Raw genomic sequence first — 59,155 nt, 5'->3', positions numbered from 1 at the left:
GGAGACAAGAAAGATTGTGTGCATGTGCCAGGTAAATCAAACCACCACTACCACGCAGACCACCGTCTTCCCTCATTGCTGATGGAGATTCAGTGCCCTGAATCTGAGAGCTCTGGGTATAGTAATGCTCTGCAGATATGCAGCCCCAAAACTGTTCCTGCAGGTGCTAGAATCAGAGCTACTGAAGACCCTGAAAATAAAGTTCTTGTCACCAAAGTCCCCATCCAACGGTTCAACATTAGAAAATGTGACAAGATTGCATTTTTTAAAAAATAGGCATTAACACCTGCTTTGCTAATGCACTCTGAGAACCATGCATGGGGTTATTCCATCTGACTAGAAGTGGAAACTTCCTATGTGTTCTGTACCCCCAACAGGATGTAGGCTTTTCCGTCTGTATCCCCAGCAAAGTGTTTTGCTTTAAAAAGTAAGTGCTCGAAAATGCTTTATTCATTTGTTCTCCAACAGCTGGGGGAGTCAAGAATGGCTTGATGTGGGAGATCCCGTTTAAAAACGGTGATGTAAACTAGGGATTCTCAGAGACAGGTGAGGAAGGAGTATGCAGTAGACATGGAGGACCGTTGGGTGGGAGAAAAAGAATGATATGGGCGAATGGAGTGTTCTTGTGTGAGAAACAAGGAGACTAACTTATGGTGGGGTGGAGCCAAGGTGGTAAAAGGTTTCAAATGCTAAATGTAGACGTTTGATCTCAGGAGTAATTGGGAACCTTAGAGGTAATAAGAATGTAATGACATAGTTAGACCTGTCTGTGCTTTGGGAAATCACTGGCAGGTATGTGGAAGATGGATGGAGAGGAAATAATTTGAGGCAGGATGACCAGATTATAATAATAATCCAGGCAAGAGATGGGGAGCCTAAATTGTGTGGATGGAGAGCTGACAGATGTAGATGTAAGTCTGGGGTAGAAATGACAAGATTAGCAACTGGCTACATCTCCAAGGTCCTTTCCAACTCAAAATCTCATCATCTTCCTTTTCTTCTCTTTCCCATTCCAATTGCCAGGAATATGGCCCCTGGAGCCCCATCAACATTTTTTCCTAGGCTGGTACCCAGGCTAAACTGACAATGGGGATGAAAGATTTGGCCGGGAAAGGGAGAGGGCTGAGAATGGGTCTATTTTAACATCAACATGGAAATTACACGCAAATTGGCATTTTGCTTCTGATATCAACAGATGATACTTATTTGCAATAGGCCTGCTTCCATTCCCTGGGAAATGGGCCAACACTATACATATATACATATATATATATACACATATATAAAATGTATATATGTATAATATTTTAAAATCTTTGAGTCAAGCTTTATCAAAACCCGAGTCAAGCAAATGAATGAATACCTGAAGGTCCACTGACTCATGTCTTCTAAAACTTTTCTAAGTCAAACTCATGACCTAGGTTATCTATCCCATAGTTAAGGGAAATTCTTCTAGAATTTAACTTCATTTAGTAGGCTCCTAGATTTAGAGCTAAAAGGACCAAATCCAACCTGTAGGCTTCAGTTTCCTTATGTGTAAAATGAACGGTTTCTACTACGATTCTCTAAGGTGCTCTCCAGCCCTAAATCTAGGGTTGTATGGTGAAGATCTGCTTTTTTCTTGTGCCACTAGACTGTTCTTAGGTTCCAAACCCTGTGATAGTAATGGGACTAGTGCATGTGTCTGTTCTAGCTCAAAGAGAGAGGCTGGTTGCCTTGGTATTATGAAAGTAAATCACCTGTACTGAACGACCTTGTCCAGGAGGAAGTAGAACACAGGCTGTGAGGGGAAGAAAAAAATTACCATTGCCCCTGGGTCAGAGATTGGAGAGGCTCCACTCAACCCTGAGAGAAGTAGCAAGAGGTGCAGCTTACTGAAAGGAAGGTCGACCTCACCTGAGCTATGAGCAAATATATAGCAGGTGGCTCTGTATATTGTTTCTGAATGAAGCAGTCTGCTTTGGTCTTATCTAATGCCAGATCAATCTATGATTCTACCAAATGCTTCATAAGCATTGATCAGGAATGAAACAAAAATAAAGCAGAATTCATGATCTTCTGGTTAGCAGCATCATTTCCTTTGGGAAGATGCAATATTACTTATGTTTATAGCAAAAGTTTGTGGAAAGCAGAGAAAGCATATTCCATTATATAATATGCACAGCATACAGAAGAAGCCAAACAGTCTAAAGGTCTGTTTCCTCATGGAATGAGTGGGTCCTAGTATTATTACCGAAAGACACCACCCAATTCTGATCTAAGACAGCCTAAGTTTAACAGGACAGAATGATCCCTTTGATCCTCACAAGTTGGTTTGTTTGGTGGCAGATTTGGCCTTGCTGCCCAGATGTCAAAGGACACAGGATATTCTCAACTCAGGGAATGGTAAAGGATGGGAAACAATGGACTATTCATGGGAACATCTAAGCCACAAAGACCTGAGGTGAAGGGCTGAGATGGTGGCCTGGTGAAGTCCACGATGGATAAAGAGGGCTTTCTTTGACACTAAAGACCCCAGTGACACTGACATAATAGATGAAGACATTTAAATTGGGTCCGCTTCCTAACCGGGAATGATAGCAAAGCTATGCATTTCCACTGTCTTCCCAGTAAACCCTGGTTTCTCATTAGACTAATAGCAGAATCATCCTACTTCATGTTCAGACTTAATTCTGTAAGAGCTTGTAACCATGCATCTGTTTTGTACTAAGGGATTATTCTCGGCCAGGTTTGGCCTAGACTACCTCTGATACCCTTATCTGTGGGTCTAGTGAGGCAGGAGGAAGAGTTAAAACGGATTAGAAAACATGTTGTAGCTATTTGGCTAATGGTCCGATCAGTGAACGGGCGCCATCTGGTGGACTTCCTTAGTGGCAGCAGCAGAGATCCAGTATCCTGGACCTTTCATCCAAGCAAGCACAAGTCGATATGGGATTGGCTCGGGGCAGGAGTGGAGCCCGTTGGCAATACTCTACTCTGGCATCGACTCCTATCATCGCGGACTAGTGAGGCACTTTAGGCTGCTGTTCAGGGCCAACATCGTGGGAATCGTCTCACGCTCTACTTGTGGTTATTCTCTAGAGGTGCCTCCTGACTTGGACCATGCTTCACTTCCAAGTCATCTTCTATGTTTCTCTGCAGCTACTGTAACCCTCAAACCGAGACCTCCAGAAACCACACACCCTAGAGGAACCAAACCAGTCCCCTTCTGAACTCCCAGTTAGTCAAGAAGCATTTATTAAGTGCTTACTATTTGCCAAGCACTGTGCTCTGTGTTGCACAAAGGCCATGGGGAAAAAAATGACCCGTTATCAGGGAGATCATGCAAAGGACTATGTATGTACAAGATATGAGCCATTGGAGGGAAGGCACTAGCAGTTGAGGGGGTGGGGGTGAAGGACCTCTGGCAGGTGTGTTTTGAGCTGTGTTGAAGGAAGCCTAGGAATCCAGAAGGCAGAAGAAGTAAGGGACAACATTGCAGGAATAAGGAAGAACCAGTGAAAAGGCATCAAGCTGGGAGACAAGTGTCAAGTTTTAGGAACAGCAAGAAGGCTGGAGTTGCAGGATCATATGATGTGTAATGCCTGGAAAGGCCAGGTTGTGAAGGGTTTTGATATTTGATCCCGGAGGGGATAGGGAACCACTGGAGTTTACTGAATAGGGAGTGGTCAGTATTGAGTATGGCAGTCAGACATGATTTAGAGATACCTGATTACTAACACACACACCCCCCCCCCCCCCCCCCCCCCCCCCGCCAAGTCCTGCCATAACTTTTGCTTTCCACCTCTTACTCTGGGACACATTTTCAAATCACTACCAATGATTCAGAAAAGGCCATATAAACCAACTGCCCTATGGTTCCACTCTATATCCATGACTCCTACAACTAACTCTCCTTTAGCTCCCACTCCCATATGCATAACTTACCCCACAGTAGTTTTAAGATACAAAAGGTCCCAAATAGCAACTTTCCCAACAGAGTACCATTTACAAGCCACCCCTATCTATAAGCACCACATGCCACACTGAAAAAAGCTGTCTATTTTTGAAGGTGGATATTGGTCTCCCTGCCTCCAGACTCCACACTCTCCAAGTTACCACACATACAAGTTCAGCAGATTCATATTCCTTAAGTTCTACTATAATTGTGACACTACCATGCTCAAGATGTTTCAATTGTTCCCCACCGCTTACTGATACCCAAAAAGCTTCAAATCATGCTTCTAGGATTCAAAAGCCTTTACAATCTGAACCTGACTTGACTTTCCAGCCTTATTTCCCAGCACTCCCTAACACAACCCTAATATTCTAGGCCAGTGGTTTTCAAAGCATGGCCCTAGAGCCCAGAGTCCCTGAGACCCAAGATCAAAATAAAAAATACTAAGATGTCATTTGCCTATCACATGCTCCTTCCTTTTCCAACCACCTGTGTGAAGTCAGATGTATCACATCAGAAAATGCAAAAGCAAATAGAATTCATTTTTCTTCTATTAAGCCAGACATTAAAGAGATCCACAAAAATATGTAAATAATGCCACTCTTCTCCCTAAATTTCTCATTTTGGGAAAGTTATTTTTCACATTTATGTTAACATGCAATGATCTTACTATTATTTTTAAATGAATACATACTATTAAAATTTTATCATTTTAATTTATAACATGGTAAATATTGATAGATATAACCCACTTACACAAAAGCACTTTGGTAATTCAGTAATTTTTATGAGTATAAAGGAGGGGCAGGTAGGTGGCGCAGTGGATAGAGCACTGACCCTGGAGTCAGGAGTACCTGAGTTCAAATCTGGCCTCAGACACTTAACACTTGCTAGCTGTGTGACCCTGGGCAAGTCACTTAACCCCAATTGCCTCACTAAAAATTTAAAAAAGAGTATAAAGGAGTTCAGAAACCAAACATTTTAAGAACCACTGCCCTACAAGCTACAAGCTCTAGGAGCCTCCAAGATGGGCAGTGCAGCCCTAGTTGTGGTCCGGTGGTTGGGAGAACAAAATGAGAACATTGGTCATTATCTTCAGCCTCTGGGTTGATGATCCTGATCCTGCTGTTCTTGGTGCCAGGGACAGCCAGTTCCCTAACTCCCAAGGATCTGAGCTGCTCCTTCCTTCTCTGTCTTTCTACTGCACTTTGTTTTAAAGCAGTCCTAATTGCCTTATTTCAAAGATATCAGTGAGTCTTATTTTCCCTACTTCTTCCTTATCTCCTTGATGTCCGAGACCACATCTCAAACAGCTTCAATTCCTTTGTAACACAGAGGATGATGTAGGCAGGACAATCAGTATCTGGTGCATGTATGTAGCTTTGACAAAGGACTTTTCAAGCAACAGGTTATAAAAGAAACTGTATTCCCACCAAGAATGAGGCAGATTACCAGGTATTTTCTAATCGACTTTAATGATTATTGCTTATCTGCAAGGATTAATATTGCATTCATTAAAAATCATTCATATACAAAATAAACCTATTCCATCCAGGTTGCTCTCCACATGCTCCCTCTGATCTAAGACACCTCATTCCATAATGTCCTTTGTTACATGGCTTGAACAAAGATGGAGCCCTTATCTAATATTCCTATTGAGAGAGTAATAGATATGGGAGCAGGGAAGTAGACCAGAGGGTAGCATGAACCTGGGCTATTTCCCTCCAACAGAGAAAGTCAGTGGGGACACTGATGGTCAAAATACCTCCTAATGAGGGTGGTGGTATCCGTTCTCTTTGCGAACAGATACACACTGGGTCTGCCTTAGGAAAATGGGGTTCCAACAGCATCTATGGCGAAGAAAGCATGGTCACACTGATAAAGAATTGAATGCGGTAAAAAGGAAGAGGAGAGGAAAAGGAGAACTATTTTGGCATGAGGCACTGTCTCCTGATAGGAAGGAACAGGTTGGAAGCTTTCTTTTCTTGTGTTCCTGGTTGTAATTTCTGTTTCTCTGGTCAGTAGCAGTAGAGAAATCAAAGACCTAAATTCCCAATACCAACTTATGAACCAGTTCAATAATAGTACCATTGTTCAAAGCTAGTTGAGGGTGATTAGGGTTTTGAACACGTATGTACTTAAAAGCCACTGAGCCAGCTCAGTTTACCATGCAGAGACACTGGCAAGCTGGGCATATGGTTTAAAGATGTATTTCTCTGGTGCTTCAGAGAACAGCTCTGTGGGTGTCTGACAAGTATGAGCCAGGACCTACTAGCCACCTTCTTTGGAAGGATGAACTCCGAATGCAGACCTTAATTTCCTTTTGCTGGATACACCACTCAAAAGTGACACCAGAGTGAACTGTCAGGCTAATCTCAACAGAGCCTGAAGCTGCAGACAAGTCACTCTCTCACCCCCAGCTCCATCTAGCAATGTTCTCCCTGCCCACTCCCCCAACGACCCCAGCTATGTTCAGGGATAGATATGCAGCTGAGCAGATGGGTGCTCTTTAGGGACACAGCCTCAGAAAGCAATTCCGTGCTTTATTCTGAGTGACTGTTTAATAAATTCGTCTTCAGTACAAGCAATACAGTGGAAGAACTGATGGAATGAGCGGCTATGGCCCCAATTTACTGACACTATAAAACTGTGGGCTAAAAACAAAGAGGCCTCCCATAGAGACTGAGCCCAACAGCTGATGAGACATGGCTCTGCACCCTCCTTATTAGGTGTCTAGAGGAGGAGGGACCGGCACCTACCAAGTGCCAAACAGTTCCACAAGTGTTAACTCTAAAAATTTTCCTTAAAAAAAATTGTACAACAGAAACTGGTGTTGAAAGAGAAATTTCAGTTGAGTCAGGTACAGTCTGGCTAAAAACTAGAGAAGAATGCAGAAGGCGCCCTGGGAGTGGTCTGGGTGGGCAGCTGGGCTTTGGACAGGCCTCCACTCGCCAGCACTCCTCTGGACCAGTGCCGGTGCCTTGCACAAGAGACAGGGCCTGTGACTTCTGAGGGAAATCAACAACCATGCAGAGCCTACATCTCACCTACCCAGCTGGGAGGTACTGCCTTTGCTCCTCCAACAGTTGTGTAGAAGCCCTGATTCAGCAGCTAAGAAATGGGCTCTTTTAAGGCAATTTAGACATTGCAGATTGTTCCACAGAGAAAAGAGTACCTTAGTGTTTTCTGTTATTAAGGTACCCCATTAAGACTAAGGTGCCCCAGGATGGGTAAAGGTAACTATAGGAAAGTATCACCCCTCCTAGCTAGGAAAATGAATTCCTTCTGTAGTGACTAGGGTCAGAAATCTTGAACCCTCGGTTTCATCTGTAAAGCTAGGAAACAAATCCCTGTGCGGTTTAGCGAGCTTGGACAGACAAAGACATGGGAAAAGGAGTATTAAACCACAGCGAAAAGAAATTCAAGAAAAGAGTAAAATGAAAATAAACGTTATTTTAAAAAATATTTCTTTAAAAGTTATGTGGTTCTGTGTGGACTGGTCCTCTGCAATATGGTCCATCAGTATCTGTAATAAAAGGAGATTAATTGGTCAGTTCTTGCCTTTCATTTGAGAGAAGTCAAGAAGAGGCTGATTCCAATACACTTCTCACTCCTTTCAGCAGCTCAAGTTAGAAATTCTTACCTAGCCAGAAAGACTCACTCCTTCAGCACTGTTCTTTTTCACAAATCCCTATTTCTGATAACAGAAGCTAGGACTCTCACTGCCTCCCACTTTATTGACACCATGTGAGGTACGATTTCTTTGCCTACTTCAGAAGCAGAGTTCTTATACCCTTGCCAACCAGGCCCATCATCTGGTCACCTTTGCAATGGGCTAGAGTTGGAGAAGGGCTTACTTCACCTCCCCTTTTGCTCCTCCGCCTCCCAAGGTTACCTGTAATAATTGGGCTTGAATGGCCCATTTTTGTTGAGTCCCAGATATTTTGCTTGGTCATCTGTCAGCTCTGTCAGGTGGGCATCAAATGAAGGCAGGTGCAAACTGGCCACATATTCATCTAGAAAGAGCAAAGAAGGAAGCGGAACAGGCCGGCTGCTTCACCTGAGGACCACTGCTCTCAGACTCCTTCCCATTGACAGGCTTTCAGGAAGCAGCTAGACGGGGTAACTAACTATAGTGTAAAATGTCCTTGGTTAAAATAGCCACTGGGGATTGTTGGCCCAACAACCGAACACCCACCTTTTCAGATGACTGTTGTAAGCATGTTATCTATCCAGCCAGACCTCCCCAATCTATACTTGTGAAGTAGATTTGTTGGAACCCAAGTCTAACATGAGATTTTACATGTGTCCCTATTAAATTTCATCTTATTAGAGTTGGCCCATTATTCTAGCCTGCCAAGACTGTTTTGGATCCTGACAATGAATGTGCTAACAACTATTTTTATTAACTTTGTGTTACCTGCCTATTTGATAAGCATGTCATCTATGCCTTTATCTGAGTTACTGATGAAACTGCTAAGGGCAGATCCCATGGGCACTCCACTAAAGACTTTCTTCTGTCTTCTAACTTACTAACATTAAGCCATTAATGATTATTCTTTGGTTTAGCTACCATTCAACCAGTTTTGAATCGAACAGTACCAATCATTTAATCCACTTCTTTCCATCTTGTCCATGAGAATGAGAAATTTCTCAAATGTTTGGCTAAAGTCTAAGTAAACTCTATCTGTATCATTCTCCAGTTCTTCTAGGATAGTGCCCCTCTCAAGAAAGGAAATGAAGTTAAGCTTACCTTGTACAGTGACATCCATTAGAGGATAAAGTTCACAAAGGCAATAACCAATCTCAAATTTATATAAAGTTTCATGGTCTACACAAAGCACTTTCCTTACATCAAGCCACAGGCTACCGGTAAAGCAGGTATTTTTCTCCTCATTTTATAAATGAGGAAAGGCCCAGAGTAGTTAAGTGATTTACTTTGGGAAGCATTTTTATGAACCAGGCCATGAACTCAAGTCTCCAGACTCCAGGCCCAGGTGCTGCCCTCATTAGGACAATTTGGAAAATTGCGAGATAATGCACACGGCTGGACAGTCTGGACAAATTCCTGCTGCTTTGCACTCACCCATCTTCTTGGGCAGCAAGTACACATCCTGTTTGTAGCGTCCTTCTGGGGCATTGTAGAGTTCTATCAGAGCCAAGGCCTGTGGTGTATAAAAGGAGAAAAGATGAGAACAAGAACCAGTTCTTGCACAAGAGCACTGGTCCAGGCTAACAGGAATCTCTAAGAAGTTCTATTTGATAGGATTTTTCAATGCACTGGCCTCAAACTGTGCTGGACAACAGCCAATACTGCACGACCAGGATCTATTTAAGCTCTGAGCAAAGGTAAAGAGGAAAGAAAACTCTGTGCAGCCCAGGTGTTTTTCAAATAGAAACCAAGCACTAATTCTGCCTGGTTGAGTTTTCCTCTCTCCTTTAGGAGAGCATTTTAGATTATCCCTTGTTTCAGGATGATTTGAGAAAAACTCCAGAACAGGCATGTGGTAAAGGCAGTGGTAGATAACCACCTGTTCAAATATTAGTACAAATTTCCCTATGGTTGTAAGAACTCTATCTTGTTCCATCAATTTCCATATTAGGAGAAAAAGGCAAGGTCTCCAGTCACATACCTGGGTCGTAGCTGTGATAGAAAGAACGAAAGTGGGAACTGTTGAACAGCTCAGGTTGAGCAGGCGACCCTGAAAATGCATCAAGAAATATAAGGACAATGGTGAGGATCAGTTCTGTTGCTACTCTTAGTTGTAAATCCAGGTGACACAGGGCCCAGCCTACTATTGGATGGGATTCAGAGCCTCTACAGGCTCAAGATGAAGAAAAGCAAAGTGTGTTGTTTGATCTAAGTCCTAGGTCCCTGTCCCCCTTTCTCCACCCCACCCCTGCCCCAGTCCCTAATGCCCGGTGCTCCCTTTGCAACTAAAACTGGGTCTAAGGAGTAAGAGCTGATTAACAGCTTTTTCCAGAATAAAACCATTAAAAGTTCCATTCCTTTCTCTCTACCCTCCTACCACACACAGGTCTCGCTATCCCCTATCAAAGCCAGATCCCTTGTGTACCTCTGCCAGGAGGACAACACGCTTGCCATCTGGCCAAATGACATGGTCCACCTGAGAGCGAACTCGCTCCCAGGTCAATTCCGGTGTCCGGAGGCTTGTCTGAAAGCAAGAGAACAAGCTGAATTGTAGTTGTGAAGCAAAAGAAGAGAGTGGTCACTCAGGGGCAAAGGAAAGAGGAGCCTTACTACATCAATTTCGGTATTGGAGTGGCCCATGTTGCACACGATGCAGCTATTCTTCATTCGGTCCAAATGTTCCCGAGTCACCACATTTTTATTTCCTGAAGGAAAGAAAAGAGTGACTTAGCTAAAGGTATACCAAGGAACTAAGGTACCAGTGGAAAGGCTGAATGGTTCTTCCATCAGCCATGGCATGGGGGAATCTTCCAACATTTAGGTTTGGTCACAAGGCTAAGCAGATCAAAGAAGCCAGAAGGGGATCAAAGCTTCCCCACTCTTTATAAGTCCTGCTGACCCAGTTTTCTGGGTCAAAAGAGTATAAAACTAAACACAGGCCTCTCTTGCCTTGTAAAAGTTCCAAATGCCAGAATATGTCTCACACTTTGCTTGTTCTTCTAGGTCAATAATTCTCAAACTTTCTGCTCTCAGGACTTTTTTTACACTTAAAAATTATTTTACTGTATTAAAATTTTAAATGTCTTAGTAAATTATGAAAATAGGTTTTGCCTCAAGTGCCCCTCTAAGGGTCTTGGGGGACCCCCAAGGTCCCTGAACCACAATTTAGAAAACCTGTGGCTCTAAGTTATAAGTCCTCCAGACCCATAAGCTTCTACACCTACCTGTACAAGTTATCACCACGTCCACTTGCCGAATGACTTCATTTAACTTCACCACCCGGAACCCGTCCATACTAGAAGAAGAGACTGGTTTAGTTTTCCCTTCACAGTGAGCACACACAACAGGCTATGCTGAACTACTGACTGTCTTTTGAAATAACCCAAGACTCCAATCTGAACAAGAGAAAGACAGACCAAAGACCCTGGAATCATGGGATGGTTTATCTGTAGACCACGACTACAAGGCTGCCCAAGAGAGGCTTTACTTCTCAGACTAGCCGAAGGTTTCCAAAATATGTCCTCTACATCCCTTCTGAGTTCCCTTTGCTATAAATGATATGTTGTCCACTTACAGGGCCAAAGGAGTACAAAGATCAACACTTCTATAGGGGATCTAGTATTCAATCTGGTGACAGGATCACTTTGTTCCTTACCAGGCCTGAAGAGCACAGATAGGGTCAATCTCTGTGATGTAGACTATTGCTCCAAGGGCCTTCAGAGCAGCACAACATCCCTTTCCCACCTGCAAAGCAAGACAAAGAGACTGGGCCTCTAAGCCTGAAGTGTTCAGAAAGGTTGGATGGGACTCAACCCTTCTGAAAGCCTTTCACTGAATTTAATCTAGAGAACAGAAGCAGAGCAGAAATGAATGCAGAGTACACTGCACATTCCATGATAAGCCAGTAATTTACACCAGAAGGAGAATGCCTAGAAGGGTGAAATTAAGCAAGGAAACAGTGGGGAGATCGGAGGAGGGAATCATTAGGTGAACCAGGCCAATAAGCACTATCTTATCTCTCACACCATTAAAATCTGCAATCTCTTACTACAGAGATTGACGTTAAAAAGAACTAAAGTCACACTCCCCCCTCCCCCCTTTTAAAACCATAGCACAACACCAAGACCACTGGATGGGGGTAGGGACAGGGGGACAACAAAGGAGGACATGATTCCTGACAGCATGAACAAGACAGATATTTTCTCTATCAAGGGACACAGTTCTCAGAAAGGTAAGCCCTCTTGGCAAGTCATAACCTTAATGGTGGTTATCATTCCCACAAGAGTTCAGACTCTCCAGAAAAAATAGCAAATAGCTGAGCTGGTAGCTCACCCTTAGTTTTAACCCCACAACAGAGATTTGCTCCATTTGAGACAATCCACTATGATCTGTGCTCCTCTGAATTTAGACTTTTACTCCACACTGCCATTAATGACCTATGTGTGTAGCTAAAATGGATTCATCTGACCCAAAACTAATAAAAAGCAACCATCACTAAGGAACATGATGCAGACATTCCATTCCCTGCCCTGCTCACAATCCAAGGGAGGTATATTATAAAAAAGCCCTTTGCTAGTAAAATGAGGAGATATTGTCTAAAAGCATATGCAAAGTCCAATCAGCAGTAATCCCAGGGAGATTCCTCTATTTTACAGAACTTTCTGAATGAAGGACAAGTTTCATTACAGGAGTCTATAAAGGACAAGATCACAGCTAGCAGGCAGGAGTGGGGGGAGGGGAGCTCACAGAAGGCTGCCAAAACCCAGCGATTTACCTCGCCGTACCCACACACCACCACTTGCTTCCCTCCAAACATCACATCTGTGGTCCTCTTGAGGCTGTGGAAAAAGATGAAGGTTCCTTTCAAACACTGCTCATTCAAGTACAATCCTTGTGTGCAGGGGGGATGGTGGGGACAGACCCTTTTTATAGGCTCGGGGTGCCTCAGGTAGAAGACACCAAACTGCTATCTTACAGACACCTGCCCAAAGTAAAGGAAGGCAAAAAAGAGTCAGACTGGGAGACACAGGGCTGCTGTTGCTTCCTGCACCAGTGAAGAGGATCACAAGAATGTGAGCTAGAAGAGACTGGCCACTATCTAGTCCAACCCTTCCATTTTACAGATGAGAAACTGAGGTCAAGTGAGGTACAAGTCACAGAGCAGGTGGCGGCATGAGGCTTCATACCTAGACCTGGGCCTGATCCCTACCCCAAGCCCACAGCCTTTCCCATGACAGCTTCGAGCCCTCTCTCCTCTCCTTCCTCACAAGTTTGATACTTCCAGCCTCTACTCACCCATCCAAAATGGACTCTCGGCAGCAGTACAGATTATCAAACTTCTGTTTGGTAACAGAGTCATTGACATTCATGGCTGGAACACAGAGCTTGCCAGCTTTGGAGAGCTGGTACAGCCTAAGAGGAGAAACCACAAACACAAATTAACTGAATGAAAATGCAACGTGGAAACTGCACTGATTCCCTTCCCTGCCCATTAATTCCCTTCTCACCCCTACTTCCCAAGGATTTCAGTAAACCAAAGCCTATTTCCTTGCCTTTCCTCACTTAAACTTTGAGAGAAAGGCTTGGAGAAGTTTACTTCTCTATAAAAGTGATCATTTCCCTAGACTCACCTAATTCAAAGGGAGAAAAAAATGGATCATAATTGGAAGTGACCTTCTTTTGGGCCCCCCATTTTCCAAAAATGAAAACTCAAGAGTCAGCCTTTGGCTAGTAAAAACGTTCTCAACCTCTGCTACAGGCTTAACACACAGCCCAGCAGAAATGACATAGGAACTTGCTGAGGCAAAGGCAAGAGGGGCAACTACCCCAGAGGCTGTTACCTGTGCACACCAGTCACGCTCTCCTCCACAATGCCTCGGATCTTCTTAAACACGTTTGGGTACTTCTTATAAACCCAGTGAGTTAAGTCTCCCCCATCATCCAGGATCTACAGAACAGCCAGAAGACTTCTATGGGCATTCAGGCTGCTAACGCTGGGGGAACTTTGGACCCACTTTCTAAACCTGTTGGTGAGTCCTACAGTGGCCGCCTCTTACGATTAGGAGGAAAGAGGCTCACATAGGGAAGAGATTTGGCCTTGTTGACAATGAAAAGGACCACAAGCAAAGATACCTAGGCTCTGGGTCTCAGTTCCAAAATTGGACAGTGGGCTTTGTATAACCTATTTCTTCCCCTAAGACTTGAAGTACACAGAACTCTTTAGCAACAAGAGAGCTTCTAAAGCAGGAAGAAAAGACAGATCCATGCTCCAAAAGATATCTTTGAGTAATTTCCTCTCGTTTCCCATCTGTTATTTCTGAACCAGAAGCATCTGGCTACTTCCCCTTCTTCCCCTAATTCTATGCCCAACCTTCAGACACTTCCTTGACAAGTGGCAAATAAAACACTTTAAAAGGAACAGTCAATGGACATGACAAAACATCTAGAACATAATCAGTAATGGGAGTCATGTTTTGAGGAAAGAGGAAAGGAGAAATACAAGAGCTTGTCTAGAGGTCAGCAAGGGAACACTTCTGTTTGCTTTTTACCATGTTGGCTTGCCAACCATCCATGTTCACACAGCGGTCAATGCACCACCAGAAGTCATCCTCTGACTCTCCCTTCCATGCAAACACTGCAACACCTGGAAAGAAGTCAACACAATTAGTCTGTCTTCTTTTGGGGTAAGTGCTCCCTAGAAAGAGCTTCTGAAACCCATGGGAAGAGCAAGAGCCCTAAGGAGATAATTATCTAGAGGAGGGACTATGAGGCCAAAGGAGCCAAACTGCCATCCCAAGTCTGGCAATGACTTTGGTGCAAGGATCAAGACATGAGTCTAGGCACTTTAAGATCCTCAGAAAGTGGTTACAAAATTAAAAACATCCGACTTCTAAGCATTGCAAGAATGAAATAAAAGCAAAAATATTTCTCCAAGTAAGGAACCTGCTAAAGCATGAAATGGTGGTGTCCTTTCAAGGGACACTGACAATTAGGCACAACTCTAGGATCTGTTTAATAAGAATACACCTCTACTAGCTGTGTGACCCTGGGCAAGTCACTTAACCCCAATTGCATCTCTCTCTCTCTCTTTCACACACACACACACACACACACACACACACACACACACACACACACACACACACACACACACACTCTCTACACCTCTACACCAGGGATGGACTACAAGAGGCTAAAATTCCCCTTCTCAAACCTTATCAAAATCCTTAAACCACAAGACACTTCTATTCTTTTCCTTTTGTACTACTTGGAAGAAACTATGCTTTCTGGGGGCAAAGACGGTACAAAACGTGATTGACTTACCTGCTTCTGCTAATGCAGCTGCAACCTCATTCTGAGTGGAGTAGATGTTACAGGCAGACCAGCGGCACTGAGCCCCTAGGGCACAGAGTGTCTCAATCAACACCTGTGCACACAGGTAAGAAAACAGTGAGAAATGGGGGACCATGACAAAGAGTAGCATGCAAAAGTCACTTCAAGAAGGCCACCCACAAGCTCTAATACAACATTTGATAAACAGAAATAAAAGAACACAAATTTGGTAGTAAAGGGATACCTTACTTTATATAAAATATATATTCTTTAAGAGTGTAAATCAAGTACTATTTTAAAAATGCATCAAAGGGCCTTCCTTGCTACATAAAGGAATAATATGGAAAATCCCTTAACATCTTTGCTTGGTAGATTCAACTCTTCAGAGCAGGTATACATTAAGAAAGTTACACTTATATAAACAAAGGTTTTGATACCTATAGAAAATCCAATCCTTCGGTAACAGAAAGGTGATACCTAATCAAGTTCGAGAATTAGTTAGATGAGGATGGATATGGAAGACTGAGCTAAATGCTAGCCACCACACATCTCTCTTCTCTCTCTACTTTATTATGAGGCTCTTTCCATTCCCCCAATGTATTTACTCACTGCAGTCTGGGCCGTGATGTGTGTACAGCCAACTATTTTAGCACCAGCCAAGGGCTTCTCCCCCTGAGCACGTTTCCTGAGTGAAATCAGAGCAGACATGTCTGTGAAAGAACAGAGAGTTCAGCTAGGACTGCACTAGTGATCTCACCAATCCTGCCCAAATGCACGCTGAGGCAGTCAAGTTCACACACTGAAGACCCACTATGGAAAGTCCAGTTGAAGCTAGGTAGCGGAAGGCAGAGCAGCACCAAGCACATTCCCACAATGATTACAGACTACATGTGATGAGGCTGGCAGAGCTAGAGTGAGCAGGTTATCACAGAAGCACCTGGAAATTGATCTCCTGCACTCCTTCAAGCACTAGGTAGCACAGAGTGGTTCCCAACTGGATGACAAACAGAAGGAGCAGATTTTCAAAATTGGTGAAACTAGAGATATTCCGGTTGCTCGTTTGGGGAAAAATGATGAGTTTGGCTAATGATATCAAATACAAATCAGACCAAGAAGGGAGACTTCACCCTCAGCTGAAGCGACTTGCTTCTGCTTTTCCATGCTCTGTCTCACCCCATCGTGGAGGTCTCTTTGGTTCCCAGACTCCCTCCCTGTATAGAATAGGCCTGAAATGTGAAATTGATAAAAGGATAACTCAAGACTTCCTTGATGAGCTCACCTGAAACAAAGGGCTTAACCGATTCGATTGTGGCCACTTACACTGTTCCAGGAGAGGGTGCTGCAGCCACCCAAGATGATTTAGTCAATCACACCCTAACTTAAAGCCTTCTCTCACATAACAGGTTGGATGCTTCTAGGAAACTTTCTCGCACTGAAGTTTCATTGACTATTGGCCTCTGTGGGACCCTGTAGAACTAGTCACAATATGGTTAAGTGGGCTTTTTACTGAGCTGCTACACAGTAGGGTCAGATCATTAACAGTGGTGCTGCCAGGAAGAAAAAAGGTATTCAAGTGTGTCTACTATGTGCTAAGGGGAAAAAAAAGGGAAAAGAGAGCAAGAGTATGAGGCCCCACTTAAACTCAAGGGTTGCTCTAGCAGCTGAGCATAGTTGCATTTGCCCCAGGTATGTTCAGGTTAGCTTCAAGCCACTAACTGGCTCAGAGACTCTTTGTTTCTAATCCCCAAACCCAGCAGGTTCCCTTACCCACCCCCTCTTCCTGCCTTTACCTTGTTCAGCAATCTCAATCTCCCGGCGCCCAAATTCTGCTTGTTTGATATTCTTCACGCAAAAATTGCTGCTGCCCTTGGAGTTGGTTTGTTGCTTCTCTCGAGGGGAAACCTCATCATCAGAGCTGTCTGTATAGGATGCAGCTAGAGCCAGGGAGGAAAGAAATGACAACAGGAGAATCTCAATGGGCCCCAAACTCAACACAGGCAAGCTACCTAAGGGACAGACTATCAGTAAGGCATAAGGCCAGCAGCAAGTTTCATTGCTACCAGCTCTTATTCATTCTCACCTCCAGAGCTCAATAGGTGATGTGGCTGCAACAACTGCTCTCTGCCTTATCATTTGCTTATACACCAACCACCTTGATGATGATGCTCCTTTGGCCTTAGTGCCCTCACTACCAAACCACTGCAATTTCTTTACTCCAACATCTTCATAGAACTCAAAGTAATGTAATACTTGGTGCCAATTCTGATAATGAACAGGTCTGGCAGAACCACAGGAAAAAATTCGGTGCCAATAAAAGCAATGGCATTTTCCTAAAGAGGAAAACTATACTTGGAAGCAATGAAATCTTAACAGGGATTACAGAAGGTTGTGTTCAAAGGATACAACGAGAACGGAAATGACACAGAAGACATATTGTGTGGGTTCTATTGACAGTCTGGGGAAAAGTTAAATGAGTTTGTTTACAGAGAATGTGTGAGGGTAAACCAAAAAGTTATCTCTTTTCAGGTACAGATGCAGGCCAAACCACAATCGACCTCTTTCCTCTTTGGATTTCAGAACACTTCCCTTAACATTTCCTCTACCAAAAACCCTCTCTCCTTTGACTTGGTGCTTCATACAATGTCCCTTTGGTTTCATCTGAATGCCAGTAATCTTCCACATTCAATCTACCAATGTGGCCACACCTCTTCCAGTCCTTTCACTCTCTAACAGTAATAGCTACCCATTATACAGAGTGTCAAACAAGTCCATCTCCATTGTCTTCTATCTTGTCTTCAGCATCTCATCTTCTACCACCACTGATCCACTTTCTTTCTTAGAATAAGCTGAACTTGCCTAATGTTACCTACATCCATTTCTCCAGATGCCCTTGCTCATGGAAGCCTTCATCCTTGAAACAGCCTTTTGATTAAATTCATAGAACACTTATGAAATACCTGTTAAGAGCAAGGCTCTGAACAAGGGCTAAGATAAAAAGATAAAAAAATGAGTCTCCGACCTTGGGGAATGTATAATCTAATGGAGGACAAATGAGTAATACAAAAAGCAGAATGGGATGGGGCAAAACGCTCTAGGAAAATTTGAGGAGGATGAGATCAAGGAAGGTTTTGCAAAGGAGGCAATGACTGAACTGATTGTCCAATGAAAAGGAGGATTTTAAGAACAGAGATTCTAGGAATACAGTGAATACATGAACAGTCAGTAATGCTGCATGTTCACACCAGTAGTGGAACTACCCATGCAGACCAGACTGATGTCTTACTATAAAGCTCCATTTGGGATTCAATTCTTTCAGAAGCCATATACATAATGGATGTTTAATAACATTGCTGAATTAGTTGAAAAGGAGAGTCACAGTGAATGAATATTAATAATAATTTTATACGGCACTTACTATGTGCCAGGAATGTGCTAAGCTCTTTATAACTGTTCTCTCTTTGATCCTCACAATAGCCCTGTGAGAGAAGTGCTATTATCACCCCCATTTTACAGAAGTGGAAACTGAGCTAGGCAGGGGGCTAAGTGACTTGCCCAGGGTCACATGGATAGTAAGTGTTTGAGGCCACATTTGAACCCAGGTCTTCCTAACTCTGGGCCCAGTACTCTGTGCACGATCAGCTTCTCTTTCCAAGACAGCATTCTTTTTCTGATGGTAACTTGCTAGCCACGACTTCTCTCTTTGCTTCTACGTTTCTAGCACCAATGAGACAACGAGGGGGCTGCTTTGCCCAGTTATGAGTGCTGTGCAAAGGTCAGGCATTAATAATAAGGTAACAGTTTAGTTATCAGGTTGTTGTAAAGATTAAATGAGATGGGGTAAAAGGCCACAACACTGGATGGATGTGAAGGACTGGGCCACCTGGTGTGAGAAGCCTGTTGGGCAGAGACTGCCCCCAACTGGGAAAAGCAAAGCCAAGGAAGTGGAGATAACGGATGCTTAATAATGGTTTCAATGATACGACCAAATATATATATGGTCCTTTACAGCTTTAAAAACTATAAAATACACTATGAATATAATATTCTAATAAATACAAACATACCATAAACACTATGTTTGTAAGATACTTTATAGTTTTAAAAACAGACATGTCAACACTCGTTTCTATCTCCTCACTTCTACTCAATCCCCAACCCTTTGCAATTTGGTTTTTATCCCCTCACTGAAAGGCTACTAATGATATTTGAAATCCCATGGCCTTTTTTCCAATCTCATGCTTCTTTAGCTATAGAGCCCCTGCCACTCGACCACCCCTTCCCAGCTCCTGAATGCCCTTTCCTTCCTTAAGTGAGCATGACACAGTTACCTCCTATTTCCCTTCCTACCTGATAACCTTTTTAGTATCTTCTGCAGGATCAGCCTTCATGCCCCACCCCCTTGTGTATAACTGTACCTTAGGGCTCTAGCCTGGACCCTCCTTTTCTCTCTTTTCACTAATTTTCTATCAGTTCATGGTTGATTCAACTATTAGCTCTGTATAGATGACTCCAAATCTATATACTGAGCCTTCATCTTTCCCCTGAACTCATCCTCTAATCCCAACTACCTTCAAGACTTCTATAGGTATCTGAAACTCAGTCATGTCCAAAACAGACTCTTTCTCTTAAACCCATCCCACTTCTTAACTCCCTTCTGTTTCTGTCTAAACACTCCCAACTTTCTAGTCACTCACGTTCACAACCTAGGAGTCATTCTCAATGATTCACTCTCCCTCCTCCCCAAACTCCCAGTCAACTGGCAAATTTCATCAATTCTGCTTATCTTGCATCCATCTTCTCTCCTCTCCCACAGCTCCCACCCTAGTTCAGGTCCTCACCACTACCTCTACCGATAACTATTGAAATGTGGTAAAATAATGGAATCTAGCAGTCACCCAGCAGTCCAACCTGATTGATCTAGTAGTGTTTGAATTGGGTGTGAATGAGGAACTACTAAGTACCCACTTAAAGATGATTAGATTTGAGCTACACCTGGCTTGCCCTGTCAGACCTAGTCTAACTTGCCCAACCTTGAGAAGTGTCCTCAGAACTGTGGACTGTGTCATCAGCTGGGAACCAGTCTCAGCCACACTACATGAAGGACCTCCCCTTTGGGGGGAGGGAGAAAAAGGTAGAAAAGGGGACCCCAACAGGAAGTAACACACTCTCACTCGCTCTCTGGCCTTGAAGGAGCTTCAGAGCAGACTGGCTGCCATAGAAATTATGGACCCCTGGTGGTGAGTTAAATCCAGCCCTTTGAATTAGCTGAGCTGAAATCAAGTTTGGGTTTTGAGACAGCCTTTGCTAGAACCAGGGAGATTATCCATTTTCCTCTTTCCCTATTCCCTTGTCCTTGATTCTTTTTTTTTTTCTGACTGAAATAGTTCACATTTATTATTATCCTCTGACTCACACACAACCCAACAGTCTAGTGCTCATGATGGGATAAACAGCATCCTGCCTCAACATATCCATAATCTTAACAATCCAACCCTCCTCCAACAACCCAGAATCCAATGTCCCTGCAGTCAGTCATTATTGCTCTTGACATCCGGCAAAGGCTGGAGGATGGAAGGTAGGCAGGAATGCGAGTAGTATTCTATCAGTTCTCCAGGCAAAAAACTCATCAGGGATAGGGGTCAAGAGCAGAGGGGGTGGGTTGCCCTCGTGGCTCACTAAGTCTTTATTGCTGTGTCTCTGGATCTGTAGACCATGCCTCAGCTCTTCAGCTCCCGAACAATTCCTTGAAGCAAGTGGCCAGTGACAGACACTGCATAAACTCCAGGCTTGAAGGTACTGACTCGCTGCCATTTAGAAACCCAGGTGTCTTCTGGACTCATCATTGCAATGATTCCATCAAAAGAAGAACTTGTACAGTCATATACCATCTCTTGGTTACCTTTCATCTGTAGATATGAGTTGCAGTTATCACAGCCATCATACCCAAATTGGTCTATAGTGTTGACCAAGGAACAGAGAAGACAAGCTCCCAGATGCCGCAAATCCTTGGGAACCGTCTCCAACGCCATCGCTGCTGCCTGGAGCCAAAAAAACCCTCACCAACCTCTCCCATACTGTGCTGGAAGTATTTACCTGGCCCCTCCCTTGGCCTTGATTTTGAATAAAACCGGATTTGTTTGTGGAAAAGAGGCTGTTAAGCTCCGTTCTTACTGGCCTGGGAGAAATAACTAAACAGGCCATTCAGAGGAGGTAGCTTTGGACCTAGAGGTCCCTCATTATTTCTGAACCCCAATATTATGGCGAGCCACCCAATTAACTCTCCCCATATTAAATCTGGTCCTTACAGAAATACCATCCTAACTGGTTTCCTTGTATGCAATATCTCCCTCCCCTTTATCTTTCATACATCTGCCAAACTGAGAACACTAAAGTACAAGTCTGCCCACGTTACTTCCCTACTTAAGAGGCCTCAGTGGCTTGTTACCCCAGGATAATATAAAAACTCTTTTTTGGCATTTAAAATCCTTCATAAATTGGCTCCAAACTCTCTTTCCACACTGACTAGTTACTCTAATCCCTCCCTCAACTCCCTACCCCACACCCTTTATGTTCCAGCCAAACTGTCCTTCTCACCTGTATACAGCTGCCTATCTTCTTACCTTGGGTCCCTGAACAGACTGCCCTCCATGCCTGACTCTCCCCCCACCCTTGCCAGTGCACTTAGAACCCCTGCTCATTATGAAATCCAGCTCAAATCCAATCTCTTTACAAGAGGCCTTTCCAGGGAAGCTAGGTGGCACAGTGGATAAAGCACCAGCCCTGAAATCAGGAGGACCTGAGTTCAAATCCGGCCTCAGACACTTAACACTTTACTAGCTGTGTGACCCTGGACAAGTCACTTAATTCTCCCCTGACTCCAACCATTACTTTGCATTTCTTTTGGATTCATTTCCTGTTTACTGACATTGTTACATGTTGCTTTCTTCTCGTAGACTTTGAGCTTCTTGAGGGCAAGGACTGTTTTGTCTTTGTCCCCCATCACGTAGCGCGGGGCCTGACAGACAACCAGTGCTTGCTGAATTGAATTTGGAAAGGCACAGGAAATTTACTTCATTCTCATTCTCTCTCTCCGCCCTCTAGACTGGTAGACCAGGAGAATGCCATAGACATTTCAATAAGGCATCTGACAAAGTCTTTCATGTTTTTGTGGACAAATTGGAGAGCTATAAACAGGATAATATAGTTAGGGGGATTTGGAACTGGCTGGCTAATCACCCAAAGAGTGGAGATTAATAAGTCCACGTTGATCTAGAGGAATGGCTGCCCTTAAAGCTTTACTTTTAGCCCTGTTCCATTTTTATCAGTATCTTTAATGAAGGTAAATATATCATGGTTATCTAATGTACAGAAGATGAAAAGCTGACAGGGATATTTAACAAAAAAGAGGACACTTGGGAATCAAGATCTTCTTGGGCTGGAATAATGGACTGAATTTAATAAGGTAAAAATTAGAGAAATTAAATGTCAAGTCCTACCCCACAAGTAAAAGGTTAGGGCAGCCCTCACGAGAAGATCTAACTAAGCCTTTTGGTGAACCCCAAGTGTAGCTGGAGTCAGTAAAGAACTATGGCAGTCCAAGAGGCCAATGTGATCTCAGAAGGCATTAAGAGAGGTGGAGAGGGAGCAGCAAAACTCACAGAAGGATGTGCTGAAATCATCTTCTAACCAAGAACGGCTTGGAAGGTCAGAAGGAGGGAGCTGCTGTGCTGATACAGGAGTCGAGCCCAACCCCACAGTCACCCTGACACAGATCCAGTCCCAGGAAGGCCTCACCAGAGAAGGAGACCCCCAGAGCCTTTGAATCAGCTGAAGTGCCAGTGTTGTCTGGAACTAAGCTCACAGTCTGGTGAGAGGGCTGAGCCCTGGGCAGGGGGGAGACTACAGGGGTCTATGCTGGTGCTGAGGCAGAACTTGGATTTTTCATCCCTGCTGAGAACCAGGAGGTAGGTTTGAGTAGCAATGGCCCAGTTGGGGGAGGGGCACAGGCTCATGGGAGCTGACAACCACAACACACAAAGCTGGTTGATTAGCAAGTTGGCCTGGGGTCATCTACGGACCAGGGAACAGGCCGGGTGAGTGAAGAACCTGATCTTCCTTAATTCATACCACCTGGGACTTCTTAACCTTGGGATAGTGCAGCCTGGAAACAGTGCCCCACTTTAAGGAGCTAAAAGTCAAGTAAGAGAAAGGCAAGATGAGCAGACAGAGAAAGCTGAGGACCAAAGAGAGTTTCTTCAGTAACAAGGAAGACCGAGGTGCACCCTCAGAGGAAGATGTCAACATCAGGGCCCCTATCTCTAAAGCTTCCAAGAGAGGTGGAGAATATCCATAATAAAGGAGAGTGAGGCTTTATTGTACTCTGCCCTGCTCATATCATATTGTATTATTCATTCCAAAAGTTAATTCATTCACCCTACAAACACTAAGTGTGCCTAGCACTGTACAAGACACTAATGAAGATAGTCTGGCTAGGACATGTCTCTTCCATCACTGAACTTACAGTTCATTATTAAGATAAAACACAAAATGGCTACAATTATTGGGTTTACTTCTCAGCACACAATTTAGGGAGGATATTGACTATTAGGAGCATGTAAAGCAAGGTAATCTGGATTGGGAGGTGCCTCAAAATCATGCCAAAAATTGGTTAATGGAATAAGGACTATTTAGCCTCAAGAACCCTCAGAGGAAACTGACAGCTATCTTTAGGTATTTGAAGGACTATCATGAATAAAAAGAATAAGCCTTTTTTTTTTAAACCAGACTCAAAGGACAGAACGAGGAATAAGAAATGGAAGTCCTATGGCACTTCTAAGGATAGGGAAAAAGATGATCAGCAAAAGATTCTTCTGAAAAAGTCAAACAGGTTCACTGTCCTGAGTCTAGCCCTCCAGGCCTTCCATAACCTAGTGCCACATTACCTTTCCAGTTTTATCTTACCTATTACTCCTTAATATGCCCTCTAATACTCCAACCAACTACATCACCCTTTGCCCCTTGAACAGACACACTGTTAACTACATCTGGAATACCCTTCCTCCCAGTCCTTACCTGCTTTGCTTAGCATCGTTTGAAGTTCAACCCAAATACCATCTTCTCCAGGAAGCATTCATTTCCAGATATCCTGGTTGCTATGACCTTCCCCCCAGGGCCTCATATGTATGTTTTCTGACCCTCAAAGACATTGATTACACAATATATTATAGTTATCCATGTTTGTCTTATCTATAAGATTCAGTAGAGCAAGAACCATCTGCCACCTCAACAGCCATCTTAACACACTCACTTTTATATCTCCCCAAGTCCCAGAGTAATCCCTTAATAACTGTTTGTGAATGAATGGCACAATGAGAGTCATCCTTTTGGTGAAAATCTTAGAGCTACCCTTCCAAACACACTTCCTTGAATTCTATGCAACTCATTTATTTCCCCAAGGGAAAAGAAAAGTTGAGTTTTGAAGAATAGTTGGAAAAGCATTTGCCTACAGGAATACTTGCTGACTCATGAAGCTTTCAGATGATGGTGTCCCTTCAATTTACCCTAATGAAGTCAGTCAAAGGGAAAAATACACACATACTTGCCTTATAAACATATGTACTTTTAGGTACACATACATATTTTGAAGTTTATATTTAAGCACAATATAAAATTAGACAACTGAAAATAAAAACAGAAGAAAAACCAGTTAAAGGGACCAGATAAATGTTACCAGGCTCCTGAGATAAGATAATTATCACAGATGAACCCTGAAATTTGGCTCCAATTTTCTTGACAGCAAAAGCAAAAAAGAGATTTGGGGTAATTAAAAAACAAGTTTATCAGGAGAGAGAAATATTTTCCCAACATCAAATTCAATAAAGAATTTACTGAATGGTTCATTATATAAGGGATTAAAAAAACAATGTACAATATTTTCCATTACAATTTCCCCCAAAACAAAGAATATACAAATATTCAGGGAAACAAGCCTCAATTTAAACATTAACTTTTCAAATTAAAGGCGTTCAAATGCCCCCACCTCAAGCAGCTTTGGGCTGGGATGGGGAAGATACAACAACATAGTTGGTCAAAGTAAATTTTATTAAAAAATTGCTTTGGGCTGGACACACACTTCTGTTTCAAAGCCTGTTCTGTCAGACACTCCCACTAGCACCCCCCTGGAATGTAGCTGAGTTAGCGTGGGAACCTGCCCCAGCCCAGCTGAAGGGAGGAAAGACATTTCTTCATAGATGAGCTTGACTGGGAATGTTCCCCTCCACTAATTTCTAATCAACAGCACAATGACGTACAGTAATAGCAATGTTATTGCTTTGCATTTTCACATTCAAGACAGGCAGAATGAATTCTATGTCAAATAAATAGGGAATTGGGAATGGGAACCTGGCATTAGCATTAAAGTAAACTTCATACCTACCTGAACTATAGCTGTCCGTCGAGGATTGTGAGATGGAACGAGATAAGGACCTTCGGCCAGTCTTGGTAGGGAACTTGGTGAACTCCTGCATGTCATCAGCAAATTGAATTTGCTGTGGGATAAAGAGAAAAAGTTGAAAACCACAAAGGAAATGTTCTAGTTGCTTCCAGAAAATTCTTGTGTACCATCCCTGCTACTATAGTAAGGAGATAGTGCTGTGAAATGTTCCCTGGTTTATTAAGATAACATGCAACTTTGGCTCTTAGGGAAATAAATATACGGTCCCCACTAACCAGGGGAGAACAGGCCCCCCAAGTACCTGTTATAGTCACTTTCTCTTCTCTCTAACCAGACAGACCGGAAGATTTTCTGCCTCATTACAACTTTTACAAACTTTCTTTTAATCTGAATACCAACATTTTCCCTCCTTCCTGCCCCCCTCCAAACTTTAATTAAATATTCAATTGAATCAGTTTCCCTTTTGTCTAATCCTCCCAACTAAATACCAACTGTCAGCAATCTCCTTTTTTCCTTTTGGACATCTTTCTTAGCACTCTGCTGTCCTATGGGTTACTACAATCCTTCTGAGAAACAGTAGCTTAGTTATGATTGTGGGACACAGAGGTATTAGAAGCCAAGATCTTTCTGGGAACCGAAATATTTTCATTCCTTTATAAAATCCTGAGTGAAGCCAAATGCCAATACAAGAAACCATATAGGGGGAAAAAACCAATAAAAACCTGAAGTGGTAAAGGTTTGAATTATAGAGTATTTCAGAAATTAAGCAGAAGTTGTGAAAGAACATATAGCAACTAGAATGTGTTACCTTATAAAGTTCCTTAAAAGACTAACCTTAATGAATAGAAAAGAATGGCTTATATTATTTAAATATGACTTTCTGAAATTCAGGAACAGTTAACTTTACTAAACGGTTTAGCTATTCCTCCTAAGATCTCATTTATATAATTTGCTTACTCTTAAAATCTTTTTTTAGATAGTACAAAGAAAAACTCTTGAATTATGCACCACAGTGCTTTAGTCTGAAATAATGAAGCTTTTCTGTAGGTAGGTAGGTAGGTAGGTAGGTAGATATGGTGGGCCAAGTCACAAAGGGGTTTCAATATTTAACAATTACTTAAGTTTTTGTTTTTAATGTATAATACCATAGCATCATATACAGTATATATAGGAAATGAGCTTTTCTTATATGTGAAAAATCAAATCTTGTAAATGGCAAAAAAACAAAAAATAATTTTCAAAAAGTTGTTAAAATATTGGGATTTTTGGCCCACCCTTTATATATACTTTATTCCTTGTCAAAAACAAAAACAAAAAGACCCCAAAACCTCTCCTGCTAAGTCAAACTAAATCAGATGCTCCCTCCCCAAATCTCTGAAAATATCATCAGTCTTTACACACTGCTGACAAGTAGCCACCTTCAAACCAGAAATAATCATTCTATTTAGTTAAAGCTATAAAAGCATTCCACTTCCGTTTACAGGCACACATCCATGTGGTAGCCTCTGTTCCTAAGAACAAGGTTTGAAAGTATGACTTAGGCAATTGGATACGTCCCAGTCCAAGACAGAACAGGCATGAAGCCGTATGAAGGTCAGGAATGACCAGAATGTGCAGCAATTAACCACAAGACAGGACTATGCCACAATGGCAACACAGTCACGGGTTTTCAAAGCTCTGCATTACAAAATTCACAACACAGAATTATAAACGGATCAACAAAATCAACAAAAATGAAAAAGGTCAGAGACCCCAGGCACCAAAGCCTAGACATACTTATTTACAATCCTGTTTAACATAATATCTAATTGGAAAGGTATGTTTATGCTAGGTAAATCTGGGAAGTAAAAGGAGGAGTTGAGAGTCATTTTGTGCCTTGGAAAGTCTCAGATCTGACAATTTTTAAAGACAAGTAAGGGAATGGTCCCCTCCCTCCCTCCATTCCCCCCCCCCAAAAAAAAACCCCTTTCCTCTTTGTATGAACATTATCAAGTCATCAAACTTGGTATGGGAACATGGGCTAAGGAAAAACCTGCTTACTCATCCAAGAAAGGAAAGTAACCCCTAATATTCATGAAATGAGAACTCCAACACAGACACGTACACACTGGCACTAAAGCTTGATTAGCAAGTTGGCCTACAAGCCAAGCCAAGCCAAAGGATACTTTTTGGGTTTGGTGTTAAAACTTTAATTTGAAAATCGCTTAAATGCCAACAGCACAGCTGCCTTTTAGAAAGAACTTATTGAAGTGTTCCACAGGTCAGCATTTGCCCTTCCAGATAGGATTTCCCAGTCGGTATCACATGACTTTAACAGTCAGCAAAGCTAGTTCTACTAAAGAGATTATATCCAGTTCTTAGGTAGTATCCTTTGTCCTGATATGCTGTTATTTTTGGTGGGAAAAACAACAACAGGCAGTCAAAGCAATCAATACCTCCCAACAGCCTGCTCTGGCAGCTGTCCCTTCACCAGCCTCCCCATGCCAGCATATCCGGAAGCTGCTCTCTGCTCACTGCTGTTATGTCTCCCTTCCCAGCTCATCTCTTTTCACAAGGTTCTGGGCATGTTCCCAGACACCACCTACCCTTGGGGTGGGGGAGGGAGGTGTCATTTGCAATTAGATTTTAGATTTAAATTGTTTTATTTTTTAAGAGGTGGTTGAACGTTAGCAACGTATTTCTTTATAGCAACTGAAGAATGAATTAACAGCTATAATCTCCATATTCGTATTAACAGAGCTCATCAGTACTCTAGAGCTTAGCAAAATCTGTCCAAACTAAAAATATTAGACAGCATCACAAGCAGCTTACTAAGCAGTGTATTGCCCCCAACATCCCCATCTCTCAAAAGCAGATGCTTCCCACATATCAAGTGCACAGAATTCCAATAAAGCATGACAAAGAATTAATGATTGTCTTCTCTTGATGCTGACAGGGTAACTGTTATAATAAACTGGCCCAGCATTTAATCTTGTCTTTTCCTTGGCTCCAAACTACATGTTAAGCACAGCCTGAATCAGGGTTTCCCCCAGGCCTGCCAGCTCCACTGGTCATGATCCCAGCCTGAGGCAGAGGTGCCTATCACAACACTGGTCCATCTCCATATGATAAATTGAAAGGCACCACAGCTCAGAAGTAACCTTTTGATGTCACAAGTTTTCTAGGGGAACCTCATCAAGAAAAGCCTTTCAAGGGGTGGTGGTGGAGTAGCCTCCCTAAGTTTACCAGCTAAATATGAAAATTTAAGTGAAAGAACAAGTACCAAAAATAGTTTGAGTCACCAGTCTAGTTCCACAACTGAAAGTTGCTTAACTATATATTCAAGTTTAGTCAAGCAGAGTATTTTAACTAAATACCTTGCTTCTGTTTCTCTTCTATCTAGCACTTTAAGGGACTACCTGGGGTGACGGGAGTAAAAAGGGAAGGAAGGGTGTTCTGATACTCACAAACCTTTAAAGTTAATAAGACATTCATGAACAGACTTGCTTTTTCCTTAAGCCTCTCTTACAAATGAATAAATAAGAACCCCCAAATCCTACTCAAGTTAACATTATGTCAGCAAAGCTCAGGTCAGTCTAGCCCTCCCCACTAAACATCAAACCTACATCCTGTTTTATTTGCTGTGATCAAGATAATTAAAAAGCAGGTAAGATTTAGCCCTAGATTTTCCAAAGAAATTCCTTGGAACAGATTGACCATTACAGTAGCAAACTGTCTATAGTTTGGGAATTGGGTTTTGAGAACAGGGCCAAGATAGAGAATGCCAAAGGCCTGGCCAAAGCAGCACTATGAGTTTAAGTCAACATTAAATGCCAAGGCTGATACAGGTTAAAGAAGGGATCATGAAAAATCCAGAAAAGTTAAAAGCCTCAAGAGATGAAGAATAAGAGTCTTAGAGCACTAGCCGAACAGTGGGATGGCCTAACAGAAAAGAATGGGGATGGAGTGACTAGGATTCAAATCCCACTTCAGTTACATTGGTCTTTAACATCTCAGAGCCTCAATGTCTTCTGTAAAATACAGCTAATACTCACACTACCTATTTCAAGGTTGCAAGGAAAATGCTTGCTAGAGAAATGTGACTAAGCACTGGGAACTTGTGGGGGGAAAAGCACTCACCTCCAGGAAGTTTGATGTTCCCCTCAATATAGCCCCTGCCCAATGACTTACCTTCTTGCACTGTATCTCCCCCCCAAACCCAGATCCACAATCCAATCTCCCTCACCTGAACTCTCACAGGACAAAGAAATATAGCAGTCTGAATGAAAGTAGATTTATATAACTATCAATTTTCCTCATACTCACCAGAGACTGGCTCAACTCACATCTCAAGAATTCGAAAAGCCTTAGTGTAAGCTGTAGAAACCTACTTTTGAAGTATCCCAGTATGATCTACAGTAAAGTAAAGTGAGTCTTCTCAAAGTTTCCTTCTTTCCTAACACCAAGCCCTCTTTGGCACAGCTCCTTAAAAAATTCAATGAATGTTTAGGCCAGTCAATAAAATTCACAACTATTCTGTAAGCACCTCTTCTGTTCCCGGCACGTAAACTAGTCTTCTGAGTCTCAGCAAGTTCTGGCTGCTGCCTTGCCCACCTACCAGCTCTGCCCTCTCCCTGTCTCAAGTTTCTTAAGTTCTCAGTCTCCCCAGATGGGGCCTGAGTTCTGGGAGAAAGGGGCTGACTAATCAGAACATGCCTCTCCCCAACCCCCACTCCTCTCCTAGGCCATGTCTCAACAGTAACAAGATACAACATACACAGAGCTAACGTCCAATTCCACACAACGCCTGGAGAAACACTCCCTACAAAATGGGATTCAAACTGATCCCCTTTTGTTGATGCTGATAGGAAGAAATGGTGAAGCACAGAACATGTGAACCCCTGCTTCAGGGCAGCATTGTTTGCTTTCATGCTTTACCCATCCTCTCTTTCCTTCATAAAAAATCCCCATACTTAGTTGTCTTAAGTTTGGTGAGGATGATCAAGCATTTCAGGTCGAGGGTATGAAGGGAAAGAAAGAATACTTGTCCATTACAACAGGGAAAGTTTCTCCTAAACAGTTCCATCTTGTAACTTTCCTCATCAGAGTAGTCCTGTGAGATGGTGATGTAATATGATCCCTACTAAAAAAAATAAAATAATAAAATAATAATTAAAAAAAAAAAACCTTAGGGGCAGCTAGGTGGTGCAGTGGATAGAGCACCAGCCCTGGAGTCAGGAGGACCTGAGTTCAAATCTGACCTCAGACACTTAACACTTACTAGCTGTGTGACCCTGGGCAAGCGACTTTAACCCCAATTGCCTCACAAAAAAAAAAAAAAAAAAAAAAAAAAGATCCCTACTTTGCAGACGAGGACGCTGGGTAAGAAGGGAGCTGACTTAGTGGAACAGTCAGAACCCACATCCAGATCTTCAAGCCCTTTCTCAGGCTACTTTCACTACTTGTGAAAATGTTGAAGTATGCCTGGGGAGCAATCCGGCCGTATCTTCTGAACCTCCTGTCCATTCACACCTTCTATTCCCAATCACACAGAGATCTATGTGAACATATAATATAGACCAACAGTCAGCCATCTTCCCTTTTCTTTACCCAGTAAAGTCATCCCTATCTCAAATCTCCCGATTGCAAAGCTATGGGGAAATAAATGCAGGACAACGGCACAAAGGAGCTTTCTGGTATACTGAAGAGTATTGATATTGACTGGGAAACAGTGAAATGAGATTATCTTGACTAGACCTATGATTTCTATATAAATTATATATATAAATATATATAAAAATATATATAATATATATAAATTATATATATATAATTTATATTTATATTTACGTCATGAATGAAAACTCCCTCAATCGGTGTAAATTACAACTGCACCAAGCCATCTTCTGCACCACTTCTGTCTATTCCGTTAGATAAATCTTCCATAGGGTCTATCCATATTCCAGATGATCTGGATAAACACATAGGGTCTGTTGGTCAGATTTCCAGGTGACGCCAAAGTGGGAAGGACTGCTAACACAGTGGGTAGCAGTTAGGATCCAAAAACATCTTAACAGGCTAGAACCCAAATCCAATAGCATGAAATTTAACAAGGATAAATGGAAAGGTTCAGACTTTCAAAAAATGAACTTTGTAAGTGGAGATGCATACTATGCACACATATATATGTATGTATGTGTGATACATATGCATACATATATATATTCACATCCACACATTTTTTTTTAATTTAATTTTACTTTATTTTCAGGTCCACATTCTTCCCCCACCTCTATTCCTCATTCCATTCCCTCTGAGAAAGCAAGAAAAATAAAACAATTACAAACATGTATAGTCAAGCAAAACAAATTTCTGCATTAGACATATATTTCTGACCAGATTTCACATGAAAGAGATCTGGAGGTTTCAGTGGATTGTAAGCTCATTCATGAGTCAACAGTTTAATACAGCAGCTAAGAAAGCTAATAACAACAAAAAACTTCCTTTTATCTTAAACCTCTTCCTTCCATCTTCTAGCCCCTATTGACAAAAAGCTCTCTCCTGATAATATGACTTTCCTCACCATCCTTTCCAGTACTGGCTACACTTTCTCTCATTCACTGGTCACAGTGGGGGAGCTGGAATACTCCCTCAGTCCCCATCACCATCTCAGGCTCTCTCTCTACCTCCTTCACTAAGCAACCTCTCCTCCTTTAATGTTCATGCTATTCAAATTTATCACCCAATCTAAATCCTGGTAGCTGGGTATCTGCCAACCTCCAGAACATTCTATTTCTTTCCTCAATGACTTCAGTGCTTGGCTCACAGTTGTTCACTCCTATCCATTTCTTGACTTCATATGAGGAGTATACAAACTGATGCTTCCTCAGATACCCCAACTTTCCAGTTCCTCAGTCTCTTCAGTTTTCATGTCCGATTCCTCTACTATATACAGGTGGTCATATCCTTGGTCTATTCTACCATTACCTACAAGTGTTCTACTCCCTTGATCATAAACTCTGAAATTCCTTATCAGACCATAATCTTTTATCATTCCTTATTTCCCACTGCCTCAGGACCCTTAAATCATATTCATCTTCACTATGACCTCTATTCCTGTCATCTCTCAGTTCTCTTGCAGCTATCACCCCAATAATGTCTACACTTTCTTCCCTTCATTATCTTGACCCCTTTAGAGACAAGATCTCCTCTATAAAACTCCCTACTTACAAATTCCTTGCCCCTACCACTAATCACAACTTGCCAAACTCCACGAAACTGTACTGAGTTCACTACAAATTTGCTCTTTCATCTCCACTGGGCCCTCACTGCAGCAAGGCCATTCTTTCACACCTCCTAACTGATTCTCCTTCCCATCCACTCCAGCAGCTATTGCAGACCTTTTTATCCCCTACAAGCCTCCCATGGCACCCACTTCCTTCCTCAATTAGGCACCTCATACTTCACCAAAAAATTGAGACAATTCACCAAGAACTCCTCCCTTTCATACATCAATCTTTTCCCCATCCTCCACCCCAATATCTCACTTTCTCCTTAATAAGACAAACCTCTCTAAATCTCTCTAGTGCACCTATCCCCTCCTGATGTCTCCATCAGATCCCCTCCATACACTATCAAGTTCAAGTTCTCCCTATATACAGTCTATAAACATGCCCATGTGTCCCCCTAAAAAACTCTTAACTTGGCCCAAGTGTAGTGGTGCACACCTGTAATTCCTGCTACTGGGAAGACTGGGGCTGATGGATCACCTGAGCTCTGGAGTTTAGAGCTGTGGTGGGGTAAAAAGCCAATTGAGGGGGGGGGGGGCACGGCGCGCGGCAGCTAGGTAGCGCAGTGGATAAAGCACCAGCCCTGGATTCAGGAGGACCTGAGTTCAGATCTGACCTCAGACACTTGATACTTACCAGCTGTGTGACTCTGGGCAAGTCACTTAACCCCCATTGCCCCCTCCCCCCAAAAAAAGCCAATTAGGTATCTGTACCTTAAAATGTACCAATACATTTTAAGGGGCAGGGGAGGTCAGCATCAGGGTGCCTGAGGAGAGATGAGCCAGCCCAGTTTGGAAATGGAGCAGGTCAAAATTCCTATGCTGATCAGTAGTGAGATCAGCCAGAAAGGCTGCTTGACCACTAGACTTAATGAGACAGGGAGGCAGCCTCCAAACAACACACCCAAACACAGCCACACCCCTTACCTGAGATCCTTCCTTCCCCCACTATCATCTTATATATCTCCTCTCCATTTGTGGCTAACCTTGAGAAGACTGTCTACGCTTTGTCTCCTTTCCCTCTTTTCTAACCCCTCAGCAGTTTGGTTGGAAACCCCCAAATTCAACCGAAACCGCCCTTTCCAAAGTGACCAATAGTCTCTAAATTGCCAACTCTAAAGGCCTTTTCTCAATCTTGATTCTTCTCGACCTCTCTTCAGTCTATGACACTGTTGATCACCTTTCCTTCTTGGATACTTACCTCTCTAAGTTTCTGTAACACTATTCCCTCCTAGTTCTATTCAAATGCCCTTTTTAGTTACCCTTTTTCTGGTTTTTCATCCATATCATGTCCACAGAACATGGGCACTCCCCAAGGTTCTGTCCTAGTTTTCCTTTGTCCTAGAGGCAGCTTGTGGCACAAAGTGCTAGGCCCTGAATTAAAATCCGGCTTCAGACACTTAATGGGAATAATAGTTCTCTATCTCACAGGGTTGTCATAAGGATCAAATGAGATATTTGTAGGAAGCACTTAGCACAGGGGCTGGCACAGAGCAGGCGCTATATAAATGCTGATTCCCTTCCTTTTCCCAGCTCTGATCTCTATGCAAATGATTCCCAGACCCATATATTTGGCCCCAGTCTTTCTTCAAAGCAGCATTTGCAGCTGTCCCCTGGACATTTAGAACTGAATTTCCCATTGGCATTTCAAACTCACCATGTCCAAAACATGTCTTTCTCCTTCCAAGTGTTCCTATGACTGTAAAAGGCACCACCATCTTCCCATGCTTACAGCCTTGGTGTCATCCTTCTCTTCCTTGCCTTCCCTCAGCCCACATATCCTACTTGTTTGTATCTGCACAACATCTCTGGCCTCTGTCCCCTTCTCTTCACTCACAGTCCTAAGCTCAGAAAGTCACCACCTCTTTTTTTTCTTTTTTGGTGAGGCAATTGGGGTTAAGTGACTTGTCCAGGGTCACACAGCTATTAAGTGTTAAGTGTCTGAGGCTGGATTTGAACTCAGGTCCTCCTGAATCCAGGGCCGGTGCTCTATCCACTGTGCCACCTAGCTGCCCCTATTTACCACCTCTTGACTGGCCCCCTGTCATAGTCACCTGCCTGGTCTTCCTGCCTCAAGTCTCTCCCTCTACACTGCAGATCCTTGTCCGTGACACTTAACCTCCCATCTCTGTGTCTGCACTGACCATCTTCCTCACCTTCACCACTTGGATTCCCTGGCTTCTTTCAGAACTCAGCTCCAAGTACATCTTTAGAGGATGCTTTTCCCAACCTCCTAAACTAAGCTCCTCTTTCAGGTGGCCTTCCATCTACTCAGGATCTATCTTGTATGTACCTAGCATATGTATGTTAACTCTCATTAAATGTAAGCTGTTTAAAGGAGAGAACTGGGGTGGGGGGTCGGTTTCATTTTTTTTGCCTTTCTTAGTATCCCTAGGGCTTCACACACCGCCTGGCACATAGTAAGCACTTAAATGTTTGACTGACTGACTTTAACATTTTTTAGCAGTGCCACTCAAGCTGTCCATAGTGCCATCTCATTCTTGTTATGTTTAGTTCAACCTCTTTTCTTCATTTGCTTTTTGGCTTTGGCAAAAGACACCGGAAATAAAATTATCACCCAAATTTCCAACTTAATTATCTAGTTATGTGACCTTGGGCAAGTGGTTGGGATACAGTAGTAGCTGTGTGACCCTGGGCAAGTCACTTAACCCTCATTGCCCTGCAAAAAAAAAAAAAAAAGAGATATAAAAAAAGAGATATAAAATCAAAGAGAGCCACAATAAATTAAACTTTTCTAGTGTGTACTATGGTGGTCTCTTCAAAATAAAGGCTTGCCAGGTGTTCACAGGATATATAGACCACAGACAAATCTCCAGTGGGAACTGCACTTTTGAGAAGTAATTTAGGCGAAAAGTAAGCCATCAGATACCAGGAACAAATCTAGAAGGAAAGGAGGCTTTCTGACATTTTATCAAGGAGTCAGCTAAGAGGTTAACGAGACCATAAAGGCAGCACTTTCTGTACTCTGATCTGGCACCCTGAGGTGATAGTAAAAGCTGCTCTTCAACAAACCAAACCTACTGTGATACTGCTTGAGAGAATGAATCACAGCTGTGGATCAGAACATCCTCTAGGAAAGCTGAATTGTGGAAACTTACTGGAGGGCATGGACAGGTAACCCATGGGAACTTGTGCCCTAAATTGCTGGAGGAAAAACCTAAGTAAGATCATAGAGCCCCTGGAATTTCAGAGAGGTTAAGTTTGACTAAAGCTGAAAGATACCAAGTTCCTTGCCAATAGGAACAGAAGGCAGTTGAAGATTAACAGTACAACTTTTCCCAACAGTGGGCAATCCTCTCACACAGGTGAATAAAACAGAAACATCTGGGTTTTTTTTTTGTTGTTTTGGTGAGGCAATGGGGGTTAAGTGACTTGCCCAGGGTCACACAGCTAGTAAGTGTCAAGTGTCTGAGGCCAAATTTGAACTCAGGTCCTCCTGAATCCAGGGCCGGTGCTCTATCCACTTCGACATGTAGCTGCCCCAACAATCTGCTTTTTAATCATTATTCATCACTCCTTAAAAAGCACAGGGTTAAAGAGAGCAGGAGGGAAACACCACCAGAGCGCAACAGTAGAGAAAATAAATTTGATTTTAAGGATCTAAATGTTAAACAGTAACTAAGGTAGTAAAATGTTGCTGTTTGCAAATGTGAATAGGTTGGAGAATATTTTCTGTACAGAAGACTAAAATATTTCCATTCCAACTTCTTTTGGGACCAATAGTACATAGTTTGGGTGATTTTATTAGGTCATCTGATATCTGAATTCTAGAGAAGATAGAAACATAAAACAAATGGATAACTGCATGTCTTTCTGTCAATTCCACCTTAACAACACATGATATGTGATAATCTATTTTTCCTTCCACAAGTACAGCAGTTACTATTATCTTGGTTGGAGTTGCACCTGTTCATCTTTAGAAAAAGTTTTCCATCTGAAATCAATGTGTCTAACCAGCATTTGAGAGGAATACAAAAAGTACAGAGCTGCCCCCTTCAGTGAGCTTAGAACTGAGAATGAATTGAGAAGACAATGAATATTCTCAATTAGTTAATTTTCCAATTTAAATTCTGATTTAATGCAAAAACTAAATGCACTGAAGTTGAGGGGGGAAAGCCAAATAATTAGGGAAGGGGCAGCTAGGTGGCGCAGCGGATACCCTGGATTCAGGAGGACCTGAGTTCAAATCCGGCCTCAGACACTTGATACTAGCTGTGTGACCCTGGGCAAGTCACTTAACCCTCATTGCCCTGCAAAAAACAAAACAAAAAATTAAGTAGGGAGAATTAAGTAATCTGCCCTTGGATTTGCTACCTCAATTACAGTTTACAATTACACACACACATTCTTTACATACTGTGACCAATGTTCAGATTTACAGTTCTATGATTTACATTTATTTTATAACAGACTTGCAACCTAATAAAGGGGTCACTAGGTGCTAGGAGATGAATTTGAGACAGGTAGCTACCACCACTGATGCCACATGGTTAAGCATTTATTAAGTGTGCCAGGCTGTGTCCTAGGTTTTGGGGACACAAAGATAAAAATAAAAAGGTCCATGCCCTCAAAGAGCTTACATTTTACTGGGGAAAACTGCAAATACCCAAGTACAGAAAAGTACAGGCTCTGAATTTGAAAGGACCTAGGTTCAAATCTTCCTTCTGATAGACTTATCCTGTGGCTTTGGGAAAGTTAGCTTGGTTTCCTTCCCTGTAGAAAGAAGGGGTTGGACTAGATTAATTTTAAGGCCCTCTCTAACTCTAGAGCCAAGACCATATGATTCTGTAACTGTGTTCAGTGCCTTTACATCATTTCTATATCCCTCACCTACCATCTAGTTTTGTTTGTTTGTTTTTTGCATGGGGCAATGAGGGTTAAGTGACTTGCCCAGGGTCACACACCTGGTAAGTGTCTGAGGCCAGATTTGAACTCAGGTCCTCCTGAATCCAGGGCTGATGCTTTATCTACTGCACCACCTACCTGACCTGTCTCCTACCATCTAGTGACCCCTTTTCTATTAGAGTTTTGATAACACTATTAATTCCATTAAAGAACCTCATTTCAATTATGTTTCGAATATCACATGAAGTACTCTGATCAACACATCAATCATAGATTCCAGAGTGCTGATGACAAAGAATGCTACTCATTCCTTGTCTCCCAAAGGCATATATCCAATGCCTTTTGTTACAATGCCAAGTTACATGATATTTTTCAGAAATGGCTCACCCATGTAACTTGGCCCTAGAAAATAATGACCTATTTTAATAGCTTCAGGGGCTTAGGAAGTGTGGTGCAATGGGAAGAGCACTGAGATTTGCTGTCAGGAGAAGCCTACATTCCAAAGCAGCTAGCTGTCACCTCACCTCTCTGAGACAGCACCAAATTAGTAGGGTTATTGTGCATTCCTGAAGAAAATATCCATGAAGTGTTTGCAAATCTTAAAGCGCTATCTAGGAGAGCATTCTGGGAAAATGGCAGAGTAGGTCAGAAAACTTTCAGCTCTCCAAATTTCCCACACAAAACAACAGCAACAACAACAAAAAATCAGATCATTATCTTGGAGTGAACATAGAACAACAGAAATAAATAGGAGTGGGAGGTAAAGCAGTTGTCCTCCTAAGAAAACTTGAGAAGACCCCAGGAAAGACTCAACCTCCAGGGGTAGAGGTTTGGCCTGAGTGAAGTGCAAATACTTCCAGCCCAACTCTGGAAATGAATAGACAAGTACTGGGGGCAGCCGAGTTGGGAGGTAGCCTCAGCCTCAGGAACTTTCACTTCATGGACAGTGAGGTGAATTCTTCAATGAAAAATGTCAAATGGTTCCAAGCCCCAAAAGAATTCTTAGAAGGACTTTGAAAATCAAGTAAGAGAGATTGAGGAAAAATTAGGGGAAAAATGAGAGCAATACAAGAAAATTATGAAAAGTCAACCAATTGGAAATAGAGAATCAAAAACTTAAGAAAATAATTCCTTCAAAACTAAAATTGGACAAGGGGAAATGAATGATGTTCTAAGACACCAAAAAATAATAAAACAAAATCAAAATAAAAAAATAGAAGAGAATGTAAAGCATCTCATCCTGTTTAAAGGTCAGTGGCTACTCCTGCTACCTGCCTAGGGTCTAGTAAGTGTCAGAGGAAGTTTTCAACTTTCCATTTCTCCTGAATCCAAATCCAGTCCTCCTTTTGGTGTGCTACCCTTCCTCACCTGTAAAAATAAGCAGATTAAAACTTGTAGTGTGTATTTCATATAATGGTTGTGAAAATTAAGTGCCAATGGATATATCAAGTCCTTTGTCATCCTATAAATAAATGTTACAAGTTAGCTCTTATTACCACCTGAAGTCTGAGACCCCCTTGAGTCATTAAGGAGATCTGATGGAGATCAGTACTTCTCTCTAGAGAAATATTCTTGTAAAATGATTTTTAAAAAGAAAACACTGCAGTTATCTACCCTAAATTAGACAATGTCACCTCAAAATACAAATTACACAAATAATGAGAGACATTTACATTCTTTTTTTTTTTTTTTAGTGAGGCAATTGGGGTTAAGTGACTTGCCCAGGGTCACACAGCTAGTAAGTGTTAAGTGTCTGAGGCCAGATTTGAACTCAGGTACTCCTGACTCCAGGGACAGTGCTCTATCCACTGTGCCACCTAGCTGCCCCTAGACCTTTACATTCTAAGAGATTGGAACATTTAAAGCAGCATCCCCATGGTATGGAAGAGAAAGCATTAGCTCCAAAGTCAAAGGACCTAAGTTTAAATCCCATGTCTTTCATTTACTAACTCTGTGGCATGGGCTAAATCACTAAACCTCTCTGGGTCTAAGGCCTTTTCTGTCATGGAAAATTCCACTTGGTCCTTAAGGTCCAGAAACCACAAGAAGCTTTTGAAACAGACCATCTTGAGGAGATTTCTAAACCTAAATTAAGACCAGACTGCAGAGGGGGATGAGGAGGGACAGATATGCTATTGAGAGAGTTGTGTCTTCAACCTCTGAATCTGACTTGGTCTTTCTAAAGAATCCTCCCTCACAAACTCCAAACTGAATTTAATCCATGCCTCTGTGGTACATCACACACTGGACTACTCCTGAGGCAGGTTTTTCCCCTTCTTTCAAGATAATCACCATTAGCTCTTCCAGAGGCATGCTAATATTTACACTAAGGCAAAGTTTCTCAGATTAACCAGCTTCTCAACCTGTTTCTAGCAAGCAAGTTGGGGGTGGGAGCTGGAAGAGAGAGAATGACAGTTTCAAACAATACTCTATACAGTGTCTTTTGAATATTATTTATCTCCAGGGGCAAAAGAAATGTTGCTAGGGGTCCTGCTTATTCTCCAAACTAGGAAGAAACGCCCTTCTTTGTACTCTCCATATACACTGCTCCTTTATGCACATGGAGCAAAGGATTAGGTAATTCATCTCTAGTTTAAGTGAATTAACAACCATCCTAAACTCTTCATCGTCAGTCTCTTACACATTAAGCAAGGTTCTCACTCATGGTCATAAGAATTCTATAGTTGAAGGACATTAACTCGGGACTGCTGTTCATGTCATCAGGATGCCATTTTAGATCGTGTCTTACTGCATGGAAAGCCAGAGGGGGAAAATGAGTTGGACGGAATGAGGTAGTAGAAGAGTCATTTCAGGCCCTTCCCCCTTGGGAAGAACCTTCACCTTTTACAGACCTCAAAGGCCTCAAAAGCCCACTAATGTAGTACCTGTATTGTAACTTCCAGTTCAAATTTTGTCCAATTTCTGGGAAAAGCCCTTTGGTACCTTTTAAAAGACCTATCAATACCTATGGCTCTGCTGCATGATCTAAAACCTTTACTTTAGTGAAGGAAGGAGGGGAAAAAGAGGCAGGGATGCCAGAGAATCTACTGTACCTGCCAGACAGAGATAACACACCTATCCAAAAAGATTTAAAAGAACATTACTGAGAGAATTTGTCTAACAGAGATCCAAGACTAGATTCACAATAACTCACTGTGAACTCATTCCAAACATGCCCTGCACTCAGCTAATCCTCTCCCTGTGGAGCCAGAAGAGAATGTGCAGAATTCTGAACCCCCTACTTGACAGGCTGGAGGGGCTCCTTTGGCTGACTGGCTGGGCCAAGACATATCCTTTTCACAAAGTTCCAGATCCAAATAACATAATGAAGGAATGTAATAAGAGGAATCTTCCCCAAGTGAGTGTTCATTATCTAGTTTGGGGGCTTTTAGCACTCCTTTCTCATTTCTACTACTGAACCAAGACTTACTTCTCCAACTCCCAATCCATTTACAATTGGCAGACAAGGGCAGTAAACCACCCAGGATATTCATGTTTCTCCTCAAGAAATCTTGGCATAGGGATGCCCATAGGGTCAGCCACTTCCAGTTTACTTCTTCTCCTGGCATTACAATACAGTGTCTTGCAATCAGAACATCATGTCCCCTAACAGTTTATTCTCTTTTCTACTGAAAACCTGGAGTAAACAGATTCTACAGCAGCCACAAGCCTGTTACCAAGGCCACCGTATTGATCAATGTAATTAACATTCACAATTCATCCAGTCCAGCACCACAGGACAGCTGGACTATCCTTCACAAGATGTCAATTTGGAACCTTCGTGTTCTGCTTACTCAAAGATCTTGTTCTCAGACACTAGGCACTGAACAGTATTCTCCAACTTGGATGCCACCTGGGAAGGAACTCGGTTATCAGAGCAACTGGCCACATCTACCACGTGTGAAGCAAAGTAGAGTTCTTTTCAAAGCAGGAAGACCTAGAGGTTCATTCACTCCAAGTACAACTTGGATTATGTACAAAAGGCAAAACAAAATATAAATTGACATAACAAAGCAAAATTTTAAAAATCCTTGAGTGCCAAAGGTTTCTTGACCCTCAGCTCTTGTCTAAGATAGGGACTGGTCCATCTTCCAGAATATTGCTGATCTAGAAAAAAATATGTTTTTCAAAGATATCCAAGGCATATAGAATAGCTTGACCATCATGAACAAGATTTGTCTACAAACATGATGGTTGTTGTACAAGATTATTCATCTAAGAAATTCTGCCCGGTTATACAAACACAGCCATTTCTATGTTCACTGACGAACATACTCTCCAAAAGGTCAAGCTGTTCCACTGGTCCCAGATCCCCTTCCCCTTCCCACTTTAGGAGCATTTACCACCAATCTTCAAGTCCTCATTTTTGTGGAGGGAGAACCAAAATGCATGGTCTCCCCAGTACTGGATTTCCAAAGTTTCATCCTCCACTAGGAAATCAGGCTGTTTTCCATATCATGCTGGGTATTACACTGTCAAATGCATGGAGTAAGGAACCACCTCCCAAGCCTCTTGTCCTCTGGCAGGAAATAATACCTTGTTTAGCCATTTGAAAACTTATAGGACTCTCTTGCCTATGAGGCTCATAACAATTCATATCTATCAATTAATCAACAAAAATATATTAAATGCCTATGTACCAAGGCACTGTGCTAGGTGCTGGGGATACCAATACAAAGAACAAAACAATCCCTACTCACACAACAGTAGAATGTTGTCATCATCATCTTATTATTTTAATATGCAAGAGAAATAAGGGGGAATGAGTCAATTCCAGGGATAGTGACTTGGCCAAGTCTGGTACCATGTGGGAGACCACCTATAGCTGCAGAAACTAAAGGCCAGGGGAAAAAAAAGTGAAATCAAGAGTAAGACTTAGAAACATATTATGAGGAAAATCAAAAGTCAAGCAAGATACTATTATACCCCTTGGAAAATAAACTACTTCTGAGAAGAGAAAGCAAAAACATTTTATGTATTCATTTTCTTTTAGGACAATGAAAATGCCACATTTATAAACTGGAACCCCACAGTTACTCAAAGATCTCATAAAAGGGAGCAATGCTGAGGCAATAATACAAAACAACTTTTTTAAAAATTCTGCTGAAATGTCAGCACCAGCACTTCAGTTCCTGAGTTGAACCCTAAAGGCGTATCTAATGAGGCCCCCAGGAAATTGGGAATGATGCCAAAGGTATAGCAACTACGTGGAGAATTTCATTGGTGTCCCTAGGCCTGAAAGGAAAGATACAAAATTCCATTCTCATATCCAAAGGCAATGATTCCAGGGCCTGCAAATGAGTTAATCATATCGCCTGGAGTACTTTTAGAGAGTCCCAAGTCAAGTGAGTCTTAGCTGCCCTTCCATAAGGGGCAGGAAGGTACTCATCTACACATAGCTATATACATATATACACACATGTGGATAGACAGATAAGATATACACACAAGTATGTGTTTGGGCTACAACATCTAAAGTATGGAGGGGAATGCGATCAAAATTGGTATACAGAATGACCACAAGGATAAAATCAAAGATCTTTAAAAATATTAAAATAAATAACAGGAGATTCATAAAGATAAGATATTCCCCCAATCCTGGAGTCAGCCAGAACAGTGTTTAACTTATTCAGGTAAACAATAGTTCCTGTGCCCATCAATTGCAGTCCTTCCTGCTTTTCTTCTCCACACCACTGCCCACAGAGCAGTTCTGGCTGTACCATACTGCAAAGCAGCAGCAGCAGAACACCAGCTTTCTCCTTGGCACCTTGAGTATACAGGCTCAGTGGGATTTCGAGAGAAAGGAGAAAAAAATACAGAGCTAATAGCATTTGCTATAGCTGGGCAGCTTTTCAGGTTGCATGAAACCCTGTCTCATGTAAGTCTGTGAGGGAATAGTATGGAACAGTGAGCAGCCCAAAGCCCCTTCTGTTTCAGCTTCATTTCCTTTGCACAACTGAGCACAGACTGCAGCTCTAAAGAGAAGTAAACTGGCCAGGACTGGAACGGGAAAGCACAAAGCACTCCTCCAGGTCAAGTGATGGAGTCATTCTGGCAAGAAAACAAGGCATTTGTCTGGCAGGCCTCATGATACAAGGGGGGTAGGGGAAAGCACTCCCTCTGGAGAGACTGGCAGTCATTTTAACATACTTCTGCTTAATATTTTCTCAAATCCTCCTCTACAACTATGAATGCTACATTATACCTATTACTTGTCAAGCCTTTTCATTTTGTATCCCACTGGGTAATAAATGTTTATTATTTATAACTCAGTTCTATACTACAGGTTGTCCCACCTAATAAGTGCAACTAAGGTAGCAGTTCCCTGATACCAGGAGAGAGGCAGTATGGCCTAGTGATCAGAGAGCAGTCCCTGGAGGCAGGATGACTTGGGTTTAAGTTCTGCCCCAGACTATGTGACCTTGGGCAGGTCACCTGTCCTCTCATTGTTCTAGGCATCTCTCTGACAGTTGCAGAAGGTGCATATCTGTCTGCATTGGTTGAGGACATTCCTAACCAAGAGTTCTCTAAACCCAAGAAATCATAGGTGCAGTCCAAAAAGAAATACCATCAAGAATGTCTTGAAGACAGGTACAAAGTAATCAAAATGATACAGGGCATAACAAATAGGTACATTTGAAAACAGAAGCATAAACTATGAAACTGCCAAAGATGGACAAATTCCTAAAGCAAGAAATGTTAAAAATGATGATAATAATAATTAGGAATTAGCTGTTCTTTGAGAAGAGAAATGGGGTAACTAGAAGAAAGGGGTAGGAGGGGATACATGTTCTGAGGATGACATAAAAGATGAATTCACATCCCAAATACTCTCTGGGGTAACTGTATAATCCAAGAGCTTTGGAAACAAGAAAACATGGATTATTAGTCCAGTAAAAATTTCTTCCTGATACCTACTGGCAATCTATGTCATGCCTGCCAATTCCCTATTTTTAATGTTCGAGGAAAGAAACTACATGTCCCTTCTTCATGCACAGATGCCTAAGTTCTATGTTTTATAGCTCTCCTTTGCACAATCAACTTTGTTTCCAGTGAGCACAAAGTAACTAGAATGTCTCTGCTTTGTGTTATTTCAGAAATGTTTAAGTAGACAGAGAGAAGAATAAAGATGGGCAGGAAAGGAGCATCAAAGAGGAACAAAGAGGGAGAGCCAAGCAGCAAAATAACAATGGAGACAAGTAGGCCAAAGTGAAAAGGGGTAACTAGAAAGTGAGTAAAGAGGTGCCTACTACTGACAGTGGTAGGGAGGCAGTCAGTGCTTCATTCCTTCATGAATTCTGGGATCCATGATTTTATAGGTCTGAGCTCTTTCCTCAACCCACACAGCACAAGTGCTCTAATAATTGGCAGATGGTTTTCTAGAGTTGTTGTGGCCATCTTGGTGATGAACCTCCTGGCACTTCCTAGGCTGGTTATCAAAGGCCAATCAATAAAAGAGGCAAGGGAAGAGACCTCAAAAGCCATTTAGCTCATCCTCATTTAAGGCCTAGCAGAGTCAAGAGCCTTTGCAGCTCTGAATAGGACTCCCCAAAAGATATGAGTTCTAGTTGAGGTTCTGCCATCAACTTTGGCTACATGTTCTGGGCAGATCCTTTCATCTCCTCGGGCCTCCGTTTTCACATTTGTGAAATGAGGAGTTTGAACTAGGTGATGTCTGAGGTGCCTTCTAGCTCTAACTTCTCTGCAAAATTAGATCCTTTCCATTAGCAATGACACAACTAATCTGTTGAATAACCTAATTCTGAGTATAGTTAATAGTTCCATGTCCTTTTTCGCTGGAAGTTTCCAGCAGAGGGCCTTGGAGATCTATGCTTAGCCTTGGACTATTTGACAATTTATTATTGATTTGGGTAAAGGCATAGGTGGCAAGCTTTTTATATTTACAGCTGACACAAAGCTAGAAGAGATAAATCACTTTTGAGGTCCCTTGCCAATCTAGATCTTCCCACTGTACTTCCATGTCACTGCTGCTTTATAAATGTTAGTTCCACTTGGAGGGACTGTGATCAATAAATGCGTATTGACTCAGTGATATATATGAAACACTTTTTTTGGGGGGGTAGGTGAGGCAATTGGGGTTAAGCGACTTGCCTAGGGTCACACAGGTAGTAAGTGTTAAGTGTCTGAGGCCGGATTTGAACTCAGGTCCTCCTGAATCCTGGGCCAGTGCTTTATCCACTGCACCACCTAGCTGCCCCAATGAAACAGTTTTGTGAGAGAGTGTGGCTGGACAGTCGTTGCTAAGCATTTAAGTACCTACTAAGTATCAGGTATGCTAAGCACTGGGAATACAAAAAGAGGCAAAAGACAATCCCTGCTCTCAAAGAGCTCACAATCTAACAGGGGAGACAAAGAAACAAATGTGTACAAACTATACACACACACACACATATACATATATGATAAATAGCAAATAATTATGAGAAGGAAGGCACTAAAAGGATTGGAAAAGGCTTCCTGAAAAAGGTGGAATTTTAGCTTGGACTTGAAGGAAGCCAGAGGAGCCAGGAGACAAGAGATTAGAGGAAGGACAGCATTCTAGGTATGGGGGACAGCCAGAGAAAAAGCCCTAAGTGTAGAGACGGAGTATCTAGTTTTTTAAGTAGCCAGGAGGCCAAAGCCATTAGACTAAAGTTGGGGGAGTGGAGAGGGAATGTAAGAATACTGGAAAGGGTGGGGGGAGGTTAAGAAGGACTCTGAATGCCAAATAGGTATCTATATTGAGAATAAAAAATGGAGATGTTCCTTTGTGCAAGTTAACAGACCCACAGAGTTTGAACTCTAGCCTACTGAATTAACCTATTATTGGAAAGAAGGGTGTTCCATACCTATACTGAAGAACCAATTACTGACTCTAGTCACAGATAAGAATTAAAAAGAGATAATTAGACTCTAAGAAGAAAGTTCAGCAGGGACAAACCATCCTACCACATCATCTCTGGATGGAAGACACCTAAGACAAAGTGCAGAGGCTTTACAGATAGGGACAACCGTTGGGAGATGCACTTTTGTGAAAGCTACAGCCAGTAGAGTTCATTGAGGAAAAATTCTAAATTAAAATCTGATGACATCCTGGATTATACACACTAGTCTAACACACAAGTATCACTTATCAGGATCTGATCTGGTCCTTTTCAGAAGATGAAGCTGACCCTATTGATAAACTAGCATGCCATATAACTTAAATTTCTATTCAATGAGTCTCTTTTGTCTCTTCCTCCAAAACAGATCAGATTTACAACACAAAGTATTAACTAGATTTTTTCTCAAAAATGTTTAGAAATTACAGAATGCAGAAAATGCAATGGGGACAGATACTCCAAGTTACCCATTCTCTGCCCATCTTTAAAGGACAATCCAGTCTGAGTCCTGAGGTTAACTATGTCATCCCCAGCCAATGCTGGACCACAGGAACCTGAAGGAATACAGAATCATCCTCATCTAATCTTGGGATCTGGTTATAAGAATTTTACATAATGTCAGCATCTGAAAGCCCAAGGACAAAACTGTCCTACTTCTCTTTGATGTTGCTGGAACAAAGATTATAAATGATTGAATACCTGGTGATTATGGTGTGCTGTGTGGATCAGAAGATAATCATGACTCTCAAAATAATCCTATAACCCCAGGACTTTTGACAATTCTTAATACAATTGATTCTGTTCTTACAAAGTACTATTTCCCCATCCCAACTCTGACATGAAATATGACAACAGTACAACAAGAGGACTATTTAAAGAGGGCTGTGAGGTAGATAGTGAATTATTATTCCCATTTTACAGACAAGAAACTAAGACACAACAAGTTAAAATAACTTGTTCAGGATCATAAAGGGTCAGAATCAGAACTCAAATACAGGTCTCTGGATTGAGTCTAATACTTTCTAAAAATGTTTCTGAAACTAGTATCAATATACTTATGTACATGTACTTCTATATACACATGATAACGTGGCCCTCAAGACCTATCTACCTGAACTTCAAAGATAAACATAACCGCCAAGTCTATCCACATTAACCTTTAATTTTGACACTGTACATGTGAAAGGTTCTGGTTTTCTCTATGACCACTATGGAAAGCCACAAACCTTTACATTTATACTAGTCCCAGAAGTGCCCCTATCTCCTAAGGAACCTGAGGACCAGAGAAGACTTGGATAATATCTGGTTTAAGACTAACATTGCTAAGTACAGACTCACAGAAAAACCCTTGGTGAAAACTGGGGATATTTATAGATGTCTGTTCCAGTGCTCAATTTGATTCAACATAACATACATTTAACACCTCTTGTGTATAGATAAAAATCTGGATAAAAAAATAGGCCCTCGGGGCAGCTAGGTGGCACAGTGGATAAAGCACCAGTCCTGGATTCAGGAGGACCTGAGTTCAAATCTGGCCTCAGACACTTGACACTTACTAGCTGTGTGACCCTGGGCAAGTCACTTAACCCTCATTGCCCCAAACAAACAAAAAATAGGCCCTGACCTCATGTACCTTACAATCTAATAGGGGGAATATGATAAATAACTAATAACAGCTGAATTGGGTAATATACAACATGACTTGATAATAATATCATAAAGTATAGAACAAAGTACTATATGAAGTCCAAGGAAAGTCATTCTCAATAGAGATTAGGGAAGGTTTCACTGAGAAGTTGGTGTCTGAACTGGGTTTTAAAGGAAGAAAAGGAATTCTCAGCAGGCAAAGGAGGTACATTCAAGGTAAAGGCATGGAAGTAGGAAAGTGCAGGCCTGGTTCAGAAGACAAAGAGCAGTCCAGTTGGCTGTAGCATAAGATTTGCAAAGGAGAGTAACATAAGGTAAGACTGGAAAAGTAATGCAAGATTGTGCTTGGAATATGAAACAAGAATTGAACTTGATGGGAGCCCTGATAAAGAGAGCCATTGCTGTCTTTGGAGTAGAGTGGCACACCCAAATTTCTATTTCAACACTTAATAACAGCAGGCCATCATATAGCATACACGGGTTTGTCAAGTACTTCATATGCACTCTTTGATTTGAACCATACAATGAGGTAGGACTAACCTCATTTTACAGATGAGGAAAGAGGCTTACAAAGGTGAAATGGTTACATGGCTAGGATTAAGTGTCAGGATTCGAATACAGGTCTTCCTGTTTCCAAGTCCAGCATACAATTTTCCATCTTACACTCCTACTTTAAAACCCCATAACATGGGGGCAGCTAGGTGGCACAGTGAATAAAGCATTGGCCTTGGATTCAGGAGGACCTGAGTTCAAATCCAGCCTCAGACACTTTACACTAGCTGTGTGACCCTGGGCAAGTCACTTAACCCTCATTGGCCTGCCCCCCCCAAAAGATTAAAAAAAAAAAAAAAGAGTCAACAGAAGAGCAATCCTAGTGCTAAAACCCCATAACATGCAAAGTCCTGTGGCAGAAGTTGGGGTTATAATCAATTTTAAATGAAAGTCTCTTCCCTCAAATTCATATTCTCTTGGAGAGTATAAAATGTATGTAAATTAACTATAATATAAGGCAGAATGTGACAGGGCAAACAATATCAGAGTTGCCCAGGATTCAGGAAAACTGAGGCTTGATGGAAAAGAATGATGATGAAAGGCAGGTGCTTTAGAGCAATGGAAGGAACAGGAAATAGCCTGCCACGTTTGGAGAATAACTAGTAGTCCAGTTTGGCTGGGGCTGACTAGGATGGGAAAGGAAACAAAACTGGGAAAGTATGCTGGAGCATCAGGAGTCTGCCGTGGCATGAATGATGGGCTGGAAGGAAAAGAAACAGAGGCAGGAAGACTTCTTGGGCTACTCTATAGTCCAAGCCCAAAGAGATGAAGACCTGTACTTTGGGGAGGGGGGGGCGCTAAGGAACCACAGAGGAGGGAGAGGGAAAGGATGGAAGTAAGATGGTCATTTGGTGAGTGATATGCGAGACAACTGCAAGGTCTCAAACATAATAGAGATGAAGTACCACAGGTATTGGTAACCCTACTTCACAGAAGAGGAAATGGAGATACACAGGCTCAATGATCACCCAGCTAAGAAGAGGTTGAAGGCAGAACCCAAATACAAGTCTCCAATGACTCTACACTACAGCATGCTATCTCTCTTGTGAGAAAATAAGTGAAGAACGGTACCATGGACAGAAGTAGTGGAATCTGTACAAAAAAAAATATTCCTGGTTTTAGACATGTTGGGCTTGAGTTAACAGTGGGTTACCAGGTTAAGATGTCCTGTAGGAAAATTTTGTTGAATTAACTGTGTGTCAAATATGCTAAGCATAATATGCATATAGTATGCATATCATAAGCATACCGTGATCATTGGAATGATGCCACCTGCTGGAGACTTACTGTAGGAAAGCTCCAACATGAGGAGAGGGCCTCTGAGGGCAGGACCATGCAGCTTTTCTTTGGCATCAGGAAGTGGTGATGGCTTGTGGGAGGAAGAAGGGGGAGCCTGGCGCTCTGACTCGCTCTCTTTCCCGAGGACTCTGGTGGAGAAGGGAGCTAGAAATGCACTCTCCCTTTAATAGATAGGAATCTAGGCCTTTCTCTTTACTAAATTCTTATTCTCCTTAATAAATGCTTAAAAGTCTCTCTTGCTAAAGCTTATAATTTATTGGCGACCACTCATTAGATATTTTAGACAGACTAGCTAGAATTTTAGCCCCTTACAATACAAAGACAAAAGTGAGAAGATCTCAGTTCTCAGGGTTAGCTGCAGCAATAGAACATGTCTGCAGATAAATACACAGAAGGTAATCTGAAGAAGGATGGGCATTAACAACCAAGGGAGGTGTGGAATCCAAAACTCCTTGGAGGAGGTAAACAGCTAAAATGAGCCTCACAAACAAACCAACAAAAAAGACAAGACTTTTGACAAGCAGACTACCAGGCATGAAGAACTTGATAGAATGTCAAGTTCAGGATACCACAGGCCAGCTTAGTAGAGCATGTGAAGAATGATGTGAGATATGGTTAGAAAAGATGGGAGCCAGAGCTTAAGATGTCAGGCTAAGTTTGTATTTTATTGTAGGAAATGATGAAAGCTTTTCTTTCAACAGATGAAATGTGGTCAGATCCATGTCTTAGAATAATTGTGATAACTGAGTCTAGAACTGATTTAAAAGGTAAGAGATAGAAAGCAGGAGTCATTAAGGAGGCTATTACAACATTCCGAGTGAGAGGTGACAAGCCGAAACTTAAAATGAGGGATGAATGATTTGAGAGATGTTGTGTAGTTAGAATCACAGGGCTCTGCAAGTGATTGACTACAGGAACATTAGGGAGAAAGACGACTCAAGAATCTCTCTGAGGTTATAAACCTGGGTGACTTGATGATAGTAGTGCCCTCCCCAAATCTGTGAAGCTTGAAGGAAGGGGAGGGTTAACAGGAAAGATGATGAATTACAATTTGGCCATGCTGAATCTGAGAGGTCAATTAAATATGTAGGTAATGGTATTGTGAGCAGGAAATTGGTGATGTGGGACTGGAGCTCAGGAGAGATCTGATACTATATATTGGGGAGTTATCTAGGAAGAGATTGACAATTGAACCTTTGAAAACTGATGAGATTATCAAGGGAGAAAGTGTAAAATGAGAGGAGGACCCAGGACAAAATCTGAGGGGGGGTGTGGGGGGACCAAGTTAGATGATGAATCAGCAAAGATGCAAAGAAGTCAAAGGGGATGAGAATGGGGGCTTCAGAAAAAAAAAACACTAAGAAAACCAACTGTATATACAGACACATTTGGGAACCTTGGCATTGAAATTCTTAGCCATTTTGTGCTTGTTTCCTCATCTGAAGCCACTAAAGTCAATGATATTATCAAGAAAGAGAATTAAAACAGCACCAAGGGCAGATTCTTGGGAGAACATCCACCTTGTGGGGATATTAGAGTCAGGAAGAGGACAGAGAATCACTGAGACGAGAGGTGTCAAAAGCAGGAGACCTTGGTATTTCTGAAGCCAAGGTAGGAGAGAGTTATACAGTAGAAGGTGATAGCTGTGGTCAATGCTAAAGAAAGGTTGAAAACCAAAAGCAGGTCATTGTATCAGAGAATCAATTTTATTATATCACTTGTATTCTTCTAGCTTTTCTGGAGAGAAGGAAACAAGTTATTGATATATGGCAGGGGTACAAAAGTAACTCAGTAACTGTGAAGCTCTCAACACCAGTACTCTGCTGGACTTGGTATGTGACCTTGAACTAGTCCTCAACTGCTCCTGGTTATCACTAGGGAGAAGAATAATTAATCATCATAAAGCACTGTGTTAAATAGTTGCATAAAGGCTGAACAATAAAACTCAGAAAGGGCAAACTTAATGAGAACCATAAGGACATGTTTACAAGCAAATGAAAACCCACCACACGCCTGGTAAAGACTGAGGAGCCTTTGACCAGTGGACTAGGAGTCTCTCAAATCAAGAGCACTTAGGATCACTAGGCTATGGGTATCAGCAGACCACCCTTTCAGGAAGAGAGACTTACTCAGTAAATATCCTTGTAAGTTACAGGTTCAAGTAGCCCAGGTGAGCTTTCAGGCAATTGAGATTCCCAGAGTGCCTGTCAGGTTAAAGGACAACTGCACCTAACATCAGTGACAGCTCTTCAAAGGTACTAGTGAGAAAAAACCGGGCTCTAGGATGGTGGGATATCAGGGGGAGGCCACTGATACCAGGCTGCCAGCACCACATTGTACTGGGATCCAGAAGACCTGAGTTTTAGCCTCAGACCCACCCCTAAGTAGCTGGATGACTTTTCCCAAGTTTCCTCCCCAGCAAAGTGAGGGGGTTGAACTAGATGATCTCTTAAGTTCTCTTCTGGCTTTATAATTCTAAGGTACCTCCACAGCTTTACCACTGACTCATCTCAATGCTTAACTAAAAATAAACATTCTATTTGTAAAGGGACAGCCACTCAAATGAATAATACAGAATGCAAAGGGTTACAACCCCATAGAACAAGATTAGGCTTCCAGAGAGCACAAAGAACAACTCCCTCAATCCTTTTTAAAGAAAACATAGGCTTTCCCCGGTAAAACCTTTTGGGAGAACAGATATAGCACACACAATGAAGGCTTTATATTTCTAAATTCACTTGCTGAATTGTAAAATAGAATTCCTCCAAAAAATAAAATGTGAAAGCTCACTCCTTTAAACAGGATCAGGTGCAGAAGCCTCGAAGGCTACAATCTAGTATTCCTGCAACCCCAGTTCTGCTTAGCTTATGCAAGCACTGCAGTCCGTGGAAGGCTCTAAGCACAGAGAGTCTTGCAACATTTTTGTCTTTATAAGGGAGCTCAAGCACTGACTTAGGCTCTCCATCAGCCTTAGAAAGTCACATCTCTTATGCGCATCTTCTTTTGTTTTGAGGTCAGGGTTGAGTGGAAAGTCAAAGCCAAAGGCGATTGTTCTCCTGCATCAGCACCCTAGGTCCTCCTAGCCAGTGAGTTAATTGGCCTAAAAGCCCACCGATTTTGAGCCCAAACAAGCCAGTGTCCTTTGAGTTCAACCCACAACGCAAATCAAACAAATCAAATAAATAATGAGCTTGTTCGGCCTCAATAACTGCAATAAAGAATCAAAAAGCATGCCTTACAGCCCGCCCCTCCACCCTACCTCCCCTTGCCCCAAGTTCGGTCTTCGGGAAGCAGAAAGTGGGTCTCTCAGACCACCCCGTATCCATGCAGTGTCTGCACTTACCAACCTCTGACCGTTCATTTCACGGGGAATCAAAGAAACTAGCAGAATACGGCCTGGGGGGTGGGGGCCCTCAGCTTTCCTCACCATTACCTTCGTCTTCACAGAAAAGCCCAGTGGGCCGCAAGTAGTGTTCGCTCTTGGCTCCGGGCTACATCGAGAGGGGCAGAGGACGGATGGATTCGGAGTGTCCGCCGCCCACCCCACCCCCTCCCCGAGCAACCCCACTGGTGATCTTCGGCCAGCCCTACCTACGCCTGAGCAGGAAGGTCAGCTTTGCAGCCCCCCGAGCCGGTGTAGACACGATAAAGGGGGAGGCTACCCAAGAGGCTGATCCCCTCCCCGCCCACCCTCCCATCCCGGGTCCGGGAGCCCCAGGCCCAGGGGTCAGCGGGGGATTCGGCCACGAACGTGGAACCCGACCTGGCGGTCTGGGAGCGGATCGCCGCGGGGTACCGAGGTTCCACGGAGGGAGAGCGAGCGACGGGGAGGAAGGGACAAAGCCCGCGAAGGGACAATGGGCAGCGAGGAGCGAGCGAGGCCCGGGCCGGTAGTGCCGCGGGCGGCCCGCACACGTCAGCGCCGGGGGCCCTGGCTGCGTCACCCCGAGCTTCCCCGGCTCCGGGCCCGCCCGCCCGCGGCGCACTCCCACCCGGGCCCACCCGCCCCCGCACCTTCTTGGGCGCCTTGGTGACGGTGGCCATGAACGAGTACTTCTCGGCGTCCTCCTTCTCCTTGGCTTGCTTCAGCTCCTCGCCGACCCCGACTCCGACCCCGGCCACCGGCAGCGGCATCGCGTCCGGCACCGACATGCCGGCCGCCCGCCCGCCCGCGGCCTCCGCTCGAAACTCACTACGCCCCCGGCCCTCGGGCCTCGGGCCTGCCCGCGCGCCGGGCCGCCCAGAGCTGCCGCCCCTGTGGGGCTGGGCGGACACCGGAGCCCGGGGCTCGGCGAAGCGGACGCTGAGGTGGATGAGCCGGCGCCTCGTTCGCTCAGCGGCGCCTGGTTAGCCACAGAAGCGGCGCGCTCGACTCGGCCCGCGCCACCTCCGCCGCCGCACGCTCGCTCGCAACACGCAAGTACGCACTGTCAGGGCAGAGGCCGCCGGGGGCGCGTCAAAGACTGGCAGCCCTCGGGAGCCGGCGCCGAGGGGAAGGGAGGGGAAAGGCTCCCGGGCAACACGTGACGCCAACGCGCACGCGCCTGACGCTAGAAACCGCTCTCCGGCTCCTCCTCCTTCTACTCCCCTCCCCCGCCCCCCCCCGGCGGCAGTTGCCGCATTCAAAGAAGGGTGGACTGATCTTTGAGAGACACCAGGTGGCGCGCTGAACCCTCGCAGGAGCGCCTTGCACCGGGGTGGGAGGAGTTACAAGCGCACGTGTTTGAAAGTCCGCCCCCAAGGCTGGCTAGAGCTCTGCGTTGTAATGGGGGCCGGTGATTTCTCCCAGTCTAGGGGCAACTGCCTGCCCGCCCAACCCCCATTGCCACCCGGGGCGTGCCAGTTACAGGAAGTCAATCGGTCAATCAACTAGCGTTTATTGATCGCCTACTGTGCGCTAGACACTGTTAGGTGCTGGAGATTGAAAAAACAAAACAGGGGCAGCTAGGTGGCGCAGTGGATAAAGCACCAGCCCTGATTCAGAAGGACCCGAGTTCAAATGCGACTCAGACACTTGACACTTACTAGCTGTGTGACCCTGACCAAGTCACTTAACCCTTATTGCCCCGCAAAAAAAAAATAATAAAGTAAAAATGTTTTGAAAAAGCAAAACAAAACGACCCTGCCCTCAAGCAGCTTACAGGATTTCGAGGGAGACAGCACTTTAGCACCTAATCGTATAGAAAGTAAAAATACAAGATCATGGTGGAGGGAGGAAAAAGAGGGAGCTGGAGGAAGATCTTTCTTTCTGTTCCCCCTCCCCCCTTTTAGTGAGCTCAAAGACAAAGAGGTCACTTTGGCCAGTGGCCGAGACCGTGGTCTTGTAGGCAGTGGCTGCCTCTCCCCATTTCTTAAGCCTGATTTCTCCAAAGTCATTTGTCACCACCTCCTCCCGCCCATGCCTGTTTACAACTTGAGGCAGAGCTGACTTTTCCTTGCAGCCCCCTGGGAAAGGGTCTGAAGGATCAGAGGGTGGGGAGTGGAGGCTTGGATAAGGCTCACACTGGGTACCCCACCCTAGCACGAGGCACTCTCAGCCTCCTCCACGTCTGGTCTGGTCTGGTCTGGTCTGTGGGCGCTGAGTGCACACACACATGCTTGTTGAAATCATCAAAAATACGGAGGACCCGAAGGACTAGGGTCCTCTACTGAGTTCTGGGTGTACAAAGAAATGCAACAGCATCATTTCTGCTCTTCGGAAGCCTACCTGTCAAGTGGGAGAGAAAGAACATATATGCATGTATACACAGAGACTGATTCCCTAGATAAAGGAGAGCTTAGTGTTGGCTCTACTTGGCTTAGCCTGTATTGGACTGCGAAGGTTGCTATTTGTGTGGGAGGTTGTACATATAAGACCAGTCTCATTCATTCATTAGCCCAGTGGTTCTCAAACTTTCTGACCTCAAGACTTCTTTACAAGATTAAAAATTAGCCCAAAGAGCTTTTATGTGGGTTATGTCTATCAATATTTACTGTATTAGAAATAAAAACATTTTATTTTTTTAAAAGCCCAAAGAGCTTTTATGTGGGTTATGTCTATCAATATTTACTGTATTAGAAATAAAAACATTATATATTTTTAAAAGCTCAAGAAGCATTATATGGGTTATAACTATGTTTACTGTATTCAGAATTAAAACATTCTAATATTATTATGAAAATAATTTTGACCTATAAGACTCCCTGAGTTTTAGGGACCCCTCTGGCTGTCCCTCAGACCACACTTTGAGAAACTGCTGGTTTAAATAGACTTGACAGTGTTTGGAGTTAAATAAGTTTCTTCATATACGGTGATTAAAAAAGAGTATTGATGGGGTGGCTAGGTGGCGAAGTGGATAAAGCACGGGGCCTGGATTCAGGAGTACCCAAGTTCAAATCTGGCCTCAGACACTTGACACTTACTAGCTGTGTGACCCTGGGCAAGTCACTTAACCCCCATTGCCCCGTAAAAAAAAAAAAGTATTGGTTATGAGGGCAAGGGTCCTAGGTTCAAATCTCTGATATTTATTATCAACATGCAGTGGCAGTGTGGCTTTATTAGGTAGAAAACAGGCTTCAAATGGGGAATACTATTGTGCTGCAAGAAATGATAAGGGGAATTTCAGCAAAACTTGGAAAGACTTACATGAACTGACGCTGAGTGAAATGAGCAGAGCCAAGAGAACATTGTACACAGTATCAACAACATTGTGTGATGATCGACTGTGGTAGACTCATCTCTTCTCACCAATATAATGATCCAACACAATGCCAAAAGATTCCTGGTAGAAAATGCCCTCCACATTCAGAAAAAAGAACTATGGAGTCCGAATGCAGAGCAAAGCATGCTATTTTCACATTTGTTGTTGCTTTGTTGTTGTGGATTCTTGTGGTTTTTTTTCTTTTTGTTCTGATTCTTCTCTTACAACATAACTAATATGGAAATATGTTTAACATGATGTAATGTATAACCTGTATTAGATGACTTGCTGGTTTGGAGATGGGGGAGGGAAGGGAAGGTGGGAGAAAAATTTGGAACTCAAAAAAAATCTTTACATGTAATTGGAAAAAAATTTAAATTAAATAAACAATTAAAAAAACAAACATTTAAAAACACTCACTAAAAAGAAAGAAAGAAAACAAGGCTTCATAGCCAAGAAGTACTGGGTGATAAAGTACCTTTGTCACATACTGGATGTGTGACTTTGGCAAATCATTTAACCTTTCAGTGTTCAAAGCGACTTTCAAAAACTATAAGTTTCAGAGGTACCAGTCTACACTGATAAAGAATAAAGAATCCATAAAGGATTAAAGTATTGAATCACTTAATCTCCTTGGCCTCAGATTTCTCATCTATAAAATGAGGGGGTTAACTGAGATCCTGCTATATCTATGATCCAATTTTATATGTTTGAAATATACCCTGGGACCACTCCCCTACCTCTCAGCTACAGAGGGTAGTTGACTACTATTCCCATCCGAATTCTAAGGATAACCATCAGAAGCTGAGTTTCTAGTACTATACTATTAATCCTGAACCCCCACCATTTGTGCTTCCCATTGATTATTAGCCAGTATCCTCAATTAACTTTTATTATTATTATTATTATTTTTTTTTTTTTAGTGAGGCAATTGGGGTTAAGTGGCTTGCCCAGGGTCACATAGCTAGTAAGTGTTAAGTGTCTGAGGCCGAATTTGAACTCAGGTACTCCTGACTCCAGGGCCAGTGCTCTATCCACTGCACCACCTAGCTGCCCCCCTCAATTAACTTTTTAGCAAAGGTATTTACTTATATGGATGGCATAGTAAGAAGAGTTGGTACAAAAATCCCCCTAAACTGGGGTGGGGGTGAGAGTGGGACACTCTATCTCCTTGTATGCATAAGGTCTCTCAGGGAGAGTAGATTTTAACTTCAACTCAGAACAAGTGAGACACATGCATAGGTAATATATATGGCAGAAAGATAACTCACAACTCCTGGTTACTGGAAATTCTTTTCCACTTTTTTGTAGTACTCATGCAATTCACAGCAGGGCATAGCATAAATAATGGACAAATCTGTCTGCTGGGCTGTCTCCTCAAAGAGAGAGAGAGAGGCATTGCTGTTGGGTCAGGCCAGTCTTCTCTTGGGACACTCCTCCGCTCTGCCAGGTCATTTCTTTGTTGTTGCTGACACTCTCTCCCCAGCTCCTGCTTAGGTTCTGGAAGACAGGAAAACACTAGCAATCACTCTAGGACCTCTCCAGACTGTAGAAAGTTTACAAAATCACTAGGTATGTCCATCTCGCAGTTGCTACTTGAATACTTCCCAAATCTTGTGGTTCTAGTGGACTCAGCTGCTTGACTATGGCCATTGGTGAGACCTCTGGTAAAAACACAGGATCACTTGATCTTGGGGAAGAGGAGACAAAGGGAGAAACTGTTGCCTCAAAATGATTCTCCTTCAGAAACGTGGATGGAGCTCCTTTACCGGTAGACTGGCGTGCTATTGAAATTGTTGATTCCAAATTGTCTTAAAGTTTTGTGTGTCCAAAGATTTTGGATGATCAGAAGATTTTTCCTGTCTTTATCCAATAGCGAAGCATTTTATTTCCCTCAAATCAATTAGACTTGTTCACATCTGGCTTAATACTTTTGAGAACTGTCTGGGCCTTTGGGGATTGTATTAGTTGGCGTTAGACATACTTATAATTTCATGATTATCATATGGTTCCTTTACTAAAAAAAATCATCAGTGACTCCCAGTTGCCTACATAATAAATCTTATATCGGGCATTCAAAGCTTTTCATAATTTAATTCCAACTTCCTTTCCAGCCTTTTTTTACACTATTTACCTTTACATATACATTCTACCCAAACTAAACTATTCTCTGCCTAGTCTTCCTTCCAAGTCTTACATTGCTTACATTACATGCTCACATTATTCCTCCATGTGCAGAACCAACCTCCTCCCTCCTCCCACCTACTTGGAATTGGGAGACTTGGGTTACCATGTGAGCTTGGTTACTTGCCAGTTTAGTGACCTTGGGCGAATTACTTAACCTTCATCAGTGTTTGTTTCCTTCTTTATTGGATGGATGTTATACAATAATCCTCACAGAATGACTTTTAAACCTTACAGTGCTATACAAATCTGAGTTATTATTGTCATTATCTCTACCTATTAAAGTTTCTCCCATCCTTTCAGACTTACCTCATCAAGCAAGCCTTTACTCATCACCACACCCAGGTGAAAATAGTATCTCCTTCCTCAGATTTCCCATGGTACTTTCTTTGAATAACTTTACA

General features: G+C 42.7%; 2 protein-coding genes across 9 annotated transcripts; both read right to left on the bottom strand.

Annotated features, from left to right (window-relative positions):
• Positions 1-5,393: 5,393 nt before the first annotated feature.
• AHCYL1 (adenosylhomocysteinase like 1) lies at positions 5,394-54,346 on the bottom strand. Of its 8 annotated transcripts, none has more exons than XM_044000893.1 (18): positions 53,902-54,345; positions 25,357-25,468; positions 16,712-16,855; positions 16,049-16,147; positions 15,531-15,631; positions 14,913-15,015; positions 14,138-14,232; positions 13,430-13,536; positions 12,885-13,001; positions 12,364-12,427; positions 11,245-11,333; positions 10,814-10,884; positions 10,200-10,294; positions 10,015-10,113; positions 9,571-9,639; positions 9,024-9,102; positions 7,833-7,953; positions 5,394-7,463 (listed from the first exon to the last, which is right to left on the bottom strand). In XM_044000893.1, the coding sequence occupies exons 1-18, from the start codon at positions 54,037-54,039 to the stop codon at positions 7,457-7,459; spliced, it is 1,710 nt and encodes a 569-aa protein (XP_043856828.1). In that variant the 5' UTR covers positions 54,040-54,345; the 3' UTR covers positions 5,394-7,456. The 8 variants fall into 8 exon arrangements, with proteins under 8 accessions (XP_043856828.1, XP_043856832.1, XP_043856834.1 ...); XM_044000897.1 differs by lacking the exon at positions 53,902-54,345 and adding an exon at positions 53,651-53,780; XM_044000899.1 differs by lacking the exon at positions 53,902-54,345 and adding an exon at positions 29,680-29,699.
• Positions 20,282-22,328, bottom strand: LOC122753505 (transcription elongation factor SPT4-A-like). Its single transcript, XM_044000902.1, has one exon. The coding sequence runs from the start codon at positions 20,948-20,950 to the stop codon at positions 20,639-20,641; it is 312 nt and encodes a 103-aa protein (XP_043856837.1). The 5' UTR covers positions 20,951-22,328; the 3' UTR covers positions 20,282-20,638.
• Positions 54,347-59,155: the final 4,809 nt, after the last annotated feature.

Source organism: Dromiciops gliroides, chromosome 4 (genome assembly GCF_019393635.1).
Source record: "Dromiciops gliroides isolate mDroGli1 chromosome 4, mDroGli1.pri, whole genome shotgun sequence".
NCBI classification, from domain to species: Eukaryota; Metazoa; Chordata; class Mammalia; order Microbiotheria; family Microbiotheriidae; genus Dromiciops; species Dromiciops gliroides.
This window is presented reverse-complemented; position numbering and strand designations above follow the sequence as displayed.

Bases quoted from the DNA above. Each gene is read 5' to 3' on its own strand.
- LOC122753505 (XM_044000902.1), bottom strand. From the start codon at position 20,950: ATGGCGTTGGAGACGGTTCCCAAGGATTTGCGGCATCTGGGAGCTTGT.
- AHCYL1 (XM_044000893.1), bottom strand. From the start codon at position 54,039: ATGTCGGTGCCGGACGCGATGCCGCTGCCGGTGGCCGGGGTCGGAGTC. The intron at 13,002-13,429 runs GTAACAGCCTCT...TTCTCCTCTTAG, and splicing joins AGCGTGACTGGTGTGCACAG to GCTGTACCAGCTCTCCAAAG. The intron at 10,295-10,813 runs GTAGGTGTAGAA...TCTTTCCTTCAG, and splicing joins CGTGGTGATAACTTGTACAG to GAAATAAAAATGTGGTGACT.